We start from the raw sequence: 72,089 nt of genomic DNA, 5'->3' as shown, positions 1-72,089 counted from the left end.
TGAGGCTCCCTTCATTTGAAGCTCCAAAGGTTTTAAAAGGGTGATGGTCTCCTCTAGTTTAAAAACAAATCCTGGACAGATTTTAATCTGTGAATACATAGCAAGAATCAGCTAACACATTGCAGATAGCATACAGAGAATTATTAAAAACTGAATAGGTACACAAACGTCATCACCAGCACAACTGACTCTTGTGATATTTCATCTTTTCCCTACAGCCCCAGGAGCTGCCAGTGGACTATATCCGATTTCAACTTTGAGTTTCAAGAAGTTAAAAAAAAAAAGTGTGTGTATATATACATATATATATATTTATTTATATCTATATATGGTTGTGAGTGACATTTATGGGAGAAAAAATCTTGAGCATCTAGCATCTTGAATGCAAGAATGAAGAAAAAAAATCAACAGTTGTTTCACAAATCTTGTGTTTTATAAGTCCCAAAAGCCTTCACTGGGTAGGTGCGCCCACCTCTGCTCCCTCCGCTACCTCCTATTGAAATGAATGGCAGTGTCCTATTGACTCGTGGGTCTTGCATCAGGGTATCGGAGCATGAAGTGGGGTGCTAAAGAGACCATGTTTTCTTGTTCAAGCACTACGGACATCCTTCTGCTTTTATTATTAAGGCATGTTTTAACACTGTCTTCATGAGTGAGTAGGCATTCAGTATCACAGATGATGCCTGATCTCCAACTCCACTATGTCCTACATCAGATTTTCCTTTTCTTTCTCAGACAGTATCTCAGCAATGGTAAAGTCATTAGCTTCTGCAAGGTAATCCAATTCCTTCACATAGCTATAAAGTATCATTCTTAAAGCATCATGGTGCTTACAACAGTGGAAGAATGTCAGGACTTCTTTAAGAGTAAGAAATTGGTCCTGAACAGATCACATCTCCACCAAAGTGAGCGACTTTTGCCCCTAAGACTCTCCTGGATTTGATGGGTACTAAAAGTAGGGAAGCTGCACAATGAATGATTCAGTGCTGTGGGCAAGTATACAACAAGAACTTGCCTTAATCATCAGAAGTTTTGGGTGCAAAGGGGAAATGGGTAGGGCGACAGCAAACTATTACTGTAAGGCCTAGGATCTTTGGAGCAGATGGGGAAGCAGGAGAGCTACCTGCCACCTTGTGTGTCAAGAAGAAAGAGTGGAGCTTAGGGAATGTCATTTTAGCAGATGTCTTAGGAACTGGATGTGATTTTTAACACCTGATTTGTACTCTGATCAAAGCACTTTCAGACCAGTCCTACTTGTAGATAACTTCTTTCCACAACACCACATCTACTACATGCTACCTGCTACTAGATGGCTTCCACATCTGCCTGCTCTCTGGATCTCATCTATGAACCTGATCTCCCTAGCCACAAAACAGACTGTGTCTAGGTCTTGCAGCTTCTTCCCAGATAGTACTTTTTGGTATGTCTTTTCCTACCTATTCACGTAACCCAGACTACTCATATCTCAAATAGTTCAAGTTCTGTTCCTGGGCTACAACAAATGCAACATAGCCCTACTCAGAATGGTGCCGACAGAAATAATTTCCCTCCCAGGAGTTGATTATATAACTCCTCTAATTCAAGTCACTAAACATAAAAATTACTTGTTTGTACCTCTGAGTCTCTTCAGAACCTATGACCACACTCCTCACACCCCTCACTCATCATGAGGATGACACCTCCTCCATTCACTAGATGGGGCCAGCCACCAATATTCCCTTGTTATGTCTGTGTAGAATTTCAATATTCTTTCATGTTCTGCTCACATGCATGGGATGGCGGTCTTTTAACCATCAGCCGTCAGAAGATTATTTCGTTGTCCATAATACAAAGACCCACACATTAAAATTGTTCAGGAATCTTAATATGCCTAAATTTGACACTTGTGATCTAGGAGCTGCCAATATAACATTGTAGCAAACCTATGCTTGTCTGGTTTGGGTCAGGTTCAGTGAGGTTTCCACCAGTTCCTGTAACAGAAATTCCTGGCAAATGTTTTTCTCCACAACAGACTCAATCTGAAACAATCTAGGTTATTGGGAAAAGGAGCCTTGGAAAGCATCCAAATTACTCAATCATTCTGACAGTTATGGGAGGCCAACTGCTGGAAAGATTTTGTGAGAGCTAAATGAAACTGTTCTAACAAGATACGTATAAGCACAATATGATACTCTGGCACAGAGCAGGCCACAACCTTTTGGTGCCAAAGTATTACTTGCAAGTTGAGCGGGATGTTCCTTTCTAGTCTGCCACTTTTTTATGCTCATTTTCAAAATTTTTCCTTGAATTTCTGTTAACAGTAACACACTTCACTTTGCTTCATTGATGAAGGAACTCAAGAATACATTACTGATTTATTTTTAGGCAGAGAGATAGTGACAGATCTGAGAACAGAACTTACAACTTTCTGTTCCAGTATTGCAGGCAAAACAAGAAAATTTTGCTTTTCTACAGCCACAGTTTTAACGGCAAGTTTTTACCTTCTTTCAGCTTTGCTCCTTCTTGTGATCCCTGATTAGTGTATTTGTCCTTACAGGTGTGGAACTGGTCATGGGAATTAGCAAGACTTTAGGCAGCTCAAACCACTAAACAGATAAACAGATCAGACAAGAGCATCCTGAAGTGCTACTGAGAACAAGTACCCTTAATGGGAACAAATACAGGCCATACTCTGTAATTTCCATTAGTTCTGGTTCAGTGCAAAATCTAGCATAATAAATGTCACATAAAAATTATTAATACTCAGCATTCACTTTACAGCGCTTGAACATTAACATTGAATATGATTTTTAAGTTTGAACAGAGTCCCAGAGAAGATACTGTGTTCTCAAATACTGTAAGTGATCCCATTAAACAATGAAAAAATTCAAATGTGGATGCAAAAGAGACACCACAATAACTATTTATATTCTCGGTGATTTTTCTACTTGTTTAAATGTTAAACACCAAGTCATACTTTGCAACACAGATGCTCTGAGATAACAGGCCAAACATGTTTGACCAGCTGCCAGCCCACTCCTTTACAGCGAAGGACAGAAAGAATGCTTTGATCATGACATCCCAAACAGTGCTGTCCACCATTACTACTTAATGGCGCTATACACTGCAAAGAACCTGTAAAATCATAGTCTCCCTCTCTTAGAGGGTCTGCACAACTTGAAGAGCTGTCCTCTTGGGCCAGGATCACACCCAAAGCATTGTGTACTATAAAACTTCCAAGGAAAAGGAACGTATTGTGTAATGGTCTTCCCTGCAATTAAATGAAATGGAGATTTTGGAATTTGACAAGCTGGGACATACTACTGACAAAATGCTGATACATTCTGAATGACCTTTTTTTTTTTTTTTTTTTTTTTAATTCCAGAAGCTCATGAAGTATCTGAAAACAACAACTTGCTACCTGCAGTTTGTCTCTCATTTGCTGCTTTGTGAATGTTTTTTTTAAGACACAGTTAAAAACTGGGATAGGGATTCCAGAAGGTTTGTCTGTTTTTTCTTTCCAGATTAATACACTGTCAGCTAACTAAGAGGAGGATGCAGCCAGCGACTTACTCTCTCATATTTAAAGTTATCCAAGCTGCCTACAACTCAAGAAATAATCACCCTTCATGGTTGTTTATCAAAGCATTCCAAACATGATGTCATGTAAGAAATATTTTTCATTTTCTATAAGTGTCTACACTGCTTAGTGTTTATACATATCTACATTGCTTAGGTAAAAGTTTTTCCCCATTACAAAGTCATCTTTTACCCAAACTAAAGACCTAGAAAATCAAGAATGGAGGGGGGGGGGGGGGGGGGGGGACACGGACAGGACCAGGATGGATAAGGATTAGTTTGTTTGCTGCTTTTTTTCAGTGAAGGAATGAAGCAGAGTAAGATAGAGTTAGCAAGCAGCAGCCTCCAAGCAAGCATGAGGAGGTAGCTGTGAGCAGGTAGGCTGTGGATCTTCTGGCTTTGGAATACTGCAGATGCCAAAAATGTAGAGGGATTCAAAAGGGACCAGGCAGACTGATGAAAGACAAATCATTGTTCAGTATCCCAGAATGGTTAGAAACCACCTTTACCTCAGGTAGTCCATTAATTTCAAATTGGTAAAGGCTGAAAAAGTATTTCAGAGAAAATATCAGATATGCTTGCTGTGTTTCCCTTTTCCTTGGCATCTGCTTTTGGCCACTTCAGTCAGATCTAACAGAGCCATTATTACTGTTACATGAAAGTTTCACGGTTATTATGTCAGCATAAAGCATAACTTAGACAGCAGGTCAGACAGAAATACAATCTCACTGAAGTGATTTTTCCTATAGGTTATTTTCCTAAATAACTTTTCGGTTCATCACAATACTGAAACACTTTGGCCAAGAAAAGCTTCTGCTGTGTGGGCACTTCTGAAGACTGATGGGTTTGACTCACAGTAAGACATTTGCACAGCTGATTAGTTGGTTACTAAATGTTTATGCATATATCCTGAAGCTCACCAAGTTTGGAACTCCATATGGTGCCTCTCTATGGCTTAAGAGTTGCAAAGACTCCTGACATGGGGTTTCTGATGCCATGCAGTATGTATATGATTGAAGTAATATGCAACTAAAACCAGAATGCTTAGGGGAAATGTTAGGCCACTTTAATACTGTATCACTGTACTAGATTCATAGATATCCTGAATTCCATGAACAACCTGAAAACCAAGCACATTAAAAAGTCAAGCATGTGACAAAAGTATATCTTCTTGCCCTTCTGTTGCTCCTCCATCTACATTTACAGCCCTTCATTATATGAACCTCAGGGATGTGATTTGTGGGCTCTAAAGCAGATAGTCAAGGCCCAATAACACAAAAAGTAAATGCACAGCTACACTTCATCTTCAGCTCTTTGTTGCTGGCGTTTAAATGTAAAAGTTCCTTTCACCGTTATGTAAAAAGGGTGAAATGGCTGAGGGACAGCAATACATTGTTTACTATCACTTTGGCTGTGCAGGTAGTAGTCTTCATAGGGGGAAAGGAGTAAGACATGGGACAGCTTTTAACAACATCATGACTAGATTTGTCAGCACTGACACGGCAACACAATGACTCACATGACTGAAGCAATTTGAATTCATAGAGAAATTCCTCATTTATTGCACTTCTGGGTAGGATCAAACTCAGAGGTTGCTATCTATCCATTTGTGAATATGAACACTGTTATATGAACTGGTCTTACTAGGAGTCAGACTAGACCATTTAGTATTCTTCTGTTCTTCCTAGAAAGAAATTGGCTTGAGTTGAAGTAAAGTAAGGCTGTAAGTGTTTGACTGGTTGGGTAACTTATTTTGCAGAATGATGATACATCACCCTATTTTCCCTGTAAACCTAGAATTGCTGTTTGGCATTAATACAGGTAAGCACTGAAGGCTTTTGACAGAGATGGAAAAGACAGGTTATTAGCAACTTCTAGGTAAAACGTTTGAGCAGCGATCTTCTCAAAATCACAGTTGGTCAGATCTCAGAACCATAGGTTGCAACATAGAAACTAAAAAACAGGGTTTACTCTTGTCCAACTTACCACAAATGTAGAGATCTTAATTTTCATCACTCCTCTTCCTCTACCTCCAAGTTTCTCAAGGCAGGACTAATACTGAGCAGCAGGACGAGGACCCAAGAGTTGGAATCCCTCTGTACTATTTCTGGTCATTCTGCTGACTTGTTCGAGGACATTCAGCAACAACAGATGTATTGAGACTGCATGGTGAAAAAGGAAGAAACAGCAAGCTAGCACCAGCTAGCTGATTTAGGCGTGGAAGGCACAACTGGGAACCCAACCTCCAGCTAACATTCCTACATGACAACATACAGAGATTTCTACACCGTACTATGCTACATGGTCCTACAAATCACACAGTTCTGATAACGCCTACCTATATCCATGGGTGGCTCTCAAGCTAAATGTATTCAAGTCAAGTGCCTTAAGTCTTTGGATGAAAAGAGCTCCCATTGAGCAAGTGGAAATTATTATCAACGCTTCAAAATGAGTGGGTGCTGCTTAGACTGAGAATTAGCTCTTCAGAAGGTGGTTGCTAATGAAATAACAATGGGAAAAGAAGTACTTGCCTTTCGAGTTAGTCTCTAATAGGAATGGAACCAGAATGTAACAAAGGATAATTGTTACAGTTTGAATCTTAGAGTGGAAATTAAGGAAATTAATGGAACAAATAAGATTTTCCCTTTATCTTAGTACAATCTGAGGAACAATCCATGTCATTTTAGTAAGACCCCTCATTTTAAAGAAGAAAAGTATAACCAAGAAATGTAAAGACAGAAACTTGTTCAGAAATACGAAACAGATGAGAAAATGCTGAACTGACCAGATGTGTCCACAATGTTTTATTCAGCTCCTAAAATCTCCTTAGATGATACATACAAGCAGTGGTGTAAATGCTGCAAGAACAATTTCACAGAAGTTGAGACAGGTTTGGCAGAAATAATTGGAAAGGTTACCAATTAATGTTACTAAACATTTGCTTTTTTGGTTTGGGGAGGACGGTTACAGCTAAGAGGAAGAAGATCTTGAGAGTGTCTTTTGGGACAAAAAGTAAAAGCTGATTGGAAAAGGAAGAAAATTATATAATTCTCTTAAGCACAGAATTTTATATTTTATTAGATTTAAAATCTGTTTTCATTTTTCTGTTGTCATTTATACACATTTCCAATACCTCATTAGGTCAATATTTGTGAGTGGCAAAAAATCTGTGGTCATGTAGACTCATTTCAACAGAAAAAGACAGAATGGAGCACCATTCAGTTATCGTTTCCTATTTAAAGGTAATGAATTGTTTCATTTACTATTTTCCAATGTGCATAAAACAGTCATGTAGTTTTTCTGAATGTAGTTCTCAATCCTGATTAAGATTCAATGACTTTATTTAGTAATCTTGTCTTCATAAGCTTTGCAAAATTCTCACTTATTTAAAGATTTTACCCCAATCCTTTTTCAAAATAATATACTGTTTCATTATGGAAAGACAGTAGAAAATTCATTTATGGCTTATTATAAAAAATTATTTTATAATAAGTCTGCTATTACAGCAGACTGCCTTGTAGCATAGAAGCCTGCTTCTTGTCAGGGGCTGAAGATTCACTGTAGATATCTCTAATCAACAGGAGTCTGTCATTGTAATTGACAGTTCACTTAGGGCTGTCAATTATTAAAAGCAGATACCTAACAAAGCTTAATAGTTAACTAGACTATAGCATTGTTTTTAGTACTGTAATAAGTATTTAAAACAGTATTTAAATCAGAACAATAAATCTGAACTAGCGTACACAGCTGTACTTCAGCTGTAACCACCTTCTTGCTGATTGAATACACTGAGATACTAAGAATATCCTACCATTTGGGTTTGGGTTTGGCTCCTTCTCTAACATCAGCATTCAGCTTAACATTGACACTCCACTCCTAGGCACTAGTCCACAGCTCTTGCTAGATTAATTCAAATCACAGAATCACAGAATGGTTGGGGTTTTAAGGCACCTCTGGTGATCATCCAGTCCAATCCCCTGCTAAAGAAGGGTAAGCAGGTTCACCCAGAGCAGGCTGCACAGAACTGCATCCAGGCAGGTTTTGAATGTCTGCAGAGAAGGGGACTCCACAAACTCTCTGGGCAGCCTGTTCCAGGGCTCTGTCACCCTCAAGGTAAAAAAGTTCTACCTCACACTCAGAAGGAATTTCCCATGTTGCAGTTTGTGCCCGTTGCCCCTTGTCCTGTCGCTGGGCTCCACTGAAAAGAGCCTGGCCCCGTCCCCCTGACGCCCACCCTTAAGGTGTTTGTGTGCATTGGTAAGATCCCCTCTCAGTCTGCTCTGCTCCAGGCCAAACAGCCCCAGCTCCCTCAGCCTCTCCGCATCAGGGAGATGCTCCAGTCCCCTCATCACCTTCGTAGCCCTCCGCTGGGCCCTCTCCAGTAGTTCCCTGTCTCTCCTGAACTGGGGAGCCCAGCACTGGGCACAGCACTCCAGATGTGCCCCACCAGGGCAGAGCAGAGGGGGAGGATCACCTCCCTCGGCCTGCTGGCCATGCTTCTCCTGATGCCCCCCAGGATCCCACCGGCCTTCCTGGCCACCAGGGCACACTGCTGGCCCACGGGCACCTTGCTGCCCACCAGCACTCCCAGGTCCTTCTCCGCAGAGCTGCCTTCCAGCAGGTCACCCCAGCCTGTGCTGGTGCCTGGGGCTGTCCCTCCCCAGGGGCAGGACCCTGCTCTTGCCTTTGTTGAGCTCCATGAGGTCCCTCTGCCCCAGCGCTCCTGACCAGGTCTCCCTGAATGGCAGCGCAGCCTCTGGTGCATCAGCCGCTCCTCCCGGTTCTGCACCATCAGCAACGTGCTGAGGGGACACCCTGCCCCTTCACCCAGGTCACTGGTGAACAAGCTGAACAGGACTGGGCCCAGCACTGACCCCTGGGGAGCACCGTGAGCCACAGGCCTCCAGCCAGGCTCTGCAGCGCTGATCACAACCCTCTGAGCTCTGCCACCAGCCAGTTCTCAGTCCACCCCCCATCCACTCACCTGACCCACACTGCCTGAGCTCACCTGTGAGGGAGTCACGGGAGACAGTGTCAAAGGCTGAGGTCAAGGCAGACAACATCCACCACCCTCCCCTCGTCTACCCAGCCAGTCATTCCATCATAGCAGGCTGTAAGTTTGGTCAGGCAGGATTTCCCTTTGGTGAATCCATGTTGACTACTGCTGACAACCTTCTTTTCCCCCACACGTTTGAGATAACCTCCAGGACTTGCTGTGAGGCTGACCGGCCTGTAGTTTGCTGAGTGCTCCTTCTTGCCCTTTGTGAAGACTGGAGTGACATTGGCTTTTGTCTAGTCCTCAGACACCTCTCCTGTCCTGCGGGACCTTTCAAAGATGAGGGAGAGCGGCTCAGCAATAACACCTGCCAGCTCCCTCGGCACTTGGGGGTGCATCCCACCAAGGCCCCTGGATTTGTGGGTATCAGGTTTGCTTAAGTGACCTCTAACATGATCCTCAACCAAGGGAAAATCTTCCTTTCTCCAGACTTCCTTTCTTGCCTCCAGGGCCTGGGAAACCAGAGGGCTGGCCTGGGCAATGAAGGCTGAAGGAAAGAAGGCACTCAGTAACTCCACCTTCTGTGTGTCCTTCCTCACCAGGGCACCCACCCCATTCAGCAGCAGGCCCACATTTTCCCCAGTCATCCCTTTCCTACTGATGTACTTGAAGAAGCCCTTCTTGTTGTCCTTGACATCCCTCACCAGATTTAATTCTAAATAGACCTTAGCCTTCCTCGTTGCTTCCCTACATGTTCTCATAACATCCCTATATTCCTTGCAAGTGGCCTGTCCCTTTTTCCATATTCTATAAATTCCCTTATTCAGTTCGACTTTTTCCAGAAGCTCCTTGCTCATCCATGCAGGCCTCCTGCCCCCTTTACTTGATCTCATACTCATAGGGATGCACCTGTCTTGAGCCTGGAGGAAGAGATGCTTGAATACTAAACAGCTCTCTTGGACCATCCTGCCTTCTGGAGCCCTGAACCGTGGGATTCCTCCAAGCAGGTCATTGAAGAGGCCAAAATTAGTCCTCCTGATGTCCACAGTTTCAATCCTACTTCTATTGCCCTGCTTCCTCTACATGGGACCCTGAACTCCACCCACTCTGCAGCCAAGGCTGCACCCAACCTTCACATCCCCAACCAGTCCTTTGTTTGTGAGTACAAGGTCCAGAAGCACACTTCGCCTTGTTGGTTTCTCCACTCCCTGCTCAAAAAGCTATCATCAATGCCCTGCTGGAACCTCCTGGGCTGTGTGTTCCCAGCTCTGCTGTCTTTCCAGCAGGTATCAGGGTGGCTGAAGTCCCCCATGAGAACCAGGGCCTGCGACTGTGAGGCTACCTGCAACTGTCTGTAGAAGGGCTCATGAAGCTCCTCTCCCTGATCAGGTGGCTTGCAGCAAACACCCACAACGGTGTCCCCCGTGCTGGCCTGCCCCTTAATGCTTTACCCATAAGCTCTCGACTCGCTCTGCATCCACCCCCAGGCAGAGCTCGATACATTCCAGCTGCTCCCTCACATGAGGAGCAATTCCACCACCTCGCCCCGCTGGCCTGTCTTTCCTAAAAGGTACATAGCCACCCATGGCAGAGTTCCAGTTGTGCGAGCTGTCCCAGCGTGTCCCTGTAATTGCAACGAGATCATGGCCCTGCGACCACACACAGATCTCTGGTTCTTCCTGTGTGCATTGGTGTACAGGCAATTCAGAGAAGTAATTGAGCACAGGGGTTTCCCAGAAGGGATGGGGAGGCAGGTAAGGAACATATGTCGCTGCTCTGGATGGTCTTGCTTATCCCCCAGTTGGATCCAAAGCTTTGGATCCTGCCCCCCAAGTCAGTTTCATCTTAACCACTTTCATCTGATGCCACAGTCACTGTGTTGTGTTTCTTTTCAGGCTGACCAGGCACATCAAGGAACTTATGGTCCATGTTTAAGTTGTACATGAAGCTACAGGGCCAATTTCTGCAAATCCCAGAGCTCCATCTGTGTTTCTTAGTCCAGAAACATCAGTGTAGTTGGGGCAATAAAGATTACTGGCAACATGCATAATGATCTAGGGCTCCAGTATTTCCTCCTCCAATGTATCAAGATGATAAATACACTGAGGAATGAGTATCTGAGCTGTGCTATGGTTCTGCTTGAAAAAATTACAAATTTTTTAAAGTCTCTCCTTTCAAAATGAAAGGAAATGGCATATGCCAGAAGAAAAGTACCTCCTAAGTCATGTCAAAATAGTAGGGTTTATAAATGTATGCTATAAGCAAGATTTATTCTTTAACTGCCAGGCACTGGGCTAAGTTAAGAAATATTCTCATACTCATGGAGCAGAGAATCTAACATGGTCAAATATTCATTAGCACATACTGTTTTCAGTATCATTATCTCTTAGGTTTAAAGTTTACTTCATTAGTTTACCTCTAATATTTCATTGATTTTTTTCTTTCATTTTGACAACGTAGTATTTTCTTTCTTTAAAGTAGATTAATCAAATACTTATAAAGTAGGTTAACAAATTGCCCCAGCTCACAGAAACAGATACTTTCATGAAAAAATGAATCTTACTGTAACTTTGTATTTTGTAGACACAAATCTGTTCATGTCTTGACAACCCCTAGAAACGTTCAGTGTATCTCACTAATAGATTTCTGTTTAGGAAAAAATTGCTACATTTTTCACATAACTTTGTAATGTAACTGTAAATGCTTTGACAACACCTTTGTATTTGCCCACTAGGTAATTTCTTTCAGTTGTACTTCAAGACCTTGACATTGACAATCACAATACACAGATACAAATCCCAGTTTATATAGAAAACCAGCTATAGTTCTCCAAGAGGCTGAATTCCAGCTTTGGCTCCTCTGTTTATGAGGAAATCATTCCTGCCTGGTCCCCTAAGACAGGCCAGGAGACACGTTGCATCTCACTTGTGATATCCTCAGTGTTTAACATCAGCCTGCTGGGGCCACCTTGGGACTCTGTGACCCTGTCTAAGCAGAATTGCCTACAGGAATTATGTAAGGCATAAAGGCAAGATCTTGCTTGCAGTCACCTTGCTGTAAAGGAAAAGAGGGCTTCTACAGCATGGCCACAATGCTCCCACTGCCAGGCAGGGAAAAGGAGGAGCGTGAGGACGCCCGTCTCCACCCGCTATGGGCTTTCAGATCGTTGCTTCCCTGCAGGATCACTGCTATTGACTACACTGTCTTCCATTCCCTGTGTAAAAAGAGGCTGTGTTCCCCTCTTCCAAGCAGTTTTTTTGTCATAACTCCTGCTCTGGTGTATCAGAGATATGTCCTCTGACATTTTCATTATCGTGGGAGATGCTGCTGCAAAAGGGACAGCATCACTAGAGAGGATATAATCTCCTGGGCCAAATACCACTGTACTGGGGTCCATCCTCTTCCTGAGGGCTGACAAATCTTTCTTACTTCTGACAGCACAAGGTCTTTACACCACATGAGGCATTTTCCTGGCTAAGAAGTGAGATTTAATGGCATTAAGTCCCCAGCTCCTGCAAAGGTACTCCCCAGTCTGTTTCTTTTACAATTTTGAGATTCCTACCATCTCCAAGCCTAGGCAGCAGAGTCTTGATCCAGGAATACATTTCTAGACATTACCTTTTCTGTAAGATAACTCACTTTGTCTCTCTTTCTTAGCTAGCTACATGCTTTTACAGTCTCTCTTAAACAGTGTTTCTTGGACTTCTCACCATTCCCAGACTAAAAGTATCTTGTACCCTAGGAAGAGGGTCTTTGCTCAAGCACAAATTGCGTTACCAAATGGTTATAAAATAGTCAGGCTGTAGAAGCTATTATAAAAAGAAGAAAGATCTATAGCTGCAGCAGAGGACATAATATGGTGGTGATACACCAGAATGAAACTTCCAGGGATAAAAGGCAAGAACTTGTAAATTGGTCAAATGTGTTGTGGCCAATTTTAGAATAATTTTTCTTATCTGACGTTCACTTGAAATACTTTCAACTCATTTGGCATGTAACTCTTCTATGCCTCATTGCAAATCTTTCTAATGCCAGTAGCATTATTCAACATTGCTGCATCTAATTTATTGAGCCTCTTTGCCATGGGATATTTAACAAAATAATAATGCATTAGACATAATTAGAACGTGACTAAGTTAATTTTCATAATGCCAATTATAGTGGATTACTGCAAACGTAATTCACACCTCTATGCTGCAGACTCAGTATCACCCGTAAGCCAGCTCACAGTGTAATATGTACACAGTGCACAGAATGCAATGAATAAACACCATAATTTGCAAAACCTTAACTGACAGCATGCCTGTTGACTTTAACAGTATCAATTTGCAATGTTTAATAACAGGCTAGTAAGTAATTACATACTGTTATACTTGCACTGAATTTTATCTTTAAATCCATGGCTCTTCGTTTGTCCACCTAACCAGTCATTTTATCCTAGAAGGCAACCAGCTTGGTCAAGCATGACTTGCCCTCATGACTCTCTGCTGGTTTTTCTTCATCATCTTGTCCTTTATGTAATGGAGTTGGATTCCGAAACCACATGCTGCACACGCTCCGTGTTTGTTTTGGAGACTGACATAACTTGGATCAACCAATAGTTCCCTGGATCCTCCACTGCACCTTTTTTTAAAATGAGCCCAACAGCCTCAATCCAGTTGTCAGGGCCCTCCTTGATCACAATACTTTTTTATAGCTGATAGGCAATGCTATTATATTGGGCAGCATTTGTGCCTAAGTCCTGTGCAGCTCCATGGTTATAAGGTGACTTCAGAGGACTGCGCTTTAAAGTCTTCCTAACACATTCTCATTGCTCCCCCACTTCTGGCAGCTCCTCTCCTTCAGAAAGGATGCTGGTACACGCAGAAAAAGAAAGCTGAAGACTGAAGCCAAAAAAAAGGCATCAAATATTTCTGCCCTTTCCATATGCACCAGTGGGATATCATCCTCAGCCATCAGCATGAAAGGAGCTGCAGGGATTTCTGTGCAGATGATGCTGTTTATTCTAGTACCACGAATAAAGCATCTCAATTAAGCACTGATGTAACCACTGCTGAAATAGCTTTTATTTGTCTTGATTTTCTTGAAATGAAACTCTTCAAAGAGAATTGGGCAGTCATCCCTCACTTTTTCATCAACCCAAAGCAATGGATAAATATGAAGGTTAATCTCAAATGTGAACAACCATCTGCACAACCCTGTGTGATCAAACCTTATGTTCAACAGAAAATGTAACCTCACACACTGGAAATGCATTCACCTGGGCTGTAAACTTTGCCCCACATAACAGGAAAGGACATGCTGCATTACAACAGGCTGATGACTTTTCAGTTACAGCCACGCCAAAGAGATGCTAACATTTCCAAAGCACTAGGAAACATCATTGTTTCTAAGAGAGGATGTCATAAACACTTTTTTAGTTAGCTAAGTTTACAAGATCCTTTTGAGACATGTGAATCCGAATAACCCTCAGGGAGAGTTTGGGGTGCTAATGGATGGGATGAGTTGCTAAATCCATGTCTTCTTCTGAGACCAGTATTGGGCAACTCAAGAGTAAGTTCTAGATCTTCAGCTGTGTAGCTGTAAGGCAACTAGCAACTTGGCTACAGGCTAACACAGGACTAAGGAATCCTCTGGACCTAATTTAAGTGGCAAGTTTCTTTTTATTTACGTAGCCTTTACAAACATAGCAACTGAGTGAGTATCCTACAAATATGTTATTTTATTCTAACTTATTCTGATTTATTCTATGGATGATTTCAGGTAACTGCCAATCACCAAGGTGGTCTGATCCTTCAGGAGGGTGACCCTTACTACTGGCATACTCTAACACTCACCGAGCCTTTTAACACACCAGAGAGTCAGGGCAAAGTATCCAGCTCCACTTAGCCACGTGGACTGCTTTGTGAACTAGCAGTACACACATCCCTGGATAAAAGGTATCTTCCAGAGACTGCCATTAATCAGCAAAGTTCCATGATGCGCAACAGAGCATCAGAGAGCTCACTCAATCCCTCTGGGGAATATGTAACAGCCAGGATAGAAGGATCTTAGTAATTTTGTCCTTCGTTTTTCTTTCCTCCATTTATCACTGCTTCACAAAAAGCAAAGCCCAAGTGCTAAGAACACTTAACGACAACATTTTATTCTGCTCTAACACATCCTGCAAACCCATTAAAAAAGTAAAGCAGACTCCTTGCACTGATGTCAAGGCAGGCACTGATTGGATACCTCATCTCTAAAAAGCTAATTTTTTTTTTTAATATATTTTTTTCTCAAACAAGTAATTCTTAAGAAGCCCAAGTTTTACAGCTGGTGATGTGCTGAAAAGACTGATATGCTAACATACCATGCTCAGGAAACATCTGCTGATGTCAACAGTCAAAAGGAGAAACTATTTATATATTGGTGATGTTTAAATAATGCTACACTCCTTCAACACAGCTCATCAACAAGAGTTCAACTATGCCAGCTTTGGCTTTTCCACTTTCCTTATTCTGGGACAATGACACTTGCACTAAATTACAACAATTTGCACAGACTTGAGACCTTTCCTAACATATCTTTTGAAGAACCAAGAGTTAAATATGAAATGCACAATGTGTTCAAGTCCTTCAAGTCAGTGGTCTATGCTGGCTGCTGAAAAATGTGTAAACATTTGCATCTGTTTACTCTCACTTCAAATTTGCCTATTTTGCCTCATAATGCCTCTATTCTTACTTGAAAGAAAAATGAAAGTAAAGATTGCAGTGAAAGCTTATTATGGCTGAGAGAGGAGCAACCTTCACTGTTTAGAGTTTGAATCCAGCCAGCAGCAAGTTTAGGGAACAAAGTTCAGCTAACCAATTTGATGTCAAAATCGTGAGCACCGAATCAGTTTGGAAAGCACAACACAGTCAAAAGAAAATAGTGTTATTTTGTTATAACATTACTCTGTAACTTACAAAGTAAATTACTGAGACCTTACTTGACAGGACTGCTGTGCACAGGAGCTGCTAAGAGGAGCAGCTATGCTCAGAAGCCAAGAGAGCAGAGAAAATCATGGTGAAAATGGAGCACAAGAACACAAGGTAGGCAGAGGTGAGTAACAGGCTTGAGAGGAAGCTGGGAGGAGTACTACAACACACAGTAACATGGAGAACTGTAACAGCAACCTGATAGTCAGAGCTAGTCTAAAATGGGCTTAGCATTGTGTGAGAATGGCAAAATTTTCAGTAATTGTCCTGCTTGGAAGAAAACATAGGGTTAACACCTATATCCCTTAATCCAGCTAATTTTTCTCAAACCCTACTGCATATGCCATTACAATGCCAATAGGCTGAAGCAAGTTCTTATGGGTAACACAAAGCTCAGCTTATCAAATTCAATGTGTCTTACCACTTATAATCAACAATTTCTGACTAATATCACAGGATATTGTCCCTGATGTCTTGGTTGAAGGGATAATACAGGAAGTAGCAGGTGGAAATATCCACTCGTATCCACTAGCAAGTGGGGATTATTTCATTTCTGTAGAAGATACTAATGGCAAAAAGTTACTCACCATTTCAATGTGTGGGAATAAAGGACAAAATAAAAGGCTAAGAACAAGAAGCAATCCAAGCTATTGGTGTATGACCAGGACCAGCTTTAAGAATAGTCAAAAGCTCCTGAAAGAGCAGTGATGACTAGGAATGTTGAGAAAAAGACAAAAGAATAAAGGATGTGGGATATCACTTACATCTAAAGACTGTTTTCTGAATGACATTATTTAAGTGTTCCAGGTAGACTTAAAACACATCTGTTTATGATAAAAGAACCTGCATTAACGCATTTAATGATACCATCCAGACTGCAAATATTATGTCAACAGTGTTACACAAAAACCGTTCACAAAAATTAGCTGGCTGGTTCTGCTTTCAGAAGAACGGCCTGTTTGGCAAAAGGTATGTCTTTTTTCTCTTGATTACATCAAGTAGTCCAGAAATAAAGAAAGCAAGAAAAAAACCCCAGCCACCCACCTCTACAAATCCTAGACAAATGTTTTACATACAGATTTAAACATCTGTACCCAAAAAGGGTTCTTGAGTGTCACTGAAACCACACATACACATTCAGTAAAATGGATTACCTCCTTCACAAGTAGAAACCATTTCACAACTGCTCTGTGGCTGAGAGGCTGTGAAGCATGAGGACTAGAGCTTAATTATTATTTCTCACATTCAAGAAGCAGGAGGGGCACACAACATTAGAAGACAGCAGGTCTGGAGTACACAAACAGAAATACATTACTTAGTATTTAATTGAATTGTAGGTCCCATTACTACAGGATGTTGTGAAGGATAAATGGGTTCTAAAAGAGATTAGATGAACTCATGGAGTACAAACAGGTCTGTCATACAATATTAAACACAACTGTTAGAATACAGCTGGGTCATGAAGTATCTAACTAGCTGTCTGATGAAAGCTGGTGTGATGTGCCTGAGAAAGGATCCCTTTATACATAACCTGTTTGTTAGATGCTTTGCATCTGTTCCTTGCTCCAACTGGAGACAGGACACTAGGCTTGGCAAAGCTTTACTCTGATCCAAGAGGAAAGTTCTTTATCCACTGTTCCTTCTTCTACTGAGGGAGGTCCACAACTACTGACTATCTTTTCATATTCTTACGTCTTGGTTCAAAAAATGATTCTTTAAGGTCTTCTGAATTAGTTACATTAACACTTATAAGCTCAGGTTTATTATATATTACATTGAAATTTGAGGGAAATTTGGGACCACTTCAGATCCGTTCAAGAATCTGGGAGTAATGGGTTCTTGAGAACTGTATCACCAGAAGCTAATCATTCTATGATTACAGAGGATTTTCTTAAATCTCGGTAGTAATTTCATAAAAAACCTCAGGTGTACATCATTCCCACGGGTTCAACATTCTCACTCCTAACTTGCTAGAATGCCACAGCATTCTTCCATGGAACTTCCATGGAATGCCAAGCAAACTTCCACGGTATTTCTTGGTTCTCTTCAAGCTTTAACATAAGCCAAAGTTATGGATAAGGAACAGCCATAGCAACACAGAGAAGCTGTAAAAGCCGACTTCCCATCACCTATGCACTCCTTTGATAACCCTGACAACTTTTCTTGCAAATCTGAGCAGCCAAAAGGATCCTGATCTCATGGCACATGCGGAATGGTCACTTGCTTCAACCTGGTCTACTGGTGTTCCATCTGTTAGAGAAGGGGAAGAGCATCTTTAATCATAGGCTCACCAAGCTGGCCAAGAGGGCTTTAAACAAAAGTTGCTCAGAAGGGGGGGAACCTCAATCCATCCCGTTCCTACCAGTGTGGTGCCAGTGCCAGCAACAGATGCCCAGAGCCTAGAAAAGGGTCACAGGTCTGCAGGAGAGCACCAGAAGAGCAGTACAAAGGAATTGCAACCACTCCAGTCCCAGTTAACTCAGCTTTATTAGGGGCCCAACTTAAATGCCTCTACACAAAAAGAGACAGCATGGGGAGTAAACAAGAGAGTCACAGACATGAACACACCTGCAGGGTTACAATCTTGTTGGCGTCACAGAGACATGGTGGGATGGCTCCTATGACTAGAGTGTTGGAATGGAAGGATACAGGCTCTTTAGGGAAGACAAGCAAGCAAGACAAGGGGGTGTCACCCTGTACGTCAAACGCCAGCTGGAGTACATGGAACTCGGCCTGGGGATGGATGAGGAGCCAACTGAGACTTTGTGAGTCAGGATTAAAGGAGGGGCAGGGACAGCGGACACTACAATGAGGGTCTGCAGCAGGCCACCCAACCAGGAAGACTGCATGGATGAGGTCCTTTATAGACTCCTTCACAGAGGAGCAGTCTCATGTTCACAAGCCCTGGTGCTCACGGGGGGCTTCAAACACACCAGTATCTGTTGGAGGGACAGCACAGCAAGGAGGATCTTGGAATGTGTTGATAACTTTCTTCTCCAAGTGACTAGAGGTGTCAATGAGTAGAGAGGTGTTATGCTGGACCTTGTTCCCACCAATACATTGGGCCTGGTGGGGAATGTGGGGAATGAAGCTCAAGGGCAGCTTTGGCTGCAGAGACCATGAAGTGGTGGAGTTCAAGATCCTTAGGGCAGTGAGGAGGGCGCACAGCAAGCTCGCTACCGTGGGCTTCAGGAGACCCGACACTGGCCTCTTCAGGGATCTGCTTGGTACATCACAATGGGAATAAGCCCTGGAAGGAAGAGGGGCCCAAGAAAGCTGGTCAGTATTCAAGGATCACCTCCTCCAACCTCAGGAGTGATGCATTCTAAGAGGAAGCTGGGCAAAAAGGCCAGGAGGCCTGCATGGATGAAGGAGCTCCTGGACAAAATAAAGCACAAAAAGGAAGCCTACAGAGGGTGGAATCAGGGACAGGTAGCCTGGGAAGAACACAGAGAAATTGCCCAAGCAGCCAGGGATCAGGTTATGAAAGCTGAAGCCCTGGTAGAATTAAATCTGGCCAGGGATGTCAAGGGCAACCAGAGGCTTCTATAGGTACACTGATGATAAAAGGAAGACTAGGGAAAATGCGGGCCCTCTCTGGAAGCAAACAGACATGTTACCCGGGACATGAAGGCTGAGGTACTCAACAACTTGTTTGCCTCAGTCCTCACTGGCAAGTGCCCCATCCACACCATCCAAGTTGCAAAGGCAGGGAGTGGGACAGTGAACCACCCCAGGTGGAGAAGATCACGTTTGAGATCACCTAAGTAACCTGAAGGTGCAACAAGTCCACGGGACCTGCAATGCATCTGTAGGTCTGGCGGGAACTGGCAGATGAAGTTGCTATTTGAGAAGTCATGGCCAGCCAGTGAAGTTCCCATGGACTGGAAAAGGGGAAACATAACCCGATTTTTTAAAAAGGGAAATAAGGAAGACTAGGGAACAACAGGCCAGTCAGTCTCACCTCTGTGCCCAGCAAGATCGTAGAGCAGATCCTCCTGGGAACCATACTAAGGCACATGGAAAACAAGGAGGTGGTCAGTGACAGTCTACATGGCTTAACTAAGGATACAATGTGCCTGACAAATCTGGAGGCCACCTATGATATTACAGTGTTGGTAGACAAAGGAAAGTGCAACTGATGTCACGTAATTGGACCTGTGCAAAGGATTTGATACCGTCCCACACAGCATCCTTGTCTCTAAATAGGAGAGACACGGATTTCACTCAGTGGATATGGAATTGGCTGGATGGTTGCACTCAAAAAGTTGTGGTCAATGTTCAAGCGGAGACCAGCAACGAGTGGTGTTCCTCCAGGGTCAGTACTGGGACCAGCGCTCTTTAACATCTTTTGTGGGTGACATGGACAGGGGGATTGAGCACACCTTCAGTAAGTTTGCCAATGACACCAAGCTGTGTGGTGTGATCAACAGGCTGGATGGAAGGAATGCCATCCAGAGGGACCCTGACAGGCTAGAGAGGTGGGTATGTGCAAACCTCGTGAAATTCAACGGTCCTGCACACAGGTAGGGGCAATCCCAAGCACAAGTACAAGCTGGGTGGAGAACAGATTGAGAGCAGCCCCAAGTTGATGGACCTAAGAGGTGTTGGTGAACAAGAAGCTCAACAAGACCTGGCAACGTGTGCTTGCTGCCCAGAAAGTCAACTGTATCCTGGGCTGTGTTAAAAGAAGTGTGACCAGCAGGTTGAGGGAGGTGATTCCCCTCTACTCCCGTCTTGTGAGACCCCACCTGGAGTGCTGTGTTCAGCTCTGGCGCCCCCAACACAAGGAGGGCATGAGCCTGTTGGAACAAGTCCAGAGGGCCACAAATATGATCACAGGGCTGGAGCACCTGTCCTGTAAGGCAGGCTGAGAGAGTTGGTATTGTTCAGCCTGGAAAAGAGAAAGCTCCAGGAATACAGCAGCCTTTCAGCGCCTAAAGGGGGCCCACAAGAAAACTAGAGAGGGACTTTTTACAAGGACATGTGGTGATAGAACAAGGGGTAACAGCATTAAACTGAAAAAGGGTAGATTTAGATTAGATACCAGGAAGAGAATTTTTAGTGTGAGGGTCAACAGGCACTGGAATGGAACGTATCACCCAGAGCAGCTGTGGATGCCCCATCCCTGGGAGTGTTGAAGGCCAGGCTGGATGGGGCTTTGAGCAACCTGGCCTAGTGGAAGGTGTCCCTGCCCATGGCAGCGGGGCTGGAAATAGATGATCTTTAAGGTTCCAATCCAAACCATTCTATGTTTGCAGATAATTTCTTCCAGGATACGCGACTGAAGAGTTCCATAATGTGATGGCATTAAAAAAAAAATAAATTTACATCTATAGAACAACAGAACTACACTATTCATTTCAGTCTTATGCTAAATGCAATGAACCCATCTTTCAAATTTTCTCATCAAAACTGCATACATTTGTATTAGTTACTCTGTTAGTATGTGTCTGCAGATGGAGCATGCAAAATACAGCAAAGGCCTTGTTCAGGAGATTCTTATGCTGTGAGGCAGTACTCTCAAACAGCAGTTTCAGACAATCCCATTTATGAAATCCCAGCCTCTGCCCAAACTTTTGTTATCTGAAACCTAAACATAGATTCATAAAAACTCCACCTGATGCAATTAAAACTTTCTCACAATTCAAAGCTTTTATTCTGGTAATCTTTTATCTCCTTAAGAAAAGAATCCTAATTTTTCTAAGAAATTGAGCCTCCAAAATTAGAGCAAGAAACCTGGTTATGAAGAATTGGTGGGGTTTCTCTGGTTTGAGTTTTTTTCCTTAGTTCCGTTACTTGTAGTGCAGCTAGCAATCTTTGCTTTCAGAATTAGTTGTCTCAGGCAAAATAGTGGACACAGCTTGTCAAAGTAAAAAGAAAACTGATTTTTATCTTTACAGGAAAAGCACTGATTACAGAGGAATGCCATTTTTATATTCATTTGTTTTAAACTAATGTTAATACATTTTAAATAAATCAGACTTGTTTTATTTTTGCATCAACAGTATTTTTTATTAAGCATAATATAGGTTTTGGTTTCCTGCATAGAAATTACATTCAGACTTCCCCCCCCCCTCCTGGTTTCTTCATTCTGATTTATATTTTTGGTCATGAAAGCATAAGGTAACTAGCTATGTTACCTACAGCTGTCCAACTGTTGTTCATTGTCAGCAAACACCAACACAACATTAATATCTAAGCTGCACGTACAATTGCTCCAACTGAAGTAAATAAAAATACTCAGTTATGTATGCTCTAAAATAATCTGCCATAATACAGATGTATAAAAACAGCATCAAAATCCCAGTATAATTCTTGGAATCTAGTATTTTGAGAAATAAATTGTACTATTATTCTGAGGGGAATTTTATGCAGACAAAATCCTTAAGTATTTTATAGCAAAGCACTTTTCATATAAGTTAACACACAGAGACTCTGATTGAAGAGAGTCTGCAAATGAATCCAAATTTCCTCAAGTTGCATTGACAATCTGGATACTTCTTCCAATAGGTTTGGCTCTGATGAGAGAATCTTAAGATGTAACTGAAAATGAAAACCAGCAGTTAGTGAAACAAATACAGACAATAAAAATACTGAAAGATCAGTTTTCTCATTCAGTTCCATACTTTGCTCTCAGGAATGTCTCAACCAAGGGAAGGACTCTTTTCCCTCAATTTATTCCCTCCATTTAATGCTGACTCCCTTTTACAAGTCTTTTTACCCCCACATATGTACTAGGTGCTTGCTTGCTTTACTAGATCTTCTTCTGTCACTGCTGCTGTATTTCTAGTCAGTAACCTTCTCCTCTTTTCAACTGACATCACAAATTCTTCTTTAGACTAGAAAGGCTAAACAAAGGATTATCATTTTAACAGTCTGTGCTGCATAAAGAAGGAAGAACGATGCCAGCACACTCTATACTAATACATGGAGAGCCATCATCCTTGTGTAATAAACTGTAACCTTAGCAAAGCATAAAAAATCCCAACCTCTCAATTTTGTAGAGGCAATACATTATTATCACTCTTATTGATTAAATAGTTATTTTCCTGGCTACAATTTAAATCTAGGAGTCTTACTAAGCTCAGAGCTGTTTTACTTGGAACCTACAACAAAAGTTATTGGTGTTCATGTGTCACAGGGTGAGTTTATATTATTCTACTCTAGTACAGACCGAGAGTACATTTCTGAGGCAAATCACCTAGCTGTCCCTAGTCTATACTGCAAGAGCTGTATCTCTTTTGTATGAAACCAAATGAATTCTAGCATCTAATATTGCAACTATTAATCATATCCAGTCCATGGGACCAGACCAGTAAGAAACAGACACACAAAAAAGTCACTGGTAAATATAAAGACCTCAACCCTAAGTGTTTCACACTACAGATCAATTTGTCTGCACTACTTATTCTTGTGGAAGCCACCCCACAAATTCTATTTAACCCCAACAAAAGGAAAAGAGCGTATCTGTCCAGCATTACACTATCTTTAAAACCAATCTCTGCACTATTGCTATTAAGACATAGTCGGTTAAATAGACAGTATTACATCTGTCTGAAGGTTTATAACAATGTTTCCTAGTAAACTGTAATTAATTGCTTAAACAGCTTCATAAATCAAAGTACTTTGACAAGGTAAGCATTTGTACAGCAGAAGGGTTTCAACCTTCTGCAGAACCACTTTCTATCTAAGAGTAACTGCTACTGTATTTTATCACAATAACTTTCTAACTTACACACACCTGGAATTAATTTCATTAGCTCCGTAATGCTTAACAGGTAACAGAAGAAAGGCAGCCCACTGACACTGAAAGTAAGTCAGGCTTGCAATGTCTAGTGGGAAGTTCAACAAAATGCCCGTTTACCACATACTGTGCACTGAATTCTTTTCTTACTTAAGACATAGCATATCTTAGCTTAGCAATTAACAACCATTAAGAAATTGGATATATTACAAAAAATAAAAACAATTCTAAGTTACAAATACTAGAATAAAAGTTGTCTGGCACGGTCCTCTTCACCATTACCTGTTTTTTGCAAGCTTTTCTGACTGTGACCAGATGAGTTATCAAATTATCCAATACACTCAGTCATTTTAAAATCATCCCCAACAAAAAAAAAAAAAAAAAAAAAAAAAAATCACTTAAGATAATTCTTTTGATGAGACAATTTACATCCTTTTACTGGACAACCATAATTTTAAACAAGACTAACATAAAATCATAGAAGAAAATAGTTACCTTTAAAAATAGTGCAAGGTATGCCTGAGCAAGTTCAAAGTTGTACTTCTTGTTCAGCATCATCCCAACCATTTTCAAAAAGCTTAGCATCACCTCCACTGAGCCACCACCTTCAGGGGCCAAACCCCTTAGCTCTATCTCAATATTTGATGGTCCCAAGCTTTTCAGTAAGTTAAGTGGAGCTGTATCTGTGTTAAAGCATTGAGGGATACCTTATCAGTAACACTTGCAGAAAAGAAACCTTACAAGTTCTTCATGCAGACACATTTATTCTAAAATTCTTAAGCAGTGACTAGATGTTTCAAGTTTCTACTGTTTCCTTACTTGTTTGCCATAAAATGCCATCTTACCTTTAATTTACTGTCCTATCACATACCTACAGAGAAGTACGTATCTAATAATACAGTTGCATTTTCTTTGTAAGTTCACCTTGAAAGAGACAAATAACATCTTTGTATTTTTATCTCTTCCCTCCCCCCCATCTCTGTCTTTTAAGCTCAACAAAAGTTCTTGTTAACCACATAAAATTATTTTTATATCTCTTGGCAAAAAGAATGTATATACTTGGGACTTAAAGCTGTTACTGCAAATAGATCCTACAAGAGACAGGTTACTATTTTTACTAGGAATCTTTACAGTGTTTACTCTTACTGTAAGACATTAGGCTAAACTGAGGATCATCTGGTGCATCTAAGGTAATTATCACTTTTATTAAGTGAATTCCTCCTGCTTTTCATGGGACCTGAGGGCTGATAGGGCAGGGGAAATCTTTTCCCTGGTAAAAATATATACAAATTACAAACTATTAGCCCCTCTTCATAAATTTTCTTCCTAGGGATTTCTACAATCCTACCTAATATTTGAGAATTCCATACATTTGCTTTAAAAATGCAGAAATAAAAATACATATTGTTGCAAACACAGTTGTCTTCTAATTAGTATTTATTTTGCTATGAAGCTGCTGAGCAACTTCTTAAATTCTCATATCATGGTAACTAATGGTATCAGACATTGCCTAATATTCCTTGGGTGGTATAAATCTGTTTCCTGCTGTATTTGATTCCTATGAAGATCATCAGCTAGTTTTAAATGTAACTGTGATATTAGCAGCGCTAAACAGACACATCAACTCATTTTTATGCTGTGACATTTAAAAAACAAGCATGGAACATACAATGAAATTGTCACACATACTATACATTAAAAGTGCCCAGCTTGACCTATGTTCCACAGTCCTGATCTGAAGTATGAAACCCTGTCTCCACCCCAATGGTAAGACAGGATGGCTTCTGGTATAACACTATTTATTTGAATAGCCTAGTCACCTCTAAAAAGAGATGCTTGTAAACTAGCAAGCACAGAGCCACGTTACACACCAGCAGCTTCCCGAGTCAGGATCAACACGCTCCCTGGATTGGGATTACAGCAGACCCTGGAGCGCACCTGCCTTACAGCAGAGGTGGCCTGAGGCAGGCCCATGGGACCACTACTGCAATGCATCATGAAGCGTACTTGCTCCCTGGTACAGCCAGCCTCTAGGTGGTGCTTGGTTAGGTTTTTAAATATTCACCTGATGTTTCACTCTTCTGTGAGCAGCTCTGAAGCAGCTTAATGGAATATTATCATCAGTGAAGCTAAGTAAGCTGGTCACCTCAAGAGTTTAAGAAGGGGTGGAAAAATTCCCAGCAGAACTACCTTGTGGACAAGCTACCAGTGACTGTCCATTTACAGTTCCAAGCCAAGCTGTATTAGCACCAATTTAAAAAAAATCTGAATTTCAATGATTCTGTAGCAGCAAAAGTTAAACAGTAAAAACAGCAGGAGCATTTCACAGGTAGCTTAAGTGACTGAACTTCAAAATGTACTGAATGTTAAAAGAAATCCAAAATCTTATTTTTATATAAATTCTTTCTTCTTAGGTTTTAAATTAGAAAGCAATAAATTGAAGCTCTTAATTTTGCTGAATGTTTACTGAAGCAGCCCTTGAAAACAGAACTTGCTAGGCAAATTATGTTTTTCATGTTTCAGTGATATCACCAGACTATTCCTTACCAGATCATTCCCGTCCTTACTTAGCCTACAAATAATATACACAGCACCTTCTCTGGGTGAGATCATCACAATGTCCAAAAAAATTTAACCATCTCAGGAATGTTACTTTCTTTCTGCATATGGGTTTTAGCCAGAACTGGGCTCCATGCTGCAGGCAAGCTGCAGTACCAGTGGATCTTCGATCTAGACTGACACTCTATATATTGGTCAGCTTTATACATAACAGGTCATTCTCTTTGCCTCTGGTACTGTACTATGCATATTTTTCTCCTTGCATACATTACAATTCTGGCATTAGAAATCAAATGTTTATCAAAATATTATTAGCAACTACATTTTCAGTGAAATGTCTTGTTAACTTACATTCATTACTGCTCAGGGCTTCTTCAAGATGTATGTAGAAATCAGATTTCTGTGCCAGTACTCCAAGGTTTACTACCTTCGACTAGACCATGAAAGTATAAGAGAGTGTACATGAATATGCAAACTTATTTTTACATCTCAATTGAGTCCTTCCCTACTGACAGAATAAAAGACTTTAAGAAAGAAAGCATTAATGTAAGTGCATAAAAACTAGTACTTCAAAGACTTTAACAAGATTTCACTCAGCACTAAAAAACACTTAAGATTTTCTTTTAAAATACAGTAGATAAACACTATTGTATCTATTCCTGGTTTTACCTGTGCATCATTTTCTTCCTCTGGAGCAATGTATCGAGGTGTAAGACCAGGAACTGTTGGGATGAAGAAAGGGGCCGACTTGGGAACTTTTGGTGGCTCTCTTGGTTTATTTTTTTTCTGTTAATTAGATATTTGAATTAAAGATATCATCATCATAAGAAGAAGAATGTGGGAATTTTTTGTTAAGAGTTTAATTTTTAAAATACTACGAACACTCTAAGGAGTAACTGAAAAATAAATATATACATATAATGTTTTACCACTAAATATGTAGCAACAATTTCGAAGAAAAACAGCCCCTCTCCAAAATCCCAAAAACTGTGAAAAAAACCATATAGTCTTCCACTGCAAAATCTTGAGAAATACCTGAAAAGTGCGATCAAATGTTGTCATCAGGTAAATGCAGCTCAAAGAACAAGAAGAAATGTATCTGGCTGTATACAACTATTTTTTGCCCATTCCCTCTTTTTCTAGTTATGGGAAGGATAAACAGCGATTTGGAGCATAACCCAGAACAGCTTTACAGGCACTTACTAGCTGCATTGACATGGAAATACCTGTCTTCAGACAGCTATTTTGCATGTTGCAGAAACAGCAACAGCAAAAGTTATAAAACAGTTTCTTCAAGATTTCTTGAACATCCAAGAGAAAGGTTAAGACAGCGATGTGCTTTACATTACAGGAGAAATAGCCCTTATTTTACCTCCTTCAAAAATACAATTAAAATACTACATTAGATAAGCAATGGTGTGCATAATATCATTACCTTGATAACATCAAGACTGAGGAGATTTTTCCACCTTGATTCTGGTAATGAGGAAAGGGTCACCAACTGCTCTCCCAATTGCTCAGGTGAGACATATTCTATCATTTCATCACATGTTTCTTCATCACCTGCCACATCTACATCTTTCAAGAACAGATATGTTTTATGAGCATATATAGTCCACATTATCAAAACATGATGATTACTTCCTTTCCAATTTTTGAAAAACACACACACGTAACAGCTATATATATATGGGTGCTAGCACAATATATAGCTGAAAGGCTACAGAAAATCTTTTTTAACCCATATGAAACATTAAATTGTGAACAATCATAGCTAAAATGCAGCACTGGATAAACAAGATTTTGAAGACTAACAGGATTTAGGTGCTTTGGCTGAAATGTTATAAACGCAATTTATGGAAGTCCTGCATAATGAAAACAATGGATTACATTTAAAATTTTGTTCACTGTTTTAAAATAAACACATAGGTATTTCAGTTCTAAGTTACAAAAGTGTAAGATCTTTGCATTTAAATACACACAATGTTCACCATGTGTTCACAGGTATGACTGAAATGGCACATAAAAATGAAGAAAATCTCAACATTTAAGCACAACACCCCACAAAAAAAGATATGCAGTTCGTCGCTACGTTTTCTCTAAACTACTTATGTGGTCTTCACCAAACACATCTACTTTCCCTTCCTTTTTGCAAAATATTACATGGCTAAAACTATGAATGTGATACAAAAGCCTAAAACAACAAAGAAATGTAAACCATTAAAAGGTCTGAGCATCTAAACAGGAATTTTATTTGCTGAAGACAGAAAGCTACTTAAAGCATTCAGCCAGAATCAGTTTGTAAAATTAAAACATAAAAAGCTGTGGGGTGAAACCCTGTCTCCCTAACTTAGGTATCTAAAATAAGTATGTGCTTAATAAATCAGTCATCATCAAGTATGTTCCAACGCTGTTTTGTCTGGTCAATAGCTAGGTGTGTTTCTCCTCCAGAGAGACATCTAAATGTAGGCACTGTGAAACATGGACAGACAAGATCCCCATCTAGAGGCCTTCAGAAGCACAACCATTTCTATTAAATGTATATAAAAAAAAATAAATAAATGTAATTTAGGCCTTTCACTATTGCCTTAGTGAAAGCACTGGGAATCTAGCACAGGTACATGGCAGGTCAGCCAATTCTCTTGCCAACACAGTATAGAGCAGGAAAACTACCATGGCATACAGGCAGACAAAAATGTTGGAGGGAAGTAAAATGAAGAACAATCAATCTCCTTCCCACCACCAAACAGTAATGCTTTCAAACAGGAGATTCTGTAGTTAAAGAAAGCCAACAGATAGCACAGATGTTTTTATTACCTACAAATCTCCTTGAAGATGTGGAGGTCATCACAATGTAATTCTTTATCTCTGAATACAGAAACGTGACTAGATTTTAGCAGATAATGCTGGCATATGTATGACTATGTATACCCAAAATAGTAGAAGCAATAGAAACAGTTTAGAGAAAGAATGCTAAGACACAATGAGTTTTTACTAAGGAAGCAAATAATCTTCAATTTGAAACATAACACCAAACTGAAAATTAAATACTCTTTCATCTGAAGATTACCTTGCACAGGGCAGGTGCTAGGACATGTCACCACAGAAGGCTCATAATCTGCCGGAAGAGGCCGTAAAGAGACAAGTGAATACAGAGAACGGTTTGACCTGAAAAATAAGGTAGACATTTTAAAAACAATTTTCAGGTGAATTAGAACAAGTACTTTAGACATAATTTTTACTGCAGTCTGTGGCAATTCACCAAAGGTTCCATTCAACATTAGTTTTCCTCATCTACCAGATAAACAAGATATGAAATGTAGCAATATACATCATCTGAAAACCTGAAATATAATGCTGAAGTATTATTGTCAAAAAACTGTAATACATATGGCATTATGAACTATGACTACTTCAATCATTGCCAGTTACTGTATTTACCTGAAATTGCAAAACTGCCTATTTAAAAAGCTTGCTTTGTACTTGATACATACAATGCACTATGCAAATATAAATGAATCATTCTGCTTTCACAGAATTTTAGATTAGTACTCTTGGCAAATTTTCTTGAGGTTTGGAACATGCACACAAGTCATTCTGGCAAATGATTTTTTTCTGTCAATATAAAACAGGGCTAGGGAAGTACATCTGTTATTATCCACGATGAAACACTTTCACTTAAGCATTGAACTCAGGCAAAACTACAAGCAACAAATTAACCTGAAAGATCTATCTATCAAGGGGTGGGGTGGGGAGAAGGAATCACTTAAGAGGTGTGTTACTTCAGTGCTAGACTTAACCAGTCATTTGCTTTAAAACCGTATCAGGAAGAAATTGAACTAAAGCACATTTTACATCTGTGCTGATGACGCATTAATAAACAGAAATAATTACAGCTTCCAAATTCTACTCAGAAGTCTCAGACAACACTGTATACCAGGACAAGAAGAAAAGCCCTTCAGAAAGTAACACAATATGAGCACTGACATTTCAAAAGAGGTTAAAAAAAAAGTAGAGTCCAAGAAAAGCTTTAGTGATGCCATAAAAGGTATTCTTTAAAGTAAGAAAGAAACATTTAGAGAAAAGAGATAATTTAATTGTCAGAATAAATATCTTAACTGCAAGAGATTCCAAGATTTATGAATCACAGTAATACATAACATGTGTCTTAATTAGAACCAGAGAAGACAAAACCCTGCAGATGATACTTCACAGAAAAATTTTCTATTTGTGATAAAGGTGATTTTCCCCCATCTGAAAATCTGTGTAGAAATAGATAAATTATGTACTCACCACAAATAAATTCCAAGATCATCCACATGTGCTGAAGCTAGAAAGTCTCCTGTAGGAGACATAGTAAGGCTTACAGCTGCGGAGTCTACCAAAAAACAGTCTACGAGGCTAAAGAGAGAAAACACAACAGAAATTCTCAGTAACATGAATTCTCTATGTATATCTGAATTACAGCACAAATACAACTGAATGCAAGCCGGACACAAGTATATATACAAACTAGTATATTAGAAGTATTCAAATATGACATACAAACTTGGCAGATGAAAACCAAACACTGTGTAACAAACCACTCACTTCTACAAAATTCTCTAAAATTAGCTAGAGCTTGTACATTTATGTTACCTCCCTAGACATCCACGGACATCCACATTCTGTGGAAAATACGATGAACCATCTGTCCACATACAACTCCTTATGCCTAACATTAACCTTTTTAGCGGCCATAAATTTCATACTTCCAATGAGCCCCATGGTGCTCTGACCTCATCTTTTAATGCTCTGCTATTAATTGTCAATTCCCTCTCTCAAAATACTTCATATACACCTGGTTAACACTAGGATGTAATACTCCTACAGCAAAGAATGAACGGTACACTGAAAATTTTATTATCTGCACCAGTTTATTTTGACATTACTGTACCTTCAGTCTGATATACCACTCCTTGATCATTCATTTCACTACTGCAGAGAACTAAAAAAACCTATCCCATAAAGTTAAAATATTCAGTAGCAGGCGACTACTTCAACAATAAGCAACTTCCGAGTACTGCATGATGCACATCATCCTAGTAGACTTGCACTCAAGCCCAGGTTCTGCTTGTCGCTTTTTGAGACATAAATTTAAGTTACTTCAAATTCTAAGAAGCAGCTGAGTTTGACAACTAGTTCATTGAGAGGAACAAAAAGAATAAATGGAGTGCTTGAATACTTTGCTATTGTTTACAGACCAAAAGCAAAGTGACAAGTGATGAAAGAAGCTAATTCTAGAGCCCCATTCTGTTCACTACCCATCAAAAAAGTACTGAAGTAACAGAACAGTTTAAAATGTAAAATCTTGTAGGCATGTACTTTCTTAGATACTGAGCAATCCTGTGATAGTTTGACAAACCATGTTAAAAATAAAAGCCACTTTTCTCCCCTGAATGAAATGTTTTATTCCTTCTGCATGCTGTTGGACGCATGTCACAAGTAAAAAATAATCAGGTAAGAGCCACATCATTCATCGCTTTCAACATAAAATACACAAACATTAAACCCATAAATGCCAGAACATGTTTCAGTCAACCTGATATATTTTGCACACAGTGCACAATGGCTAGAAAATATACTATAAATACTGGGTTTAGTTTCAATTCCATCCTTTACCAGGAACTGAGAAATATTGTTCAGTAAAGCAACCATAAGGAACAACTGCAAACCATAGTTAACATTAAAATTTTCTATTTAATAAATTGAAATCACAATTAAAATTACAGACTAGTGGTGGGGGCAGGGGGTGGGGGTGGTGTCAATCCACTATAGGACAATGAGAGACATGCTTGTAATTTTTACACAGAACGTACAGTAATCGCTCAACGAATCTTGCCTGGCTGCTAAAGGCATTCACCATTACATTTCTTGCCTAACTGCAGAAGTGAGACAATGGAAACTACGAAATTGCTGAGCTCACAATATCAATGTGTTTCTCACACCATTCTGTCTCAAGTACTCCACCCAAGTTACACACAGTGAGCTTGTACCCTTGATTCCTTAAATTGTCTATGCAAGCTGCGCTGCAGAAAGAAAAGATTGCATAATACCAAGGTTCCTGTTTGTAGCTTTCTCTACACAAATCAGTTATTTTTTTCCCCAATTCTCAAAAAGCCTTACATAAGAAAACATGCTCTAGGAACACTTCCATTATGTAAGGACAGGTAAGTGGCATTTCCAAGTAAAAACAGATGTTCAGTAACTAAGTGGTATGACATTATTAAAGTCAATTGGTATTTTTTGTAACATAGGACTTAGTCATCTAAAACCTTGTTTTGCATCTTTTTATAAGGACAATATCCAAGCTGAATCTTTAGAATCCACAATTTGTAATTTAGTTCTTCTATTTATGAGCAAATATACCACAGTAGATGTAAATCAAGCATCTGATTTTTTTTAAAAGCTGTTACTCATTTTCAATACCCTCCTCTGCCTATAGTTATGGGAAAAACTTTCATTTAAATTCTCAAAGAACAATTTAACCTAATTACTTTCAAAACCAGGGTTTGTCATGTATCTGCCTAGATTTCAGCTTGACCAGAATTTCTAGCAGTCACTTAGAGACAAAATATTTACATGCAAACAAGAAACACTGTTAGATTACTTCTGAAAAAACTCTTACTGCAAAGTGTTGTTATTAAAGAACTGGAAAATACAAGTAACATTTCTAAAGTTTTATAATTAATGCCATGATCATATAATTTTGGGAGGGAGTGTTAGAAAGAGGAAATCCAAACATAGTCTCCCATTTATACCAGAAAGAAGACAGTTACTGTCCATCCTGTCCTATTCTGGACTGGTATCATAGGGCTAGGTCAATTGCTTGTTGAGATTCAACACTATTTTCATAGTATAAAATTTTTACAGTATAAAAATGTATTTACCAAACCACATCAACAAAAGTAATCAATCCAAATGAAACCATTCAGTCTTACATATGACCAGAGCTGCACACTGTGTAGCACTTATTTAAATTACCAAAAATCAATCTGATGTGCTGCTAAAAGAATGTACTGGCAGAACTCAGTTACTTTTCTGCCTGTTTATTCTGGGCTCCTGAACTCCTTGTGTGTACTTGTGTACTTCTTGGCCAAAATTCATTCTGAGAGACTACTCACAATGGATCATAAAGGAGTATTTTTGGCAGTTGTGAGCATGCACAAATGAAAAATGTAACTGAAGTAAAGCCTTACTGTGTTGCTAAAATGAACGTTAAGTGAGAACAGGCTTCTATTTACAAAACCAGCTGGAGTACTGCATCCAGCTCCGACGCCCCCACCACAAGACAGACAAGAAGTCTGATAATTTTCCTGGACCTGCTCTGAGGGCTGGAACAGATTTGCTATCAACACAGGCTGACAGAGTTGGGGTTGCTCACCCTGGAGAACAGAATGCTCCAGGAAGACCTTCTTGTGGCCTTTCAATATTTAAAGGGGAAGAAACACTGATATAAACTTAACAGGAACTGCAGCAACAGGACAAGTAGTAATGTTTTTAAATTGAAAGAGGGTAGGTCTAGACTGGATATAAGGAAGAAATTTTTTATGATGAGGGTGGTGAGACACTGGAACATGTTCCCAAGAGCAAGAGAAGTTATGGATGGCCCATCACTAGAAGTGTTCAAGGTCAGGTTGGACAGGGTTTTGAGCAACCTGGTCTAGTGAAAGATGTCCCTGTCAATGGCAAGGGGACTGGACTAGATCTCTGAAGGTCACTCAAACCATTCTATGAATAATTCAGCATCTCACAAAGCAAATCCTCTTAAACAGTCTCTTTCCATTGAGATTATAGTGCTGCTTCCAGACAAAGAACAAATTCAGCATCTCACAAAGCAAATCCTCTTAAACAGTCTCTTTCCATTGAGATTATAGTGCTGCTTCCAGACAAAGAACAAATTCACAACCATTCACACTACATGGAAACTCCAGGTTTCATCATTAGATCTTCAACACATTGTTATTCTGTATGCCCAGAAAAAGGCACATATTGCTAGCATCACACACAACTAAAGTATGAGTCTTACACCATGTACAACTTTGAATATCACACAGTACAAGCTGGTGACATACAATCAAGCCAGAAGGCTTTCTGCCCCTTACAGACCAAAATTATTTTTATTATTACTAATAAATTTCTGCTGTATGTTTTTAAACTGACTCACCATCCAGAGGGAAGGTCCCAAGTCTTAATAGTACAGTCCATTGATGAAGTTATTAGCCAACGACCATCAGGGCTGAAAGTCTGAAATAAAACAGTCAATTTAAATGGCACAACTGACAAGTCAGTCCCTACAGGAGGTCCTGTTTCACACAGTTCAAGATTAGACTGCTCAACACCAGGATGAAATGGTCTGGCCATAAAATAAAACCGATACCACCTTACTGAAAGTGAGGAAAGGACAAAAATGGAAGCTATTTCAGAACAGGTTTAAATATAGGACACAGGATAAACTTGGCTGTTAGTAAAAGCACTTTGGTCCTTGTTTTTACATTTATGATAAAACACTGAGCATAAAACTGAAGAAATCAAATAAATGCTTACTTTCTAGCACTTAGAATTAGAACAGAAGCTAAAAACAGAGAAATCCACTGTCTTTAAAATTAATTAGGTTTTTTTTGTAACAGGTGACATATACAAATAAGAGTTAACAATTACCATGTCATTAATCCGTCCATGGTGTCCTGAGAACGTTCTGACAATCTTCCTGGTTTCTATATCCAAAACACTAATACTGAAGTCATCACAGGCAATTCCCAGAATACCACTGCCAAGAATCATTAGCACATACAACAGTGAATACTCAGAGACAAGAAGTAAACCCAGCATCCTAACATTGGTCACAAAGAGAAGAGGCTTGATAACCTTAAAGGTCTTTTCCAACATAAATAATTCTACGAATCTCAGATAAACAGTACTATATTCTTTCAGTCTAATAAAATATCTTGTAGGTTGGTTTTTTTTTTTTTTTGGTCAACTAGAAGTCAGCTGTTTTCAAAGCATCAGGAATTTAAACTTTATTAGAATATTTGGTTGCCATCCTAGACTTAGTACATACAGAACAATACGGACATGAAATAGCTTCAGTTCCTTACCTGTCTCTGTGAAGCAGAATTCCACTTGGAGAAGAAAGGTCAATGGAATAAACTAGATTTTTAGTTTTGAATTTCCAAAATTTAATTAATCCTTCACTACCAGCTGTGATTATCAGTTGGTTTAATCCATCCACTGCTACCCCCCTAATGGCCCCATCATGTGCTACAAATCAAAGGAAAACAAAGCTGTATTTCAGAATTTAAACATAGCATAGAAATCAGCAGAATGCCAAACACTATTCCATATGTCTTTGCCTAACTACACTAAATGAGCAGTAAGCATAAGACAAACAGTTCTAAAGCCACCTGACAAGACTGCTCAAATATTTAGTTTCTTTATCAGTACGTAAACCAAATTGCTTTCATATAAGCATTGAGAATACAAAAAAAGTTGTGAGTAATTGAAGTTGAATACTAGCTTTTGTTTGTGCTTTCTGTTTGGGGGGCTTTTTTTGAATGTGAGATTTGAGGGACTTTTTGAATCACAGAATACCTCCAGGAGGCCTGACCACTCCAAACAAAATTTACAGATTCAGTTCTGGCACAAAGTCTGGGAGTTTTCCCAGGCTACTTTACACTGTGCTGTAAAGATAAGGCATAGCTCCTCTAGTTTTGGATCAATTTTATTTCTTAATCTATGACTAGGGCTACTGGCCAGTAACTGACTTACAAAATTCATCCCACTATCAAGTAATGATGTTATCAGGGCACCACTTCATGTTTGCTATGCTAGATGGCTTTTAGAAACCCAGTAAGGTGTAAGAGTTCATCATGACTCTTTCATTGTTTCTACAACAAAAAAATTCAGATTACAAGGGCCCTATTATAACTTGCAGACTTTAAAAAAACAGCAAACACGAGGCTACGTGACATGAAATACGTATGTATGCAACTATTAAAAGGGAAAGTCTGAACACTGTCACTTACGTTAAGTCCCAAGTTTGCATCTGGGTAATTGAAAATAGTAGCATATACAAAGAACTGGATTGGCTTAGGATTTCAATTTCCCATGCATGTAAAGTATTCTTCCATTTTTAAGCAGGGAGGAAAAAACAGATGGGAACATTTACCTCAGAGACAGAACTCTATAACAAGAAGCCAAGTACTGAAAATGTCATTATCTCAAAAAAAGCTGAGGCCAGAGGATCTCATTTTAGTGCTAACCATTTTGGTAACTGACAATTTTGTGTTAATTAAAACCAAACATATGCTAACATCAGTGCTGTTAAAACTAGCAGGGATCCTGTACTTTTCAGAGCAGTTTCAAATTACTTCTGATTACAGTGTAAGATAGGACAGTGTAGGGTAGGTAATCTGAGAAACTGGGACTATTCCCCAATCAACTCAGAAGTTATGTTAAATTTCCTAGATAACAGAAGACCACGTTGTTGCTGTTCTGTTAAGAGTCAGTATTTTAGAAGTGTAGCAATTCTTACCTTTTCCTTTGCCACAGCGCCCTCTGTGAATGCCAGACTGCATGTTATACACGTCTACCTGTCCTGTTGACAGCCCAATTACGGCAAAGTTTCCACATGAGGTAATGTCAACTGCCTTTCAAGGGAATAAAAATATAATTCTTTATCTAATTAGCAAAGTTATTAGAAGACATATAACATATCAGGAATACAAAATACTAACATGTTCTAATTAGACTTCTTAAAGGAAAACTGCACCGAACAAACAGATTACATCTCAAAAAAGCAGACAGAGGAGCTCTTAAAATAAGCAAATAAGTACTTAAAATAAGCAAATAAGTAATAAATATGGCAGTGCATGCTTATGAGGGATAATGAAACACTGACTTAGTGACATCCATCAGAAGTCATATCTAATATCAATAAATGACTAAACTATATAATAAAAGACATCCACAAACACATTCCCAAAGATGAAGTTCAAGCATGCCAGCTGCATGTCTCTTTCAAAGCCCGTACTGCCAATGGAACCCCCAAACAGGGTAAATTCATACGGAGTTTAGAATAGCAAGAAACAAAGAAACAATGATCTAGATGTATTTGAAAACAGTCCAAAGAATTTAGTAGTTAAAGAAAGTATTTACAACTGATCTTGTCTACCACCTAACTACTAAGCATACGGTCAGAAAAACAATTTAGCACAAGATACAGTAGTAGTATGAATGCCTAACACGTAAAGTATGCCACAGCAACTTCTTGTCTTGCAAGCTCATAAGCCTCAGTAAACATTTATATCTCTTTAAATGAGTGTTTGACTTTCATTGTGTCCAGCTCAAGTTGGAAAACACTGTCGAGGGAATACCCTGCCTGCAATTTGGAAATACATTTTTCTGTATTGCCAAAAAAAAGGTATCTTCAGCAAAGTGCATTCACTGAGCCAGTTTATCATCACAGACGTATAGCTAACTCTACGTCATGATGACAGATCAAAGGTAAACATTAACCACCTATCTGAATCAGAAAATAAAATCTGCACTTAACCTGGATGTTTAAGGAAAAAATACGTATTCAGCACATTTCTTAAAGACCATATGCTTTACAAAACAGCTAGTAGGACACACTAAGCTGGCAGCAAGCACTTTGCGAAGGAACTATAACATGTCTGGATAGTGCTTTTTCATTCTGAACCACTTCTGTACAAACAGAAATCAAATCAGCATATAATGTAATACTGAAGAAACATTATCCTAAAAAAACTTACTGTTGCATATATATCAATAGGTTTGTGTTTGCTAAATTCTTCTGGCCTCAGTTTATGAACTCCCATGGAAGTTTTCTGATAGTTCCAGGTTGTACAGGTTATATACCCTTGATGGCAGGCAACAATACTATCCCAGTCACTCTGATGAGCCACTTCTGCAATGTAACACATACACCTTTTAGAAATAATCATTCTAAAGTCAAGTAAGCTCTTCTGGTTTCATAAGAAAGAGTAATTTGAAATACCTTTAGTTCATATTTAGTGTTCTTGTTGGACAGTCAAAAGGCTACCACTCAGGAAAACCACGTGATAAGCCACTGTGCATACTAGTGTAACTAAGATGCTAACAAAACCACAAGCATTTTTTTGGTGTATTATATTTCATGTCTTAAATATTTTGAGTCTATGCGGTTTAAAAAGCACATTTAAACTGAAATGGTTTAAATGCTCAATGTACACATTTCCAGCTAAGTCTCTTAACTGCATCTGCTGCAGCTGAAGCAGCAGAAGCCCTGAGATTAACAGGGTTTAAGAGCTCAGTCTGCTCCACATAGGAAAATACTTTCCTGATTTGCAGGAAAATAATTCCTCAGAAGTTCAGTATCCAAACTCTGTAGTCAAATATTATATATGAGGATCTAAATAATGAGCAAGTTCACTTTTTTCCCTGGAATTTATACATAAAAAACCCTGAGAGCTTGAAATTGGGTATTTCTAGAACTTGAAAAGAATAAAACAACCAGATACAAACTGGTTCAATTCACCAAAGACAATATAGGCAAAGAGAAATAATTCTAATTAAAATGTACTTAAGTAGATGTTTTCTTATGTCTCCAAAACACATTTCAGGTAGTTCTACTACCTTATATCAATCAGGCAGGTCTAATATTAATTTCAGAAGTACATCGAGGTATATATATATATACACACACACGAACATGCGCAGCAAGTGTGTACAAATTGTCTGTATCACTGATGTCTGCAAATACACATACCATATGTAGGCAAAATGACTACACAAAATTGTAAATCCAAACCTTTCAACATATGAAACAATCAGCCATTCTCAGAAGACAAAAGAATAGCTACCCTTAAGAGGAGGTCATTAATTTAAAGAAACACGTTTTGGTGAAGCAAAGATAACTGCAATTCTGCTTCAAGAAGTTAGGTACACTATTTGCATACTGAATTACAAATGAATAGAGTAATTGAAATTTGACTTTGAGAAGTGGCTCAAAGGCACTGAGGAATCAAAAATCAACCACAACAATAACTAAGATTCCTCAGCTAACACACACACACACCCCCCATCACAATTGCTGGTTCTCCAGTCTGGAATAATATGCACACCAGAAGATTCTGGCTCCCGTGCTGGAGATTTTCAAGCAAAGAGCAAATTAAACAAAGACATTTGAAATAAAATGCTCTTTTTTGAAGTAACAGGAAAATTTACCAAGTAAAATGTCATTTTAAACTGTCACTCAAGAGCTCATGAAGGGCCACATAATCTCAACCATCTCATCTTGATATAGCAAGAGTTTTCAAAACAGTACAGTCTTGAGGGTTAAAAGACAAAACAAAGACATGATGACCTCTGTAAGGTATCTCAAAGACTACTTACCTGAAGCAAAGACTGTAATTGGTGGAAGTGCCATTGTATCAAGCTTAAGACCTTTCTTTTTTGATTTCTTTTTGTTAATTGAACCTTAACAAAAAAAAAAAAAAAAAAGTGTCTCAATCTCATGGCTAGATCTGAGAATAATGGTTTAAAAGGATTGTTTTACTAAATGTAAAGTTCCTATTAAATTTGGAAAAATTTGGCTTACATTAACACAGCATTTCTGTTATCTAGGGTTTGAAGAGCTAAGAACACTAATAGTTTTTCTTATCAAAATTCACATGATACTGAGCAAATCCCTAGCCTATTACATTCACAGAGGTACTACTCAACCCATTTGTTCTGGGATCTTATGCCAACATCCTGAGGCAGGATGTCTCCCCATCACAGCTACAACCATGGTCACACAGATGTGACTATATAAAGCAGTACCTGACACTCAGCCCTTTCAACAATCAAAGAGTCAGGAATTTCAAATTCATGACCAAAGGATATATATAATAAATTCATCTACATCTTTCTAATCAAATCTATCTAAAAACATGCTTATCAATATATAGATAAAGATATTTTAAAAATATTTATTTTAGTCTTTATGAGCCTGGCTCTCTGAACTGTACAAGAAAGTGTCCCTTTAACCATGGCATTGTGTGGAACATATGCCTTTTAAATAAAATTCTACTTTAATTCAAAAGTCAAGTCAAGAAATACGAATTAACTAATAATTCAGTAAATTGAATAGAAAGCAAATGGGGTAAAAAGTTGTAATTACACATGCTGAAATGTCAACTGCTGTGTTACACATTTTTAATATAAAAATCACGCCCAACATTTTCTGCAGTGAAATAACCTACACTGCAAGGCTACAGAAATTACTTCTCTTATGTACTAACAAAACTTTATATACATCAGGAAGGACTGAGTTTGCAGAACGACCAAGGTGCATAGTTTTCATACAACAGTAAAAAGTGACAATAAGGCCTACTTAACGTTTTATCTCCTGCTTACATAAATACTTTTCAGGGTTTTTTTCACCAATATTTGTACTGCCACTGAAATACTCACCACGTCCTAAACTTTTATTGAACTTTTCATGCACTGTTGAAAAAGACTGCAATGTTCCATCTTGACCTGACAAAATATTAGCAGAGAGCAGTGAAGGGCAAAATAACCACAAGTTATCTGAGCAAGAAAAGCAGAAGACAAGTACTAAGAAACCTCAAACACCATAATAAAAGTGTTTACTAAAAATTCTGGTCCAAGAAAAAAACCCAAACAGATACACAATAAACAGTGGAACTAATAGAGCCTGATTTTCTGTGGCCTATGTCCTATTCCTACTACTTTGCCCCACACATGATCAGAATGGCCCCTTTTTTATGGGTATCTTCTCTACGTTTAATTCCTGTCCCCTTCCATTGTCCACCATGATTATCTAGCTGTTCCCTCACCAACTACAATATTCCTTTCTTTATCCTTTGTCTAACACATACATGCTGTGGTTGGTTAAGAACTATACCTAAGTTAGCCAGTAAGCTAACCCAAACAACAATAGTAAAAGCCAAGTTGTCCATCTTTCCTGTAAACCAGCACAGTAAAGGGACTTCCCTCCTGTACCCAGTGACCAATGTTCACAGAACTGATACAAATCTCATTTCATTTAATAGAGAGACAGAAGACACAAATTTGAAACTAGGAAACAAGTCCACTTGGTGACAGAGATGTGGACAAGGTGGAACTTGAAACTAACAGAAAATTAATGCATGTAAAATTAAAGGCACTGAGATGACTTTTAAGAATCACAAAAAATGTTTACTATGCCAACCAAGGAAACAGAAAATTTGTCAAAGTGAAATTAAAGAATCTGAAAGACAACTGAACAATTATGGTATTTAAGCAACCTTTCCGTGCTGCTATGATACAGAAGTAAGGCAGGATGTATATACCGGCAACGGGGAGAAATGTTACACAGGATGGAAGCCAGCAACACTGGTGAAATTATCCGAAGTTATTTTGTGGATGTGCCTGTTTTAAGGAAACCAGCAGCACTGGAACAGCACCCCACAGCATTGCTACCTCCTTTCTGTTGCACAAAGTTTTACCACTGGTTCAGAAAGCAATGTAAAAGGTCAGTCTCCTTACACTGCAGATACTTTATATCTCAAAGCTTGAGACACTTTCACTTCAGTGGTAGCCTCTGTGCCTTCCATGTTTCTTAGTTAACAAAGCAGTAAACTGCAAAAGCAATGTGAGGATTTGTTAGACAACTCTTGATGTTACTATGGTTCATCTGGTGTGAGCTGACTTACTGTCAAGTAACTAGTTGAATGATCTGCAAGAGATTTTAGCGCAGGTGGTTTTAGCATGTATTAGATATGTAGTGTAATGTTTTCAAACATTGCCTACATAGACAATTCCATTATTTCAGCGTAATTAAACATTAAGTGAAAAGGCTCTATTATTCCATTACCGAAGTGTTCTGGGCCACAAAACAGTTCGATCTACCACTTCATTTCCTAAGGAGTCTATTTACAGATTTTAAAATATGCTAGTTTCTAAGGAAGGGTCATCACTTAGGCATTTTTACACTTTCAGACTATTACCAAGCAACTTTGTGAATATATGTATTACAGACACAATGAGGCTGTAACAAATTATGAAGACACTGCAACCCACAAAGCTTCCTCAAACTAGTGGGAAGAGTGGAGTGGCTCCTCTAGTTACTAAATGCATTATGCTGCCCAAGCACAACAGAATCTCCCTAGTTGTTAACAGGTTTTCATTTTGTCCAGCTAATAGCTGGAGATAACGAAACAATACTTGTTCAAACACACAAATATGGATGACAAAAGCATCTCCTAAGTGGTGGCAAGCAGAAAAGCTTATCAGCCTACCGATGGATATAGATTCTTCTAGGGAAATCATTAAACAGTTTGATACAGTAATGAATGACGCTTTCACTTTCTACGTTTCATAAGTACACATACTAACACATGAAATATAATCTATTGTATTAATAAAACAAAGACAGCACTCTGGTCTGCAGGTTTTCTTTATTACAGCAGGAAATTAAACTAAAGAGAAGAATGAGAATTCATACCTGCACTAAGAATTTGTTCTCCATTTTGCCCATGGTATCTGATTTTTGTTGGGGGTGCACTATGTCCCATTCGGCTTCTCAGTACACGTCCTGTACCACCAGGTCCATCAAAAATCCACACCTACCTCCCAAAAAGCAAGCAGAAAAACAAAGCTGGTAAACACTGCCCTGCCATTAATTACACCTCTTGGCAGTGGAACAAGTATAGCTGGGAGCTGGTCCAGCAAAATTCATACATTGGCTTTCATCCTTGAACCTAAAACTATGGGTTTCCACCACAGCAGCTGATCGTTTCCTGCTGTTCATTCTGCCCCTCCACCAAAGGTGAATGGCATCAGAAGTCAGGCAGCACAAAGGACACTTACGAACAGCAACTGCTCATGACCTAGAACATTACAGAAATAGATCAAGATTTAAGACAGGGCAGCAGGATATAACCTGTGGTTCTGGAAAAGCGGATCCAAAGCTTTGCCCCTCAAGGCTACCATGAAGCAGTAAATGAAGCAATGACATCACAGCAGCAAACCCTTAAACTGCCCCAATACAGACCAGCTCGGGGCCAGCAACTTCAGTAACCTGATAACTGCTATTTCAATCCAAACTAAACGTTTATACTTTAGAGGACTGCAAAAGAAAAAAAAAAACCAACCATAACGGCAGATAGCAGCAGCTGTAGTAACTTACCCGTATAGCGTTATCAGCACCATTAGTAATAAGAAGTGGCTCTCCAGGGACAAACGACATACCAGCTATTGCTGTCGAATGGGCATCTTGCATCTGACACATTAGTTTCTTCTCTTCTAGATCCCACAAAGCAATGTGTCCGACTGGGCTACCAGCTGCCATTACAGGGTGTCCGTCTGCTCAAAAAAAAAAAAAAAAAAAAAAAAAAAAAAAATCAAAAAAAGAAGTTCAAAAAGGTTTTGTGTACTGATAATAAAATCAGGATTTTCTCATATCAGATAACAACAAATATATCTAAATACAGCAGCTGATGCTAAACGTTTTGCTTGAAAGCACAAGACACACTGTACCTGTACCATTTTCAGAAGTTACTTTATACCCCAGATTCTTCCCCAAACTTACTAGCCTTTAAATTTCAAGATGTGAGAGATACTGTATCACCACTCTAGAAGTTATCAGTCCTTTTTATAAATCCTCTTAAGTTTTTGGCTCAACAGCTTGCAAAAATAAATTCCAGAAGTTGATCACTGTTTAGTCAATGATTCTAAGCAATAATTAAAACCTCAATTCACAGGATTTCTGATTTTGTTCTATTTGCTCTACCCTGTCTGATATTAAGATCATCATAACTTCTAAAAACATACCACATACATTAAAGTAAGTCGGTTGAATTTGATGATGTCAAAGGTCTTTTCTAATGTCAATGACTCTATGATTTTAAGATAAAACTCCACTGAATGTCCTGGATAATTGGCAACTAATCTTTCCACTTCATCAAAAGGAAAAGCCAGTACTCAATTTGGAATTATACACGTCATAGGTAACTAAATCAGACAGGCCTAGGGTATTCTTTTTGGGTAAAGCTTCACAGATAGGGAAATTTGCCAAGTTCATTTTAACTCAAATGAAAAGCACTTTACTCAAACACTAAAATAAGTAAATGAGTTCAAAATAACCAGGTTATATTTACACTAAATTTCATAACTATAAAGACAGGAAGAGAGAGCTATTACAGAACATCCAAAAGCCACACATTCAAGTCGGCAATGGAAGTTATTTAACCTAACAGACCAATATTCTCAGTTAAACAGCTGACACAAAAAGGCACTACTTCCACTTCTCACAAGTCTTTCCACAAGCATCTCCACTAGGATTCTGCCTCAACAGGGTCTGCATCAATCTATATTCTGTTAAGATTTGCAAGTTTGTCTATTCAAATGAGAGATTAGATTCAGTATCAACAGCTCTGTAGGCAGGATCAACATTAAAGTAACTAGCTTTAGTAATCAGTAACTGCTTGTTAAAAAAAAAAAAAGCTATGAATAAAAACAGTGCTTCCCAGTAACATCCATTCAGTACTCACCCAACTATAAACATTCCAACTTCATTTTAGAGGGGGAAGACAGTGCTGACAGGTAGCTTTAGATACCAACTTATAGTGTACTGATTATTCTGCACTAACTCTGGTAACTGTGTACTGTTAGCTCTTGGCACATTGTAAACAAACTGTCTTACTCTTCACTGAAAAAGGAGTACTGTATCTCACACTTCCTGTGCACTGAGCCAGTATGCAAAAAAATGCTACAAAACAGCCAGTATCATGAAGATGCATGATCTACTTTACTTTTCTAGATTATCTGCAACCTTTCAGAACTAAAACTCTCAGCCCAAATTTTGATTCTGAAATGTTTTATCAAAACATATTTTTCTACCTTCCACTAAAAATGCTAAGACTTACCTGTACGAAAAGATATTGCTGTGATGGGACCCCAGTCTTGTTGAAATTTCATCAGAGTTTCATTGAATTTAATATTATGAACAACTATATGACCAGATACAAGACCGACTGCAACAACATCCACTGCTGGAGCCTGAAATAAAAATTGAACAACTGAAATGAAAAAGGAAAAAATTTTTCCTACACTACTAATACCACGCCAATGTATCTAAGTCTAGAATAAATAGTAAAGAAACAAGTAAGGCCTCCCACATGAGATCTTCTGTCTATAGTACCTTAATGCATGACTAAACATCTGATCTAAACAAAAAATGGGAGATGCAAGATTTTGCACTTAAGTCTCCACTAGATGAAACAATTCTGTTTCTAGAAGCTGGAACTTCTTTTAAAAACACCCCACCTCAAGTTTTCAGTAGTCCTGGTAGACATATACCTGCCGCACATCCTCATATTTACAAGTTTTACCCAGGACAACTACAGCCCATTTTCAAAGCTGTCAATGCTACCAGTAAGTTCTACTTAATTTTTATCTCTACAAAAATACAGCAAATACAATGAGAAAAATCTTTCCTTGAATCAGCAAAATCTGTATTTTATTAACATCCAAAGCAAAATAAATTTAGCAAACAACCACAATAAGTTACACAATACACATGCGTCCTGCAAACAGACTGTTTCTGTGAATTCCATTACATCATTCAGTGATTAAAGACTGCAGATGTAATGAACACAAACCAGCCAAGATACTAAATGCAACAGAACTAGGACTAGAGGAAGGGCAGAGATTAAGCCTTCAAGTCTACCTCTCTTCAATGTCTAATATGCTCAAGAGAGGGTTATTAAAATTACCTGAAAGAACACAAGTCATCTTTACTGCTGTAATTCTAAACAATGATACTTTGCACGCTATTCTTGACCAGTCATATAAGAAAATAAGATGCTAAAAATACTAACTTGTTCAAGAGTTGTGACTGCTAAATGCCATCCTGGAAACGAGTATAAGAGTTTGCTGGAAAACAACACACAAAACACGTAAGTTAGTTTACCCTTAGGGATTTTCCACAACAAAATGGCTGCTTTATATGCACTTGCACAGAAAAGTACATCAGCTTTCTGTCCCTGCAAATCAGTTAGAAGGGAAAAAAAGATAATACCAAGTAAGGTTAAGAATACAACTTATGGTTAATTTTTATTGAAAAAGTTAGTGTCATGCATTAATACTGCAAGGGTGACATAATTACATAACAGAAATAAGGAGAAGACCCCTTCTATGTCAGCTGCTCCCCTTGAGTTTCTGCTCTGAACAAATCTCTTCACAATTCTTAACATCAATAAGAAAATTCAGTCTTGGTCCAACTTTTAATAAAAACAAATCTTTCATTTGCAGAGTAATTTCCTTAAATGAAGATACTAACACATATTACTAACACACCCCATACTGTTTCTTTCAGAAATGGTAACAGCCAAAATGTGAAGCAAGACTGTTCATCGACAAGGCAGTCATGCAGTACATTCCAGGTGAAATTATGAAGACAGTACTTAAGCACAGACATGATTAAAAAACTATTCCATCACCACAGACATAGGTTGCCATTCTTGAATGACTGCTAGCAGCCATGTGTTACCACCCCTCCTTTTCTTCCCAGAGACCATCAAACTTTCCCCTCAGTTCTTCCAATTTACTTGTCTAATTTTGCCCATACCTATCTACAAAATTATCTATGTAGGGAACAGTCAAAAATATATTCCTTAACCCAGAAACATTGCTTAAAGTGCAGTTACAGTCCCATAAGTTTTTACACAATCATAAGAGAAGCCAAGCCATCTAAGCAAGACTTTTTGTCATCTAGGATGTACTGCACCTCAGATGCTGTGACAGGCGTTGAAGAGACATCAGTACTACGAGACATTTACTTTTCTATATTTTTAGGTTATTCGTACTTCCTGATTTACATAGCATATACAGCATCTCCAATACATTAGATTATGAAACAAAAGAACCCTAGCAGTGATACCACTAAAAGTATACAGCAATTATTAGAATGAAACACTGACCTACACAAGCTGAGTTAACACCTACTTGCAGCAGGCACATTAAAATGCAGGGAAGTTACTGTAGCTGTAACTTTCACAAGTTAGAAAAGGAGCTGATTGCAGTAGGCATGAAATACTGCCATTATGGATGGTGCTCTACTGGGACATGCTCAGATACAACTACATGTCTACACATCTCTTATTTGAGTATAAGGATCAAATACTAGGAATTACCTCCACACTACCTGCCAGCACTTCTTGGAACCACAACAACCAAAAAATTAAGCTTGGAAGACAGGAGGCAGAAGGCCTGAACATGCATTTACTACTATTTTAATTATTTTCATGGGAAAGCTATGTGATTCCAAGAAATAAAAAAAAAACCCAAACAAAACTGTAATTAAGAAAAAATCCCGGACAATTCCTGACATTTTACAGGTTGAATAGACAATACACAACTTGAAAGTCATCAGCATTCAGGGAGCAGCAGCATTCTTTGTTCCTGGAGACAGACCAACAGAAAAGTTGTGCCAAAGGTTTCAGTAAAAGACTCCATGTTCAAAACCTACTTTACTTAAAAGTATTATTTATTGCTTATCAAACTACTTGGAACATGAAGTGTATCCAAGTTATTAAAAATCTTACTTGGATCTTATATTCCATAGTTGCAAGCTCCCTTGTTCACTCCCAAGGAGAATTTTATTCAAATAGGTGCTGGGATGCAGAATTGCTGAAACTGCAAAAGTGGCCTTATCAAAATCCACTTGAAGATACTCCTCTGCAAAAAAGTAAGAAAAATTTTAGCATGCCTATCCCTACAAATCTGCAGGCTTGTTATTCCTTGGCAAATGTAAAGGTAGAACTGATGTTTACTCTGTACAAATCCCATAACCAGTGTTTCTTGCATTAAAGGATTAGCTAATGTGTAACAGGACAGGCTAAACTTCTTTACATTATAACATCTGTTGGCTTGAAGGTATATTTTTTTTCCCTATAAGCCTACCTAGTACAACAGTGCTGGCAAAACCATAGTGATTTATATCTTTCTGAAGGATTCCTGCTCCTGCCTGAGCAAAACAACTCATTGGATTAGCATGCCTTTTGTTTGTTATAGCAACTTCAAATCTCTAAAGCCTGTCTACAGCCACTTTCAAGATCCCGCATTTAGGGAATTACATTGGTCAAACCAATGAGAATGCTTTCTAAAGAAAAAAATTCAGGGCACTGAAGCACGATTTTGTAAGGCACTTTATAATGGCATGAGAAGATGCTGACATAAACAAAGTATTTTTCCTAAGAATTTAGTCTCACCCAGACTGGTAAATATCAAGGAACTACAGGATTTCAGAGATGGTGCCAAAGATGCTGTACCACCGTCTTCACCAGAAAATGGAACACTGAAATGCAATTTCCGTATCAGCATATCTCTCTACACTATATGGAATCTGACTGGGTCTCTGCATGTGGTGCAGGATCCATTCATGAAAAATTACTGCAGGATTAGGACTTCACATTACAGTTTGAAGATTATGCAGTTAAGGATTTTTTTTCTTAAGAGTAAGCTATTTCTGAACATGTGTATTTTAAAAAAACTTTTTAAAAAATTACTGAATGTTTACAATTCCTATAAAGTAGCAGCTATCCTATCAAGCAGTAACAGAAGTGTTGCTTGCCTTCTAATTGTATATTCCAAACAATAAGAACATTATCAACATCCACAGAGATGACATGATCACCAAAAGGCTGCAGAAGGTGTATCCTTGCCTTGTGACCTTCATAGGTATGCACCACCTATAAGTTCAAAATAAAAATGTTTTCAATATAACCTCTTCAGGTAGGATATCATATTAACATAACACAGCTAACACATCAGCAACAAGTTTAAATAAAATACATGGAAAGGCCATACAACTAAGTGGAATATAAATTTTCTCTGATAATTTAAAACTGTTGTAAAAATACTTTAACTAAATATTTTTAATTACTTGATTTAATGTCAATTTATTTCATTTATGTGAAATAACAATTTTCTTATGTTTAGGTAACTACATTGTTATTATAATTAATATATAAAACACAGGTCAGCTATTACAGAATTTGCTCTTACATTCTCCTATTTTAAGCTCTTTATTCCTCCTTCCACAGGTTTTGCTTCCCTAAAATTGAAACTACTGAACATCTACAGAAATAGACATTTGTAGGAAATTACCAGTCTTGAAAACACAAACATACACAACTGTGTTGTACTACTAAGTAATAATTAAACTAATAAAAACCTCTTTGTTCCTGGCAAAAGCATGGAGAATATTGTCATATGAAGCAAATATCAACATGCGGTCTGCAGCCAAACATGTAATCTCTCTTGGCAAAGCATTACCTGTTAATCAAACAAAAGAAAAGTTCAAGTTTCAGGTTCATAACACAAGAGAAAGCCTGACAGTCTTTTATTTATTTATTTTGCCAGGTGACCCACTGAGAAAGCTCTCTTGTTGAATGTTGTTGAATTTCTTGGAGAAACACACACACATTTCAAATGATTGCAACTATTACCATAAATAACATCACACCAGTAACAACATAACATCAGACTGACAGATCACATGGTGGTTCTTTTGAAAAACACGTAACAATAAATTACTGAATTATTACTGTAGGTGAAGGCACATGTTAGCTTCATGAAGGCTTATAAAGAATTTATCCCAACATTAACACTTACGAAGACTGTCAGAGCCCCTGAGGCCACTGGACTGGAAACATGATACATCAAAAGTCACAGCATTAGCAATGCCTATTAGGTTAAGCCATGCTGCAGACCTGGAAGCTAGTAATACACTCCTGTACCTGTCTCCTGATTACAGCTAAAGACATCAGGAATTCACCCTCTAAGAATCCATCTCACTCCCCACCTTGTGACTGGTTTAGGAAGAGTACTATGAGATCTGTTACTTAACTAGCTCAAACTGTAAAAGCATCCAAGCTCCAGATCACATTGGGAGGCTGTTGGTCTGGTCCCAAGTGGTACAAAATTGAAATGAAAAAAAAAATACTCTAGGGAAAAATACTCTCAATTTAGGGAAATATAAAAATGCAAATCAAGGTGCTTAATGATTGCACAGGAAAACACCAGTCTCCATGGGAGTGCATCTACGATACAAATTTACATCAACGCACAGCAGCAACTTCAATAGGACGAATTAAACTAAGAACATAAAAAAGGCTGCACTTAATGAGAGGTTTCATTTGTTTGAACACATCAGACATCTTCCCATAGATCCTCTGAAGTGACTTAGGCCTGCAATCAGGTTACAGAGAGCTGGTACTCCGCATGAGCTGTGTGGAAGTCTGCTTAGGCCAAGACAGTTTTAAGCACACCCCAATTAGAAAGTTCAGAGAACCAACCTCTCAAACTGCTATCTGTGGTTGTTGCCCCTTGTTACTCTGCCTACTACCATCACCACCGATTTAGCCTTGCCATCCTTATAACTGCCCTTCAGGTAACAGGCTGCCTCTAGGTCACCCCACATCTGTCCCTTTGCAAGACTAAAATCCAGTTCTCATGCTGTGTGCTGCAGGCCCCTGGCACACCCCAGTTCCTCAGCATCGCTCCTGAAAGAGGAGCAGTGGGAGGAGGCCAACCACTAACTGCGTATCAGGTATGGCCTCACCAACACCAAGCCCAGGAGGGTAACAGCTTTCCCGGATCTGCTGGCCACATTCCTAATGCAGCTCAGTACACAGCTTGCCTTATTCAGTTACTGCATTGTTGGTCCATGCTCAACCTGGCACCAGCACAGCCCCAGCTCCTTTTTAGCAGGATGCCACACAGCCAGTCAGTTCCCAGCTTGTTCCGTACCAGGTGCAGGATTCTGCACTTGCCCTTGCTGAACTGGGCGAGGTTTCTGTTGGCCCAGGCCTAGTGTATTGCAACACCTCCCCAGACTGAAGCTCTGCCACTCCGGGTGTGAGCTACTGCTCCTAACATTGTATCTTCTGCAAATTTTTACTAGGAGCGCATGTGCCTCATCACCCAGGCTGTCGGTGAAGGTGCTGAATATGAACAACATAGGCACTGCTGTTGACACCTAGGGCACTATGCTTTGTTGCCAACCGAATGTCAAGCCACCAACTCATTTCCTTTGTATCCAGCAGTCCAGCCAATTTTTAACACTCCCTGAAGACTTTTGGTCCCATCCATACCTGTTCTGTTCTTGTGATTATTTTCCTCCTGTAACACAACCTTCTAATAACCACAAAACCAACAAAAAAAAAGGTATCTGGAATTAACAGCTTTCTTCACTGCTCAGTCCTTAAAGCCTAAGGGTGCTCTTGTAAGAGCAAGATGACAAGAACAGGAGGTTCACAAGGTATATCCCTAACAGAACTAAATTACAGCTGCAACAGCAGTCTCATTCCCAAATTGATATCCCATATTTCTGAGACGCCGTTCAACCTACTTAAGTGCAAATATTAATACATATAATTAATTTTCCATTTTTTAGTTGAGAATCAAGTGCAGATGTCAGATGCATTAAAAAAAAAAAAACACACAAAAAACCGGAATGAACAATCTGTGTATACTTACTCACAGCCACAATACCAAGTTTCTTCACCTGCAATGTAAATGTTAAAGACATTTTTAGTAACTGGTTGCATTTGTTATAAACAGAAATTCAAAACTGTAGGAAACAACCCAGGTGAGATAAGGAATTTGCATGCCTCACAAGACAGAAAAGTTATGCCTCTTAGTTTACAACAATATCTACAGGAAAGCCCACAGTGGGTCTAAAGGAAGGGAACAATATATCTGTCAAAAGACGATACTACAAGAGTAAATTGTGCCTCTTAATATATTTTATCCTAAAGCACAGGAAGCTAAGTGCATGTTTAGACACTTGGCAGCGCTTGGCCAACTTTTTTTCCACATCACCTCTGCTTCTACTTTATTTCCACTACAATCACACTATGTTATTTTTTTATCTCTGTTCACGTAGAATTTGCTTCAGTTACTGTCATCTGTGCCTAGTGATGATGACTACTATTTTAGTTCAGCATCTGTGGACAAGGCTGACAGGAGCAAACCGTAAAAAAACACCATAAATGTACAAGATCTACTGCTGTCTGCAGTCTGCTGCTCGCTGTAATCACTCGATTCAGTTCTGCTTTGTTACTGCTTCTATACACTGAAGATGCCTTTATCGTACAGCAAGAGGTGAGACATTATCAGAAGCTTATATCTTGCAGAACAGAATTACGCTCCTCTGCTCCCACACAGAAGTCTTAATACGATCTAGGGGACTGCTCCCCAAAATTGTCGCTCTCAAACGCTAAACCACAGCTACGGAAACCGCGGGGGAGCTCTGGTTTGTCTGGCAGCGAAGGAAAAGCTTGAGCATCTGGGCGCTCGGCTGCCTGGATGCGCCCCGCCTGCCACGGCGCACTGTGTCTGGCCAGCGGTGCCCCCACGGCCGAACGGCCCGTTCCGGCCCGCAGACCCCGCCGCCTCCTTTCCTCCAGCCGCCCGCCGGCGAGCAGCCCCGCCTGCCGCCGAGGCCTGCGCTACAGGGGCGCCGCGGCCCCTCACAGGCCCCCGCCTCACGGCGGCGAGGGCCGGGGTGAGGGGGGCCGGGGTGAGTGGGGGAAGGGTCGTGGCGCGGCCCGCCTCTGCCCCGCGCCCGCCCCGGCCTCCCTCAGGCCCAACGGCGGCCAGGCCCGCCCGGCGGGGGCATGCAACAGGGTGGCCGGCGGCCAGGCACTCACGTTGTAGGTGTGGACGCTGCGCCCGACGGCGGTGGCCAGATAGAACTCGCGGTGGCGGCCATGGTAGCGCAGGACGTGCGGGACGTGCCCGCTGAAGCGGCCGAGCACGCGGAACCCGGCGAACAGCCCGCCGCCCTCACGCGCCATCGCTGCCCCACGCGCACGCCGTGCGCCCGCAGGAAGCGCCCCCCACCGCTTCCGGCCAGCCCGGCCGGCGCTCCGCCCCCTGACGCCGCCGCGCGCCGCCGAAAACGGTCCCTGCGGCGGGCAGAGTTCCGCTGCCGGGGCGGTCGGCGCTGCCCGGCCGCCCTGCTGCGGCCCCGCGGCGGACGCGGCTACTCCCGGCGCGAGCGAGGAGGGGAGTGTCCGCGCCAGGCAGGCCCCCCACCCGAGGGCCCCGGGCACGCAGAGAGCCGTCACCCGCGACCGCCCCCACACAGGCTCCCTAAAGCCACCACCGCGCGACTTTACCTTTTATTCTGCGGGGGGATCGCCCCCGCCCCCCGTTCCCCTCAGGCAGAAGCGGCCGGCCCCGGCGCTGGCCGCGGGGAAGACCCGCCGCAGAGCCCGCACAGCGCCCGATGCACCGGCCTCCGACGGCGCAACCCGGACACCCGCGCGAACCACCTCTGTACTTAAGACGGTCACTGCTTGTTGGTTTATTTTTAATAAATTATATAGGGCGGGACACCCCCCCCCCAAAAAAAAAAAAAAACCCAACAACAACAACCCGCAGGATGACTTCATTGCGATGGCGGGCAATAAATATCCAGCAAAGTCCGGCGGCGAAGAAAAAAAATGACAAGCCACCCCCCAGAAGCCACCTATCCCAAATTGATGTAGCTTCTCCACACCGCCATCAGCTCCCGGGCCTTGCTCTCGTCGCACGGGCCTCGGCTCGCCTCCCCGGCGGCAGCGCCCTGCCACCGCACACGCGTTAGCGTCCCGCCGCCGGCCGCGGTGGAGCTCCCGGCGCTGCCCCGGGCCTCCCCGCGGCAGGGCAGGGCAGCCCCGGCCCCGGCCCCGCACCCACCTGTGGCGGCCGGTAGCCGGGGCAGTGTCGCAGCACGATGTGGAGGGTGCTCCGCCACAGCGACGGCCGCTGCCCGCAGCCCCGCGCCCTCTCCAGGAAGCACTCCAGCAGCCGGGCCGCCCGCTCTGCCCGCCGGGCGCCCTGCGGGAGACGGCCGGTCACCACCCCGGCCCCGCCGGAGCCGCCCGCCCGCGATCCCGGCTCCCTTCAGCGCTTCCCCACGCACCCTTAAAAAAAGGCTGCCCGCCCACCCCTTTGACCCCCATCCCTGCACCCCTCTCCCTACACCCCTCTCCCCGCTTCCCACTGTTTGTCCCTCTCCCCCCCCCCCCCCCCTTTTCCCCCTTTCCCCTCTCTTTTCACGCTCCCCCCACCATTTTTATTTTTTTTTTTCATGGAAAGGGAATGCCACCTAGCCGCCGGGGGATGCGTGCACCCGGGCGAACCTCGGACTGCTGCGGACCCGCCGGCGGGGAGAGCGCGTCCTCGCAGGTGTGAAAATCGAGTTGTAGCTCCTGGAGGGAAACAACAACAGGGGATGCTCGTTAACGCCACGGCCCCCGGCGTCGCCGTCTCCGGCTGCCAGCCCGCCTCCAACACCCCATCATAAACGTCCCCAGCGCCCCAGTGCGCCGCCACCCGTCGCCCTCGGGGCCGCGCGGGGCACGGGCGGCTGCGGGAGCCGTGCGGGGCGGTGCCGCGCGGTGCCGCTCCGCCCGAGCCAGCGGCGGGGCTGCCCGCACCGTGCGCCGTCCCGACAGCCGCCGCCTGGTCTTTCCGCTAAGCGCCGGCTGCGCGTGTGAACCATCCGAGTAACTGCTAAACCGCTTATCACCTTTGGAACCGTGACACCATCCTCAGCGTCGGTGAACCATTACACAAGCGACTTTCAGTCCTACGGGTGTGCAAGGCGCCGGGAAGAGTCGGGTAGCGCTCTGGCAGCAGCCGCCCGGGCTCCTGCTCTCCGTCCCTGCCAGTCCCAGCTTCAGCGAAGCACATTTTAGGAAGGTCCCCGGAGGAGAGTAGGAGAAAACTTCCCCGTCCTGTTTCACAGGCACAGGTTTACTAAACTAGCCAACTCCCGGCTTGCTAATCGAGATTTTCACAAAGTAGCTGCCGGCGGTCAAAGGTAAAATCGTGGAGGCAATGCCGTCCCGACAGTTTCCCTCCGATGCCACCAGAGAAACCACCAACCTCATTTTTAAAGGTCCTGTGTGGATCCAAACCGTTTAGGAGATCCTCTTGTATCTCGTCGTGGTTACAGAGGCTGAAATTGTAGGGGGATGCCCGCGGTAAGTCGGCGATCTGAAGAAAGATGATCAAGCCACAAAAGACTGTATAAGAAAAAGCCAAAGGTTAATTCTCCTGCACCGCTACGTGACCCTACAAGCCATGGAGGGCAGATCTGAAGACAGGGATGCTGGTGCTTCGGGAGCACTAGAAGAGAACTGTCTGGTTACCCTTATGATTATCCATGGTGTCTTTAGACGTTGTTTTATCTCGTGCTGGGCTTCGTATCGTTGCTGGCTTCATATATGTACCTGTACGCCTACGGAAATGAAGGTTTCCAATTCCATAACTGGGGCTTATTTGGACGTCTCATGCACCTCTTTCCAGAAGTGCAAATAAATAATTATTCAGACTTGAAGCTGTGTCACTGACTTAAAAAGAAAACCGGCATAATCAAAAGCGGTATCCAAACCTAAACCAAAACAAATGGAAGCAAGAAAAACCCCAAACAAAACACCTCCAAAACAGCTAATCTTGGAAGAAAAAAGTGTGAATAGCCCTCCCCATGACTGTGTGGGATACACCTTCAGCACGAGCTATTGCTGTAACGCGTTTTTTCTCTCAAAGGCAAGGCAAGGCGCTTCAGGGCACCTGCAGAGGGACTGCCTGGGGTGGACGCTCGTACCCTCCATACCCAGGTCGCAGGGGCATCTCTAGTGCATCGTTTTAACACCCTAGCGCAGGAGCTGGTGGACAGCGGTCACCACTGTCCCTGTGCCACCTACAGATTTTTCCTGGTGAACGTTTCACCTTACAAACGACTTTTCCCGGAGAGCCCCTTTGCTTGCGCAGGCTGAGGGGAGCGCAGATGAGGGGCACTTGCTCTGCCGTGGGGACAGCCTAGCTGACAGGGCAGCCGGCTGTCCCGGGCACCGGGGACCGGGATGCCCGGGACATCGGGGAAGGCTGGCCAAAGGAGGCACGGCCCCGCTGACTCCCTCGCCCCGAGGAGCACCTGGAGCCCTTTCTCCGAGGGCGGCCGGCGCCGACTCCTCTGCCACGGCCCCCCCTCCGGGTATTCCCTGATCCCGCGAAAGTGTTTCACGATGTGCGCCCGGTAGCCGCTGTGGAAGCCCCGGGGGCGCGGCCCGGCGGGGGCGCGGGGCTCGCACTGCGGAGCCCAGCCCAGCTGCGCCGCCCGTCCCGCAGCGACACGGCTGTGCAGGCTTTTAAGCTCAGCCTCAGGCCAGTTCCAGAGAGTGCTCGTGTTCGTTTTTAGGGAACGCTTCCCCGGCATGAGTCAGCAGGGAAACCCGGGAGGACTGCCCCCGTCGTGGCTTTTTCGGCCGGCTGAGCTGGGGACGAGCCAAAGCAGCTGAGTCAACACACCGTGCCTGTCCGCTTGAGTGGGTTCTCTCGCCCCCTGCTGGTCGCTCCCTTCTCTCCCTCTTTTTTCCTTCCCCTCCTCCGCCTGCCCGGGGTTCGCAGCGGCGCGGCGGGAGGTGCCCGGCCCGGGCGGCGCTTCCCTGGCTTCAGCTCTGGGAGCTCCCGGCCGCTCGTCCCGAGTGTGGCAGCAGCCCTCTGACCGTGTTGTGTGTGTGTGTAGGGATAGAAATCTAATTCCAGTCAAACCCGACGTTTTAAATTCGACGCCTTAAAAGCTGTTGGACTGATTGGGTTGCAGTTGCGGAGCAGGTGCACCGCGCTATAGCCGGGCTCGGGCAGCCCTTTGCGCTTACGGTGTTACCGGGGTGCCTCCCCGCATCGCGCTCTCAGTGTCGCCTAACAAACCAGCAACATCACAGTTTCCCAAAGAATGTCTCGTTCTCGTATTCCAAAAGCTGTTGGGGTTTTCTTAATTTACAAAGCTGTGTGCCTTCATCTTCTTTATCTTTCTCCAGGGCTTTTTCAAGTTGCTGACAGGCTTCATAACAATTAGTGAGTTAATAAAGATACATAAAGTTAATAAGCAGCTTTGCGTTTCTCATTTCAAAGGTGCACCCCTGCATAAAGGAAGACACTTCAGGTGAGTTTTACTGTACCAGCATAACTGTTTTTTTTTTGGTTTTTTTTTTTTTTTTTTTTTTTTTTTTTTACTGAAAACCAGCATAACTGATGAAAAGCCTATTCCTGACATGAATTCAGTGTAATACTGATCCGAGGAAGTGAATAGTTCTAAGAATAGTGAATACTTAAAGAGAGGTGTTTATTTGTCCGTACTAAACAGGACATAGTAATCCTGAGTATAGGTAAAGAGTACAACTTTCTAAATGCAAATAACACTGGATCAACATTCTTTCCTATCACTGTTAATATGCACATGTTTTTACTTTTGAAGTTGTGTCTCTGAATTTAGCAGTAGAACAAAGTTGCATCAGACACTGGCAATATAATCAGAGCAGCAAATGAAAAATGTGTTTTTTAAAGGCAGCAGAAATGACATGGCTATAGAAGACAATTGAACATTCAAAACACGCTTGTAAATAAGTTCAAATGAAAGATTATTAAGAAAAAAGAAAAGCATTCACTAACTACAATCACTTTTTTGTATGTGAAGAGTTCTCTGAACAAACAGTACCTGTTAACAACTTTCCTAGTCTCTAATTTCTACCCAGCATCAACCTCAGAAATGGCAAATTACAATGAATATGTTTTAAAGTTTGCTTTCTATTTTAACTTCTTCAGAGATACAGGTTCAATTATTGACATATGTGTCAGAGAGGCAGGAAGGGGAAAAAAGAGGAATTTAGAAAAATCTGTCCATTTTTATAACCATAGTAATTAAAAACTCTTAACTTTGCTTCAGCCGTAAGAATGTTGAGGCCTCACTTCTGACAGCAGCTTTTGACCTGAGCTGTTGGCCAGATTTGAGGGATTTGGAAGTGGTATCTGTTAAAAGAAATAACTCGTGACAAGAGGGATTTTTCTGATGGAGCTTTATACCCATAGTGCATCTACTTTCTCCCCTAATCCCTGCTGCCTGGTTGCCTTGATGACCTCACCTTTGTGACTGTGCTTGTGCAGCAAAAATACAGGATTGAGAAACAGCTGTTGCTGTTTTGCTGCAGGTTGAGACAATATCTGTGCCGGTGGGATTGCTGCCAGCCCTTACGGCGGGAGGAAGACTTCGAAGCCAATAAGAAGTCACTGACTTTGGTAGACATTCCTGATCAATATTATATTATTAGTGATATATTTTTTCAGTTTGCTTGTATTTGCTGAGACACTTTTTGATTGTTAAGCCTTGGTATATGTAGCTGAAAAGCAAACCTTATGGGTTTGTTGTTGGTTTTTTTTTTTGTACACATGAGCAATACATTCCTTCCTAAAATACCACATTGCTACGGAAATGCCATCATATCCAGGATGTTTAGCGTAATTATACTTTGGATATGTAGGATCTGGGAATTTCTTAAATTATGAAATTTGTACTTGGAAAAGAGAGGTGGGGGGAGACAGTGATTACGTGAGGGAAGCTGGGGAGGTGGGAAGAAACTATGCTGGTGGCTGAGGACATGCACTGTGTATGTCACAGCCCCAGTGCCCAGCACAGGGTGCCCCAGGGTGAGGCAGAAGCACACAGCCTGTCCGTGACCTGCCCACCCCTCCCAGCAGGCACAAGCGCAGGAAATCTTCCATCTGCCTGGACAAACATTGCTCAGGTTTCCATTCTCATGGATCAGGCCGAGCGAGGCTGAAGAGTTCCCTGCTGGTCCCTCTGCAGGTGCAGAAGGCACTGCATGCCTCTGTGGTGCCCAGCACCATCTACTCGCTGGTGACAGTACCCAGCCAGCTAACCAAAAATACCCTGCCTGTAGCAGCTTGGGTGTGCGAATGTCACCACCAAGAAACCAGTACTTAAGCAAAGATGAAGATAATGTCAGAGATACCCTTCATGCACAAAGCATGTGTTAAAAGCTCGGTGACCTTACATTTTTAAACACATTTTTGTAAATTTTTATTTCAGAACATGATGTAGAAGGTTTTTTTGAGTATCATAATTTCCAACATAATGGAAATTCAAACTGTTGGCCACATTTTTTTCCACATTTCCATCTGATGCCTGGACCCTGCTCTTCCTAGTCCCAGACACTCAAGCCTGGCTGGTTGTCCCTACATGTGTTTAGGAGCTTACCTTCTTGCATATAGGCAGCAGCAGAATGCTGGTGATGACCTTCAAATGCCACTTGGAAGAGGTGTGTATATCCCCCTAAGGAGCGCCTGAAGCTGACTGGTGGCTGGCAACCAAAGAAACAGCACTGAGAGAGTGTAGCTGCCAATTGCCTTCACTACTCTTCAGCTTCCCCCAGAGATCAAAAGACATGTCAGCAAAACACAGGAGTAAGTCTACATTATTGGAAAAAAATAATCTAAAAATCTTTTGATCTAACAGGCTATTATGATGTTATTAGTTTGGGTAGCTGCTGACTAGACCATCAGCACATCAACAGGACTCAAGCATGTGGATCCTGAGATGAATACAGAACACCTTTCTCCCAAAACTCCCAATGCTGGTGGCTTCTATGTGGCATGTAGAACTCCTCAGGTTTGAACACTAAGTCCCACAACATCAACAGCTGGTACATCCTTTCTTTCAAGAACTTCATACAGATCTTAACAGTATTCTCAGGACTATTTGTTTCTAAAATTATCTTCCTGGCTCTTTAGGAAAGTGAACACCCATCAGGAAGAGAAGCTTCAGCACCAGAAGCCAGACTAACAGTCACATTGATTTGGCAGGATCCAGACTCTTAGCTGAGGTCCTTTCCATCCAGGACTACTAATCGTAGCAGTGGGGATCTGCTATTGTCTGTACAGATCAGCTGGTAGAAGGAAGAAAATACACATTCCCAGGAGGATTCACACTGATTCATTGCCAAAAGAAGTAAGACTGCAAAGACTCAGCACACCTGCAGTTAATATTAAGGCCATTAAGGGATGGCAGTCTCTGGATTAAACACTGTTGTCCCCGCTGCCCTACCCACTGCCATCCGCTGTTCTCTTGCCATCTCCATTTCATCTGTCCAAGGACCTTCTGACTCACATCTCCAATGTCAGTCATGGAATCTTTTAGTCTTCTATTCTTATCCAGTACTGACCATTTTCTAAGTCCACCCTTAAATGCTTAGTTTTAAGGTTTTTATCTTTCCTAGGTAGAGAAGAGTCTATCTGCTGTTAAATTGCTCCCTTGTTTTCTTCTATTCCTCATCTTTTCAGATCCCATGAGTATTCTATATTTGCGCTTCCATGCACTTTGTAGCTTACTTTAACTTCATGCAGTGATATTATAAAATGTTTCTAAACATTTCAGTTGCATACTATTTAACAGGAACATAGCCAGACAAACCTACCATGAATTTGACATTATCAGTATAATCAAAGTACTGTAAGGAAAAACATAAGTTTGTAAGATTTTTTTCTTACAGGTATCACCAAAGTAAATGATTTAAATCACATGTGACTGAATGAGATGATAAACTCTAAACTAAGCAGTAATAATACTGAGATATTGCATTCACTATAGGGAGCAATGTAGGCTTATTACAAACAGCTTGCCACAAAATGGTTTCTTATCTTGCTATTCCTGACTGAAGCACAGTGTTGACAAGCTTGTGCCTTTGTGCTGTTTTGGTAAAAGTTTGGAGCAGGTCTAGCCAGTGCTGGAAGGTTCAGATCAAAACAGGATTATGCTGTTGTATTTTCAGGGCTGCAGAAATTACCAGAATTAAACTTCTTCAGAATCACTTGATCTATTTCATACCCAACTACAATATGCTTTACTTTTTATTGGAAGAACCTGGCATTTAGCTACATTTTGTCTCCCTCTACTCTCAAAAAGAGCAAAGTGCCAAAAATCTGCTCTATGTAAATAATGCTTAATTATATTTTGCCAGGAAAGATTGCCATGTAGAGTAATGGACAGCTGTAGTACAGCCTCAGGGAAAGCAAAAGGAAATTCCTGCTAACTAGAACCAAGCAGATATCTGACTCTCACTTCACTCCCGGTTTAAAGTACCTTCACTCAGATCTGCAGTCCTCAGTGCTGCTGCTTAGCTGTTGCATATCCCAGGGATACTCACTCCCTATAGGAAGCCCTCTACCCATCAGTCTTCGTTAATAACATCCCAAGTAATGCCAGGGACTCCTTGCTTCTTCTAATAGTCTACCTTACAGGACACTGTTTTGGACTGCCCTACTTGTCAGCCTGGGATAGCTGGAGGAATGTCTGTGCTGCAAGCACAGCAGTTTGTTGATTTGTTCCTGTGCTCATGGCTCCTTCCCTCGCCAGCCCAACAGCAGAGAGAGGCAGGCTGGCTGTCCCGAACCTGGGGAGGGCAGTGGTGTTTGCCACCTGCCCGGGAGCCCTGAGCAGCGGTGTGAGGAGCTGCTTCCTCTCCTCCAGAGGTGATGACTTCTTTAGCATCACTCCCAGGAGGACTGGAGCCTGGAAATGGAGCTTTTGCCTCCTGACAGAATGCCCCCACCCCTCCTGCTGGTCCTTCTTTCACTAGCTGGCCTGGTAGCATGCTCCAAGATACATATAGCCCAAAAGCCACCTGAGTATTACATTGATAAAGTGACCTGTAGCTTGTGTGAGGCTAAGAAAGCTGGAGAAGCCCTAATTTCTATGTGATTATTTTCAGGTGTTTCTGTGTTTTCTAACACATCAACGACCCTTATGCCTTTGCTGCTGTGTGGATCTCTGTCCTCTGTCTCCACTGAGATGGCTAAGGTGCTGCGCACATTAGTGCAGGGACATTTCAAATGCACTCCAGTGTACTCAGCACAGTGTAGAGCACATCAAAGGACCTCTCTGGAGCACTGTCCCTCTAATATTGGTGTGCCACCCCCACACTTACCTCTAAGTGAGCCTAGTTTTATCCCTTTCCCCTTTGAGACAGGCATTCCCCATCTGTTGCCAGCAGGCCTGGTGTCATGGTCTGACCCATGATCAAAAAGCCCAACATTCTGCTGGTGACACCAGTCATGGAGCCAGGTATTGATCTGCTGGGTTTATCCTGTTTCTTTCCTCATCATTCCATGCAACTGGAAGGCTAAAGGAGAATGCCACTTGGGCTTCTGATCCCTTAACGAGTTGACCCTAGGCACTGAAGTCTTTCTTGATCGCCTTTGGACTTATTGCAACTTCATCACTGCCTACATGAAAAATCAATAACGGATAGTAACCCAAGGGCAGTACCAGCACAGTGAGTTTTCTTGTCATGTTTACCCTGGGCCCTGGGGAGGCAGCTGATACTTGAAGATATTCAAAAGGCATCTGGACACAGTCATGGGTAAGAGGACACAGGTGGCCGTGCTGGAGCAGAGAGGTTGGACTAGATGTCATTCAGATGTCCCTGACAGCTTCAGTCATTTTGAAACTCTGCACACCCTGAAAATGGTGAATTCTTCTGAGTTCGTGACATGCTAGTGTATGTCTTTTTGACTGATTTTGGTAGTTGTCATCTTAGTCTGGACTACAACACAGACCTAAAACCTGATGCTTCACTTTGGCAGAGAGATGAAAAGCACCTGAGCTATCCACCTAGGCTGTCAAGAATGGGACAGAGGAATGAGTCCTACCTAAGCCCTAAAGTAGGTCCTAGTTGAGGGGGGCCAAAGTGTCCAACCTTTTTTGGTTTAAGTATTTACCCGACTCACTCAGGTGTCCCCACCTGAACAGCACATTAAAACTGTCTGCTGCCTCTTCACGCTCTGCACTCCTCCAGCATCAGTGCTGGCCTGATTAGCAAGCTCTGTTCAACTGCTTTGCGAGTCAGCCTAATAAACCAGGCTGCCTCAAGACCAGTGAAGAACTTCAACCCCTCTTTCCAGTTTTGGGCTGGTGGCCGGCTTTAACCCCAGCTTCCCTAGCACGCTTCTGAGCACACCTCCAAGTCAGCATTAAACATCTAAAGGAATCTGAGCTTTAAAACAGGGAGCTTGGTTTCTTGGACTGCCCTTAGGTAATACTTAATACCAGGCAACTGAATTACTCTCTCAGGAGCAAGCATATAACACTGCTGTCTGAGTTGGGTGTCTGATCACACTAAACTGAGCTTTGTAAACTTGGCTTTTTGAGCCTCTTCAAATATTTTAAAATACATTGAGTCAGAAATTCACAGGCAAAGCAGGAAATGAGAAGGTAAAATTAATCCCTGTTACCAGAGATCTTGATCTGTTTCCAATGCTTAAAAACCTCCACTGGTGTCTAGAAAGGATTCCGTTATAGATTATACCTTTCTGACAGAGAGAGTATTTGTTATGGTTTTGGTAAATGCTTTGTTAATTTTGACAAAATTTGGCAAAACCACTTGTGTTGTGTGCAGGTTATGTTTATACAATGAAACACTACTTATCATAGCAAATTAAAAAAAATATACAGTATTTTGCTGTGTAACTGACACAGAAATGTTTCAGATAAACTGCACAGCATGAACAAGTATTTTCTGGAATACTTTTCACCACTCATATTTTAGATGTAAATGCAGTTAACTGAAGGTATCATTTCTTAGCCTTCCTTTAGCTTTTAACTTTGAAGAAAAAAGTATATGCCTGAGCAACTGCTGACCTGAATGCAGCTGCATGGGAGAGAAAGCACACATGTTAAAGTTTTAGACATTCTCCCATTCCTCTGTTGGGACAGACATCCAAGTATCCAATGCCAAATACTGGAAATAAACCAGAAATTTAAAAAGTCTAGACATTGCCTTTCATAATTTTCCAGATATGGCTGGTTTTATCAGAAACGAAAGTATGAGCATCACAACTCTTGGATCTGGACAAGACAGCTCATTTGTGACGCTGTGAAGTCCATGAAACAATGTTGCTTCATGAGGTTTTTCATAGTAATTGAGATGAGAAGTTTGACTTTCCTAGAACTAATGTTTAAATTCTGCACCCTATGTGTTAACAATTTCTGAAGGAGACTTGTACTTTCTTACTTGCAGGTATCAAAATGAATGGGGAATTAACCTGCTTCAGTGAAGAGGACTTAACTGCATTTTTACAGATAACTTCAGATAAGTTTCTTATGATATTTTTGCTTTGTAGTTGCACAGAAGGGGAAAAAAAAATGTTGAGGACCCCATACTTATAGAAATTGCAAGGTATCTTACACCCCAGCCACTCAAACGACTGTGTTCAACTCCACTTCCTAACACCACTCAACAGATAAATCCGCTATTTGAAAGGACAGTCAGATCTTAGAAAGTTTTTCTGGAAGGCATTACAAAAGAAAGCATACCATTCTCAAGCTGTCACTTGTCAGAAACAGGAACAAAAATAGCCCCTAACAAGTCTAGATTACAAAATAACTCTGATTACAGATCTTCCAAAACTTTTTGTGCAGAGATTGCAAAAGAAAGCATACCATTTGAACTCTAATTTTTGTTAGGAGTGGAATCCAAGTGGGTTCTTAAAATAACTGAGATTATAAAATAGCTCAGGTTACTGTACTGAAAATATTAGGCATCCATTAATTTCTTCAAAAAGTTGTTTTAGCATAAGATACATATATGATTAATGGAAAAGGTTCTTCATGGTATTGTTTTCCTTTTTATCTTTAATTCTATGTGAATTTGCCATACCTTTTCAATTTAGAAAAGAATCTAACCCATACATGGGCTAAACCCATGTGAATACATAGTGCACTTTCTCCCTGTCACCAGTATAAATGAAACCAGTGGCAAGTGCCCTGTTCCAATAGTAATAACAGCTATTGTGTTCTAGGAAGTGTCAGAATAAAGCTAACACCTAGTGGAAATAACAGAAATAGTAATGTAAGGAAGTATATACAAGCCATTCCCACTCCCTCGTGACTGAGTGCTTGTTTTCTGGTGTTAATATGTTAATTTTTGGTCCTGTTTGACTAACCATCTAAGCAGTATGTTATTATACTCAACATATATGGCTGAATATGTACTCTGTGTAAAAGCAAATGGCTCGAATGCATGAAACTTGGGTAGAGGGTGGCTGGTTGAGAGCCTGGAAGTCAAAACCAGAGGGAAGGACAACCTGATGGGTGTCCCTTACAGACAACCCCATCAAGAAGTAGTGTTGGATGAAACCTTCCATAAACAGTGGGAAGAAGCTTCAAGATCACAGGCCTTGGTCCTCTTGGGAGACTTGCACTGCCATGACATCTTCTGGAAGATGCTTACACATGCCACGTCCAATGCATACGTATGCAGCCTGTAAGATCATTGTTCCTATGGGCTGTAAAATGACTTGTATTCAGTGCTGTTTGCATTGCTACTATATAAACACTCTTTTATTTGTTAACTTACAGCTTATTTGGGTATAGCCATCCAGACTATAGTGACCTCAGTGTTACTGCAGCCTATTGTTACACTTTCAGTCACAGTCAAACGTAGTCCCTGTGTGTTTTGTTTTATTTTTGTTGTTTACCACAGAGAACAATAAGCCAAGACCTAAAAGTAATTTTTTGAAGTTGACTTGGCCCCTAAGACACAGCTGAGGACACAGTTATAACACTGGTTTATAAAGTTGTCACACTGCAGTTCCTGAGGTGGCTGCAGAAGGGTTTCTGAGCTGGATTTAACATAACTCCCTTGGCTACTTGCAGTAGCATCATCACAACGCATGCAGCTACGGCAAGGACTGATTTTTTTTTAAGCACACACTATGAAGCTGGCATTATCAAGGCTACACAGAATCATCACATGAATGAGAAAGTCCATGCTTATGCCTGTTTCATTTGCTGAAGTACTTTTCATAAGTCTGATTAGATCACAGTGTCAAAATGAAAACTGAGACTTGCCCTTCAGCAGAAACACATATTTTCAGCCTCCTAATTAAGTATAAAGTAAAATAAATCTCAGTAATACAGTAAAACAGAGTTAGAAGTGAGAGGAAAAAAGAAAGCTCTCTGTTTTCTAACCACAGATAAACTTCTGTATAACCATTTTAGCCCACCAAAAGAAGTGTCATACAAGCTCCAGCCACACGCTCTCAGATTATTTTATTCTACCCTAATATCCCGATTTTTTGTTGTAGTGGTAGATGAGCACAAAAAGGAGAGAAGAGAGCCAACCCCACCTAGTCTTTATTGACTACATGTTAAGAAAAGGTGAGCAACAAAGAGGAAACCACAGACCGAATAGCGCAGATCTTCCAGTAGTCACTGTCTCATGTATGTCCTCAAGGCAACACCACCGCACTTGTGGGGAACCCTGTTTTCCAGTGCAGGATAAGCACATTTGTGGGGAACAGAGGAGAACCCTGGACAGGCCTAAAGCTGAAGCTGTATTTAACACAGCTTAACATGAAGTATATGGAAATCTCTGATTAAACCAACATGAACTTCAGCATCCAAAAAAAACCAAAACAAACAAACCAAGAAAGCTATTAGGTAGTGGGGTCATGGTAATCTCCCTCTGTAAATATTTGTCCTACCAGAAGAGTGATTTTCAGCAAAATGTCTTGAGACTGCTGTCTCATTCTGAGAAAGCCTTTTTCCCCATTGTTGAATCCTGGTAGCGAATAAAATACTTACCTAGAAAAAAAGACAGTTAGCTTTTGTCAAAGAGATTTTAATGTAGGAGCTGGGATAGAAATTGTCTGCAGAGGAAAAGTCAATGGTGAGTAAGAGTAGTAATATGGCTATCTTCCCTCTTTTGATGGTACTATTTACAGCAAGAACTCTGCCTTGGTCTCTCTGGAGCTGATACTTATCATAACTAAGGGCAAGTATAAAGGAATAAGATTATTTCTAAAAATTAAATCTTAATGGGTGAAGTTCTAAATTAATTATTTCTAAAAATTAAATCTTAATGGGTGAAGTTCTAAGTTAATTACAACTGGCAGGGATTACAACAGGCAATGGGAGCTGTTCCTACAAATCTGTCAGCAGTTTGAATGAGGGAAGTAAGCGTATACTCATGTACTTAAGAAGGGAATATAAACAATGGTGACACTTTGTTACTCATAAAAATACATGGAGCTGAACAGCTGTCAAAAAGTGATCTTTTAAACCCTTCCTCAAGGCACAATCAACGATATCTAAACTATTTCTGACAGAGGAGCTGTCAGCATGTGTGTGATTACATCAAGCTATGAAAATAACATGACTGTTCAAGACGAGCTTCTGTAGTGCTACTAATCAAATGATGGTTTCTAATGTCTGTGCTATGCCACCCACAGCATAGCTTAAGGCCACTAATCATTACCTTCCCTACCTGGGAGAAAGAGAACACACCAATCCTTTGCTCTTTGCAGATGTTTTCTATACTCTTGAGTGATGTTATTTTCCCCTCTTTTATTTGGACTGAATAGCCAAAATTTGTTCAAACTACTTTTAAAGGTCAGTTAGGCTTCTGATTATTTGTGGTCAACATTTTTCTTTGACAGAAACTAGACTCAAATTTGCAGCTGAGAGATTATCAGTTTCATTTGCCTTTGAAAATGACTTTTGAGTTTACACAGGCATTATACTGTTTGCTTTTTCTTTTTCCTGCAGCCTGTCACTGGTGAATCATGCTCAGGTTAATAGCATTTTTTGCTTCATTCCTAAAAATGAAAATTTAAGCTGTGGCTAGATGTTTAATTTAATTGAAATGAAGTGAAGATAGTACCAGAGGCCAAAAGAAAGAAGGTAATTTCCAAGGTTCTTTAAAAATAAGTAGCATGTTTATCACTTTCCTTCCCTCCAATGGCAAGGATGCTAAAGGAGAGCTGTTTCAATTCCTTAGCAGAAAAGAAATACATTTTGAGTTTTCCACAAATTTCATAAACATTTCTCTTTGCTTTAGAAATGATCCATATTTCCCCCATCTGAATCTTGTTTTTAACTCTTATTTTATCATTTTTAAAATGGGTCTTTGATTTGACATTTTCTTCTTCCAACTCAGAGTAATTCCGTTATTATCATAGACATGTAAGAAGCTTTGATATTGGAGGAAAGTGCCTCCAGAACTGGAAATTACAAGGACAAAATTATAAATGCTTTTGAATCGTCTGAACAGAAAGATAATGTTTAATATAACAAGACCAGTGAGGAGTGTGGGAAACAGAATGGTCAACAGAAGTTATGTGGGAAGATAGTGCTCTATGACACTAACACTCCTCTTATGAATTATGTTTATACACTTTTAAATTACGCTATATAATCTTCTTAGGGAGTGGACTGAATTCATATGGCCATCTCTGAATTTTGAGCTTATTCCTACAGTCCTAGAGGACTGACTGTACTGAGGGCTGCTTTACTTCTTACCTGGATGAACCCTTTTGTGTATCCTCATGCCAAGACCAAACCTAATTTCTGGTGGTACCTTTGCCTAGCACAGGCTTGAAATAGACCCAGGCGAACAGAAAAATCAAGATTGAGGTCCATAACTGCAATTACTCTATTATTCTGTCCCAAGTAATTAATACATTGCAGAAGAGTTCTAGAAACAGTTCATATAGAAAATGGGTGCTGTCTAGACTTATTAAGCCAGTTTCTGAAAGTCAGTAGTGGTTCAAGGGCTTCTTCAGCTGGAGGTTTCTTTCAGGCAGTGACATTTGGCAGCCCTCAGCTGACCAACCCTGCACAAATTGCTCTACGCCCTGCGTGATTTAATTCTTCGTTTGGTTTCCATGGCTCCTAAGGCCATTTGTGCCACAGCTTGGATATGCATTTTGTGAAAAAACATTTCCATTGTCTGTTTCAGATCTGATGCCTGAGAGTTTCATGTTCCTTTTGCTATGAGAAACAGTGCATATTCACTCCTTAGTCAACCCTTTTCCCATCCCTTGGGAATTTCATCAATTACCCCCCACAGTTGCCTCTTACTGGTAGAAGAGCTGTTAAGTCTCTTTTCACAAAGACTCCATCCTTCACTCTTTTCCCATCTGTCTTTTTTTCAGATGAGGGAACCAGAACTGGACTTGGTATCCATGATGCAGTTCATGAATCTACAATTGCAGAATCATATATTTATTTTGTTTTCCGTTCTTTTTCAACTCATGGTACTGCAGCAATAATATTGCAGCCAACAACACTGAGGGGAAGCTTTAGATTAAAACCTGGTGAGCTATTGAAAGACATTAACTTTATCCATAAACCCTGGCTTCTTAATGGGTCTCAGTATTCTTTTGCCTTCTTGAATGCTTGTGCATATTGAGCTAATGGCTCTAACATCTGTGATCTGAACAATTATACCTAACCTAGAAAACACAGATGGGGCAGTTTCTTCAAATATACATCATGTTTCATTTATCACTACTGAATATTACCTGTCATTTTAGCACTTTGTCACTCTGTACTGTGCAAACCTTAGACAAGCATAAGACTAGTTGCCAGAAGTTGCTCTGAAAAATGTCAATTATTATTATTATACCATTAGCAAAATTTATCATCTCACCATTCAACCCTTTTTTCTAGGTTGTGTGTGAAAGGGTCAACATGAACTCCTGAGACATCTTACTGAATATGTCTTTTTGTTTTGAAACTTCCCATTTTACTCCTGGCATCTATTTCGCAACATTTAGCTGGCTGTTAATCAAACTTACTTTCCCATGACAACTTAACATCTTTCAGAGACTTTCACAGGAGACCTTGTCAAAACCTTTTTGTAAATCTGACTATTCTGTATGAGCTGACACACCTTACATACGTGCTTGCTTCAGAGTAAACTAGTACACTGGTGAAGCATGATCCCTCTTACAAAAGCCATGCTGTTTCTTCCTCAGTATAACATTTATCTCTTCTATCTGCAGGTTCTCTTCTTTATTACTGCACTTAAAAATTCACCCGGCACTGTAATTAGACTTACTGGTATTTAGATTTCTGGTCCACTCCTGGAGCCTCATTTGAGACCCGCCAGTCCTTCTGTGCCAGGGCTTATTTGACGAAAGTCATACACTGCTGCTGCTGTCTCAACTGTTTCACATCTTTCAAACTCTTGGGTGAATACCAGCTGGACCTGACCATTCGTTGCTGTTCAGTTTATCATTCAAAGAAGTTCTTTGAGTAAGCTGAAATTTTATTTTGAGCCAACTCTAGAATTTCCCTCTGTCAAAAATGTCTCTGGTGTATGAATCTTCATTAGACAACAATGTTATACTTAACTGCTATGGTATTTTTTATTAGAGGGTTCCTTTATGTCTTTTTTTCTTTTTTTTTTTTTTTTTTTTTGTCTGTTAATGCCACAGCTTCCTTGGCATGTTTTCAGTTTCCAGAATAAATGAAAATACCTTTGTTATTTGGTTTTATGTCTTTAGGTAGTTGTTCTGCTCTTTGTCTGCCTTATAGTGGTTTTGTGTTTAATTTCTCAAGAGTTCACTGGCTACTCTGTCTCCCATTTGTGCTTGCTTCCTGTGTTAAAAAATTCCTTGTCTTACAACAGATAACCATCCTCCCCTGTTGAACCCATTTGCTTTTGTGTGTGCATGCATGTGTTGTCTTCACAGTCCTTCTTGATCTGCCATACACATTTACTTGGTTTAGTAAATAACATATCCATGATGTTTGCAAGTGTTTTATATTTTGGCCTGTTATAAATTTCCTTCAAGGAAGTTCTTTTGGTTTTATGTTGATCAATGCACCCACACACAGCACATTTAAATAAAATGTTAATTCAGCAGATTTTCCCCCCTTCTGTAAATATACTGCACTTGAGCATCTTGTGGTAAGTTCTATAGCAGTCTAAGACTAATAGCTAATCTTTATAGCTAATCCAGATTTGTTTCCCTCCTTGTGAGTTCTCTGACAAATTGATTCAAGAGATAACAATTTACAATGTCTAAAATTTCAGTCCCTGCATCATAAACCAATGTGGTATTTCCCTTGTTCAAACAGTGACAGAGGAACAACTGAAGCATTCCATTGCTAGAATATTTTCTCAACAATATGAAAATTCACGAGCAGGAAATAATTCAGTAAGTGGTCTGTTATAACTTGCTCAGACTTTCTGCTTTATCTACCACCAGATCTGTTGGTTCTCTTCGTGGTACAAAATCGGTATCTCAGAAACTCTGAATTAGGAGTGGCATCATCACGAAACCATAAAGGTAGCTCCCAGACTGCCCAGAGTTGGCACACTGCACCATATACTCTTGGAACAGCTGCTTTCCATCATGTTAAGAAACACACCAGAGAGTTATGTCAGACTGGTAATAATGAATCCCAGTGGGTTGAAATCCCATGCCTGAACAGGATTAGAAGTGTAGTACTGCCCACCCAACTGGGATGGAGAGAGTAACTGCAACATGTTAAGAAAGAGCAGAGAGGCTGCTGATGACAGGCAGGCAAACAAATTTTTAGGCTGGTTAAGCCATGAGAAAATGTGCTTAAACCACTAAGTACTCTTGAGCTCTTTACTCAAATCTCTAATTCTAATGAAGAACTACACAAAACTCTAAAAAGCTTTTAATTTTTTTTTTATTATTTCAACATTTTGCAGATGCTGGCATTAAAATTAAATGGGAAGGAATTGCACACTTTTAAAAATCCTTATTTCATGAAAAGCACTACGCTACATTGGACATGACTGTTCATAACCAAACAGCTGTGATTACATTGCTGCTTACACTGGTATTTGATGCGGAGGTCTCCAGGTTATTGGAGGTGAGAGCCAGAAAGCCAACCCTGTGCAAAGCTGCCTGAATCCGTACAAACTACTAGCAGGCTTCTAGAAACAGCACTGCCATGTCACTTTTTGGGGTGCTTCCTAGGATAGGCATAATGCCAGACTGACACACTGCGGGTTTTTTGGACCATATAACCATAGTATAGCTATACTTCAGCAACAGGAAATACCAAGAGCATCCTTATGCTCTTCAAACCTTGGATGATTTACCTCCATTTATGTGAACTGACCATTAATTTTATCACTTAAGGTGCAAGTCCTGGGTCTGCTTAATCATTGGCTTCTTTGGCTAAAAGCTGAACGATGGAGAGACATTCATAGCAGTGTAGTAAAAAATTTAACACAAACTATGTACGGATATTAATCTACAGTCTGTGAAAGAAGGAATAGGCATTGCTGTTAATATTCCCTACCAGACATTTATGTGAGTGTATTTATTGACCAGCAAAGACCTTCTTTGGCTACAGAAAGTTATGCTATTCTCACTGAGGACCTAGTGGTATTTGGAGGCTAACCTGGAGGAAGTGCAGTGGGAACTACTTTTCAAAAGGAAAAACAGGGGCAATGTTTAACATAAGTTTAGAAGCAACAGCAGTTCTGGGCATTAATCTGCAGCTGGAGTTTGAAGCCTATTTGATTACAGGATCAACAAATCTAAAGTCTTGGTTCTCTTG

The 72,089-nt window shown here is 40.8% G+C and overlaps 1 protein-coding gene across 2 annotated transcripts; it reads right to left on the bottom strand.

The window, feature by feature from the left end:
• Window positions 1-21,495: 21,495 nt before the first annotated feature.
• Window positions 21,496-52,749, bottom strand: WDR36 (WD repeat domain 36). Of its 2 annotated transcripts, none has more exons than XM_055699406.1 (23): window positions 52,561-52,749; window positions 51,386-51,413; window positions 49,080-49,180; window positions 48,477-48,594; window positions 47,449-47,581; window positions 45,724-45,778; window positions 44,770-44,902; window positions 43,032-43,207; window positions 42,348-42,468; window positions 40,313-40,378; window positions 39,251-39,334; window positions 37,630-37,784; window positions 36,390-36,504; window positions 34,954-35,116; window positions 34,517-34,625; window positions 34,023-34,102; window positions 30,110-30,217; window positions 28,887-28,984; window positions 27,252-27,388; window positions 26,486-26,602; window positions 26,168-26,249; window positions 23,753-23,940; window positions 21,496-22,056 (listed from the first exon to the last, which is right to left on the bottom strand). In XM_055699406.1, the coding sequence occupies exons 1-23, from the start codon at window positions 52,705-52,707 to the stop codon at window positions 21,907-21,909; spliced, it is 2,664 nt and encodes an 887-aa protein (XP_055555381.1). In that variant the 5' UTR covers window positions 52,708-52,749; the 3' UTR covers window positions 21,496-21,906. The 2 variants fall into 2 exon arrangements, with proteins under 2 accessions (XP_055555381.1, XP_055555380.1); XM_055699405.1 differs by having other exon boundaries at window positions 27,252-27,394; window positions 52,561-52,748.
• Window positions 52,750-72,089: the final 19,340 nt, after the last annotated feature.

Source organism: Falco cherrug, chromosome Z (assembly GCF_023634085.1).
Source record: "Falco cherrug isolate bFalChe1 chromosome Z, bFalChe1.pri, whole genome shotgun sequence".
Lineage (NCBI taxonomy): Eukaryota > Metazoa > Chordata > Aves > Falconiformes > Falconidae > Falco > Falco cherrug.
This window is presented reverse-complemented; position numbering and strand designations above follow the sequence as displayed.

Coding starts and splice junctions, on each gene's coding strand:
- WDR36 (XM_055699405.1), bottom strand. CDS start 52,707: ATGGCGCGTGAGGGCGGCGGGCTGTTCGCCGGGTTCCGCGTGCTCGGC. Junction 49,181..51,385: donor ACTTGGTATTGTGGCTGTGA/GTAAGTATACAC, acceptor TTTGATTAACAG/GTAATGCTTTGCCAAGAGAG. Junction 42,469..43,031: donor GTGCTGATAACGCTATACGG/GTAAGTTACTAC, acceptor TTTGGGAGGTAG/GTGTGGATTTTTGATGGACC.